Here is a 72,089-nt window from a genome sequence, read left to right as displayed (position 1 = left end):
ATAGACATACATGTTTAAAGCCCTGAATTTCCTTACAACTATATACATTGTTCATATTGTTGATTGGTGTAACTTGGGCAGGTTTAACCTGAGCAATTTGAATCTAGTTTGAATTTTTTTAGGACTTAAGTAAAATATTTTTGAATTTCGTATGGATTTGGACAAAAACTCAAAATCCCGAATTAAAGTTGGACAGGTTTGAGTAAAGATATCAAACAATTTGAGCAATCCAAAAGCCAAATTATATATAAATATATAAGAATTAAATATACATATAAAATATTAACCTTTGGATGATATTAAATTAATTTAGATCGTTTGATTATATTGAATATATATTATACACAAATAACAAAATACAAAATCTTAATTTTTTTTCTCACTCCTAAAGTGTAAAGACTACTATAGCGACATCTCTCTTACATTACGTAAATTATTTATTTTGATGTTATTAACTATTTTATAGAAAAATGTAAATAGAGTATACTTTTAACAATTTAAATAACTTAGTTGCACTAAAATAAAAGGAAAAAAAATTTGAAATTTATATATAATTTGGGCAATTCGAACAATTCGGGTTTAACTTGGGTCGGGCTTGAGCAAATAGTTTTAGGGTACAATTCAAACTTGAGTGGGTCTGGACAACTGTCAACACAAGTTGAACTGAGTTTGGATAACCTCTCAACCTGTCAAAATTACAACATACCTGAGTGTAGCGACCCTCACCTTACTCTTGTCATACTTGCATACATTCATGCATGATCTTGTCTTGTTATGTTGTTTTGCAAGTTTTGCCTTGTCTTGTTTTGTTTAAGTGTTGCTTGCATGATTTTGTTCCTTGCTTGGTGTGTAGCTGAGGTCATCTTGAGCCTAGTTCACCTTTGAACCTTTGTACCTAGAGCTACCTTAGAACCACTTTGGTTGACCTCTACCTTTGCCCTGACATATTGGCCGAGATGTCATTATCTAGGCCGAGGTGTTCATCACCAAGGCCGAGATGTGCACCATCTAGGCTGAGATGTCACCTTTGCACCTAAGTAATCTTGTCCTGGAGTGGCACATCTAGGCCGAGGTGTGGCACAGTTTAGTCTAGTGTCGTCCTTCCAAGCCGATGTCTTTGTTCCCCTTGATTTCCGAAGTCCTGTCTTTAGCCGATATCATTGCTTGCCGATGTGTCTTGCCATCTAGCTTGTTGAATACGCTTTGTCATTGACTTGTCTTATCAATCAATCATCTTTTGAGTTGAACCAACCCGGTAGTGCCACGTGTCTAAGCTGAATGTTAAGACAGCCGACAGACCTAGAAACAAATCATTTTGTCTCAAATCTTTACCTTTGGAGAGAGAAGCTCTAGAGAAAGGAGAAGGAATTCTTGAGTGAGAATAGATCTTCCAAGCTTGATCTTCGAGGTTTGAACCGTTGGGTTTGAGTTTTGAGGTTAGGATCTTAACCTACTCTTGTTGTTCTTATTGATCATCTAGCTGCATTGCATGATCGAATCTGTTTTGCATGTCATGCATCGATTTGAAGTTGGTTTTGGAAGAGAAAGATAGTAGACACATGTTCTTGAAGAAAGTCTTGTTTTGATCCGAAAGTTTGGAACAAGAACCATGTTTTTGTGTTTGTTCTTGCATGACCTTTTGTATGGGTACCCAGGTCCATGTTTTTAAACTCATGGCATGAAATCTTAGATTTTGTAATAAGTTATGATCTTTGCATACATCTTCTTCATGATCATATTCATCATGTTCCTCGTGTTCTTCAAAGGGAAACCCAAGTTTTCCCGACCTTGCTTTTGAATGTGGCCATCGGGACCCCACCTCAACAAGGAGGTGTGGGACCTCGGCAAAGACCTGGTTGGTACCCAGTGTGTTTTCATAAGAGAAAAGCAGTGTTTAAACTCCCAGCATGTATTGCTTCGTTATTGACTTGGATCTGGTGAGAATGCCCGGATCATTTACTTGCATGTGAAGCTTGTTTTGAGAATGTGATTGCCGTGTGATTGTAGGACCTTGATCTTTGCTTTGAGCCTACACCTGAAGAACTAGGTGAGTGGTATTTTTAATAAAGCTATGTTATAATGTTTTGATAAAGCTTGCTTCGCTTGTTTTGATGAAAGTATTTGTTGAGCATGAATGAATATCCCGGTTTTGTATATCAAGTATAAGTTTTGCTTGGATGACCTTCTCGGATAGTCCCTCGTGCTGGAGGACTCTAAACTTGTGCAGTATCATCATGTTAAAGCGGGCTACGGGCCTAAGTAACACAAGTTTCATTGTGTTAAAGCGGGCTACGGGCCTAAGTAACACAAGTCTCATCGTGTTAAAGCGGGCTACGGGCCTAAGTAACACAAGTTTCATCGTGTTAAAGCGGGTTATGGGCCTAAGTAACACAAGTTTCATTGTGTTAAAGCGGGCTACGGGCCTAAGTAACACAAGTTTCATCGTGTTAAAAAGGGCTACGGGCCCAAGTAACACAAGTCCCTCGTGATGGAGGACTCTAAATTTTCGCAGCACCCTTGCCTAATCGATTACGGATCGGTTATTCCCTCGTCTTGCCACTGACGATTTACCGCGTGGGTTTGCTTGTTCGGAACGCTATCGTTTTGTACCTCGCCGATGTTAGTGAGCGTTCCTTAGAACTATAAGGTTTTGTTAGATGAATACGGTTCATCCCTTGATTTGTGAAGTTTTGACAATGTTTCGTTTGAAAGGACTTCGGCTATTGTTCATGCCAAACCTTTATTATTTGTACCATTCACTGAGTATCCAAGCTCACCCTCTATATATATATATATATATGTAGGTGATGAGCAGGACGTCGGCGACGCCTAGATGTGTTTTTGAAAGCTTGTTTTGGATCCATGCTTTTGTCGGCTTTGTTTTGTATTCACGTCGGCGATGTCATATTTATGTCGGCAAATCTTGAAAATTATGCTTCTTGGCTTGTATTCACTGTATTTTGTATATGTCGGCTTGAGAAGCCTTTTGATCAAGATGTAATACGTATTTTACCTTGTTGTATTCAAGTTGTAAAGTTATGTAAAGATGAATGCCATTCCATTTGACCTATGCACTGCTCTTATGGACCACTTGTATTTTAAATTATTACTTCCGCACTTGTGAGCCCCATATATTTGTACTCTGTTTGTGTGTGGATTTCGTAAGTTGGCCTTCGGTAATCTCGGATTACTAGCCATCACGGCACCAAACTACTAGGGGCGGTTTGGGGTCGTGACACTGAGTCAAGTCCAAAGTGGTCCGAAGATAAGCCCGGACAAACAAGTAGGACCCACTTTAGGATGGAAACGTTACAAGCAAACAAGCTGGAACCTCAATGAGTTGGTTGAATGGTCTAGGCTTGAAATTTGGGATGTGTTGTCTCCTGGTCTTTAGTTTCAAAATCTTTTAGGTATTAATAATTTTTTCAGGACAGTTCTACAGGATTTTCTCCTAATTTTAATTAGGATCCTGCAAGTGAAGAATGAAATTAATCCTTCCTATTAATCAATTCAATGAATTGGATACCAACTTATATATATATATATATATAATAAAAAATAAAAAATAAAGAAGCAAACAGCAGGACTCACCTATTAAATTTGTTCAAAGTAATCCATCAATGTTCAACGTTGCATCTAGTTTAAGTTGAGCTTAATTTCCAATCGAAAAATGTTTGAGGGCTCGAAATCCCGTTGGCTTGAATCGGCTCAAAACCCAAAACGACGTCGTTTTGGGTTTCATTTTTTTTCCCTTTTTCTTTTTCTCCTTTTATTTTCGTCCCCTTTCCTTTTTGAAACAGGGAAGAAAGAGAGCAGGTAGAGCTGAGAGAGGAGGAGAAAAGATGAGAGAAGGGGGAGGAAGAGAAGAATGAGACGAAGAAGAAGATGAAGAAGATAAATATATATATATATATAGATCTGTATTTGTTTTGATGGCAAGAAAGAGCAAGCACATTAATACAGATCCTCTCATCCCAACTCTCTCTCTCTCTCTCTCTCTCTCTCTCTCTCTCTCATATATATATATATATATATATATGTGTGTGTGTGTTGTTGTTTTTTTTTTTTTTTTGATGATTTGTGTATAGAATATTTTTTTTTTTTTTTTTTTGTGATTGTTGGATTGTTGGATCTGTCTGTGTAGTCTATAGAAATAGATCTGTATTTGTTGGATCTGTATTAATGGGATGAGAGGATCTGTATTAATGTGTTGATGATGCTGTATTAATGGGATGAGAGGGGAGAAGATGAAGAGAAGATCTGATCTGATGGTGTTGTTGTTGTTTTTTTTTTTTTTTTTTGATTTGTGTATAGAATATTTTCCAGCTCCCTCCCCTCTTCTTCTTCTTCTTTTTCATCCTCTTAGAACAGAGAAAGAAAAAAAAAAGAAAAAAGAAAAAAAAAATCCAAAACGTGAGCTCTATTTTTGTTTCATTAGTTTGATAGAATACGTGAGCTCCACGTGCATCAATTTTTGGGAGGGAAACCAGTTTCGAGCCATTCGAGCTCTTACATATTCAGGCCCTATACTAGAGCTGTTTCCAATCTGTGCTGTCATAGATACATCGTTAAAGTTGAAATCATCCATTGTGATACCCATGTTCTCTGGTGGAAAAAAATTGTTCTCAAATGAGCTTTCATTTTCTAGGGAGTTGTTTTGGAAACATTTTCATTATTCGGTGCATATCGCTTGGGATGACGAAGGCTCCGTTTGATTTAGTTTTTGAAAAAAAAATTGAGTTTTGAATTGTATTTTGAAAGATAATTTGTTAAAAAAAATTAAAAAAATTGAAAATTTATTTGGTTATGAGTTTTGAAAATAATTTTGTAAATTTTTTTTTTTTTTTTTGTAATTGAATAGATGGATGTGAGAGAAAATTTAATTGATTAACGAATAAAATGTGAGAGAAGGAGAAAAGAGAGAGGAGAGAGGAGAGAGGAGAGAGAAAAATGATTGATTGATTTCTTAATAAAGAAAAAAGGAGAGAAGAGAGAGGGAAAAAAACAATTTTGAAAAAGGTTTTAAAAATGGGTAAATCAAACATGTTTTTCGATTTTTTGATCCAAATGTTAATTTAAAAATTAAATCAAATGGTTCCGAAGTATTTCTTCCTTACTGATTGATTGACCTTAATGCTCAGGGACGGAGCCAGCGTCAGATCAGGGACATGTGCCCCTGAAGTTTTGATAATTATATTTGTATTGCTTTATGTATATATATATATATATATCATATATATCTTCTATAAAATTATAATAATATCACTTCTTAAAATTGTAATCGTGGCCCTCTATTATAAAATTTTCTTCTAATTACAAGGAATCTACTAAAATGGGTCATTCTATTATACATCTCCAAAATAGGTGTACCATATACAAGTTATGACTTTGTGGTATTAATAATATAAACTTACATAACCAAATTATTTTCATTCATAACTAAAATGACCACTATATAAACTATAACTAAGCAACACATCTTCAATTATAACTAAAAAAAAATCACAATAGGTCATAACTACTATTAGAGTGAGTCATAATTAACCATTATTTGATGCATAACCAAAGATCTCTTAGTCATAACCAAAATAACAACCATAAGAAGTTATAACTAAGTTATATCCAATACTACAATATGTCATAACTAAATACGACAAAGATCATAATTGCGGTATATGATAGATACTTTTTTTACAGTGTGTTTTTATAGAATTTCTCTAGTAAAAGATATCATTTCTATCTCAACGTGTCTTCTTTTTTAATTTTTCAATCCACCTAACATAGTTAGGGGAAAACACTAATAAATCCCAAAATTAGATAATTTAAACCATATAGTCCTGCATTTTATTTTGTAAACTGAAAGGTCCCATGTCAATGTTAATTACACACAAGCCCACGAACTTAGTGCGTGTGTTGGCTATTTGAAGGGGTAAATTGAGCTTTTAGATGATGTTGTAGTTACAAAAATGCCCAAAAGCATACTATAGCAATTTTTTCCTTTCCATCCATTGCGAACAAAATGGAAGCTCGAGAATGGAGACTTTTGGGTTTCCTTCTAATTGTTGCAATGTTGATCCTCATTTTGTTTGATCTCAATACTGGATTTGGCAACGTTACACCTAGAAGTCATTATTCCTTAAACAACATTACACTCCCCCCTCAAAACCCTATAAAAACGAAAGCCCCCAGTTGTAGAAAATTTGTAGAATCCAGTCGACGTAGGCATTGAGACATCTTGGTTTGCGAGTGGCGGTGAGGACATAACGTCGGCAATTTCACATCAATCCTTCGGCAGTGTCGTTGATCGTGTCGTTCTGCGATGACGATAGGTATGTATGTCTCTGATGTTACTTTCTATGTATGTGAAACAATACGACATCAAGGTTGATGCTAGTAATGGGGTTTTGTTTAAATGTTGCGTAATGTGGGGTTTTAGTTGGTGTTATAGACATTGTGGGTTTAGGGATTATCAGTGTCTGTAAATGTTATTTTGCACAGGTATTGAGTGCAACAGATGCATGGTTTTGGATAAATTTTTTTTGATTGATTGGAGCACTTGTAATGCTAGGATTGTTGGCTGTTAGTGAGAGGATGTATGCTCCAGATTGTGGGTAGGGTTTGATGTTAGCATGTGGTAGTGGCATTTAACAAGTAAGGGATTTGCAGAGTTAGTTGATGTTATATTGTGAAGTTGTTATTTTGGATGGATGCTTTATGTTGTAAATTTATGTTGTGTTTGTTATGATTGGTTGGAGAACCTGGAATGCTAATGTTAGCGGGTGTTAATGGGAGGATAAAAGGTTCGAAACTATGGGTTTGGGTTAATGTTATTTTAGATAGGTGTGGGTTTGGGTTGGTGTTACTGCTAATGTTTGACATACATAATGTGCATGATTTTTGAATTTCTGCTTTTCCCATACGTTATTGTGTTTGTTTGGTAAATGTTACGAGATTCAGCTAGTAACGATGTTGCTGCTAGGTGTCATATATTTGTTATCATTTTGTGTACGTCATAATTTTGTGATTTAGCAAGGTCCCGTACATCGTTGATTTTAATACGGTTATATAGAGTGGTTGGAGTAGTTAGCTTGTGTTGTGTGTTGTTGTATTCCATTTTTTTTTTCTTTGGTGAAATATGATGTTGTGATTAATGTGGCAGGTAATGCTAGATAGGAAGGTTCAATGTGCAAGTTTGGGGGCGCAAAACACCACGATCGCAATTGTCTGTCCAAACGTCAACAAGAATGGCGACGAGGAAACAAACACAGCTCCCGTTCAAGGGGAAAAAAAGGGGTTTCAAGTACTGAAAGGAAAACTAAAGGTGACACGTCGAAGCTAATGTATCAATCAAACGTGGTTGGTGTGATTAAAATTGTGCTTGAGTTGGAATTCAATGTAGGACAGATTCGACAACTATAGAAGACACCGTTTAAAAAATCTGAATCCAAAGTCGCTTAAAAAATGTGATGCTACAATGTGCCATATAATACACTTGCACAATCCATAAGACGAGAAATTTTATATTGGGGGCAGAGGGCTACCATTACGGAACAATGACATTCGGTTAGTGTTTGGGGTTCAATGTGGACAAGAGAAGTTGGATCTTTCACATGGTGTACAGGCTCCGTCAGATTTTATTCAAAGGATCTGTTGAAACATTAGTTGGATTTCCTCAAAGGCGATCAAATATTCACTAATGGAAGCAATGTGTGACATGACTGAACACGACGAGGAAGATGTTGCGAAGCTGTTATGTTTGTATATATACGCGAAACTATTTTCTACAAATACGGGTGAGGCTATCGGTTGGCCATTTATGCGTGTAATTGACAAGCTAGAGACATTACAGTTATATGACTGGACAGCAGCAATCCGTAACGCACTGATTGGTTTGTTGAATGAGTTGTATAACAAGCCGGAAAGGGTTTCCGGGTGTGTTGTTGGTACGTCTCTTAAAATCACGAAGCTTGAGCTTTGTCGCGCAAGCCAAGACTCATGTCTGCAAAAGTACTGGGAGCTCAAATTTTATGCTCGAGCCAAGGTGCAGAACAAAGGGTGGTTGCTCGAGCGCAGCTTTGGTCACTTGAGCGATGATGCAGAATTTTGGAATTTCTAGATTGCTATTCAAGATGCAAAACTCAAATCTAATGCATCAAAACATATTATTTTTAGCCAAAACTTAAGAACATGTGTAAATTCGTAGTGTTCCATGAATTGAAAACCATTTCGCAAAATCAAGACCCAAAAGCATGCCAATTGGTCAAAATCAAACTTGAAACTCTAAATACTTTATATGCATGAAATGGATTAAATTCAAAGCTTCCAAAACATGATCAATTTGAATAGAAAGGTACAGAATGTGATAGATTCTTAAAACCAAGCTAGAATTACCACATGCGTGAAAGAATTCTTTTGAAAACAACTTCACATCTTCACGTAATGCACATGCATACATGCATGGTTTACTATTTTTTTCTTATTTCCTTAGCTAAATTTATATCTTAGTCTCTAAATTCTCTTGAATTCATACATTAATTGACTCAATTACATAACTAAAGGGTTGAATTCTTACCTTAGGTGTTCGATTGTGTTCTAGATGCTAAATTGTTTGAGCTCTCAAGTCAAATGCCTCAAATTCCTTCCAATTCTTCTTCATTTCCCTTGAATTCAAGCTCTACCACTTACTCTCTCTTTCTCTCATGTTTTTGCTTAAGGGAGATGATCAAATGGAAGTCTATATGAGTTAGTGGAATTACAATAGCCTTATATAGGCTCCATTAGTGGAGTTTCATTAATCCTTGATTAAGCTAATCAATTATAATTATTTTATTCTAATTATTTGGTTTCGAATCCAATTATAATGTTCTAAAAATTCTAAATAACACATATACGTAGTCAATTTCGTGATTAGGTGCAGATTAGGCTTTCAATTTGCATACCGAAACAAAAATACATACAGATATTCCTACCACAAACAGATATAAACACAATTAACACAATACACATGCAATTAACTCTGAATAATTACTTATTTGGCATTTTTAATCGTGATTTATTGACTAATCACAGCTCGGGGATGTTAAAGTCTTCCCCCCTTAAAGTGTTTGGTCCTCCAACCTCGAATTACCTTCATTTCAGAAGAATACGAGGTCTAGAGGGAATAAATCAGGGTATCTCTTCATCATGCCCTTTTCAGTCTCCCAAGTCACATACGTCCCTCCATGATTTTGCCAATTTACTTTTACTAATGGAATTTCTTTATTTCTCAGTTTTTGATTCAGCGGTTCACAATCTGGATTGGCTATTCTTCATACATATAATCATCTTGTAAAAGCACGTGTGTCGGTTTAATCACATGGAGTGGATCTCGTAGATATTCCCAAAGCATCGAAACATGAAAAAAACTATGCATGTTCTTCATAACCGGAGGTAAAGCCACTTGGTATGTTATATGATTGATTTTCTCAATAATTTCATATGGCCCAATATACTGCGGTTCCAACTTACCTTTAAACCCAAATCGTGTTTGACCTTTCATTGGAATTACTTTGATAAATACGTGATCACCGACTTAATATTCTCTATCTCTTCTCCAGACATCCACATAACTCTTTTGATGATTTTGTGCAGTTTTCAACCATTGTTGAATCAACTTCACTTTCTCGGTCATCTCTTGCACAAGTTCCGGCCCTAATAACGGTCTATCTTCTATTTCGGCCCAACAGATTGGATATGGGCACAGCTTACCATACAGAGCTTTGTAAGGAGCCATCCTAATACTTGAATGATAGTTGTTATTATACACAAATTTGGCTAGAGGCAAGTACGTCTCCCAATTTCCTTGGAAATCTAACACACACATTCTCAACTTATCTTCTAAAGTTTGAATGGTTCATTCGGATTGGCCATTTTTCTGTGGGTGATAAGCACTGCTTAGTCTCAATTCAGTTCCCAAAGCCTGTTGCAAACTCTACTAAAATCTTGAAGTAAATTTTGAATCTCTATCAGACACGATAGATACTAGCACTTCGTTCAATCTCACAATCTCATTCACATATATGTTAGCCAATTTGTCTGCATTATAAAAAGTCTTCATAGGCAGAAAATGAGGAGACTTAGTTAAATGATCAACAATGACCCAAATAGAATTCATACCTCGAGAGGACCAAGGCAGTCCGACAATAAAGTCCATCATGATATGTCCTCATTTCCATTCCGATATTGGGAGCGGCAAAAGCAATCTAGCAAGTTGTTAATGTTCGGATTTTACTTGTTAGTAGTGCAAACACTTAGCTACAAAATCAGCAACACATTTCTTCATTCCAAGCCACTAGAAATTTTGTTCCAAGCCATGGTACATCTTTGTGTTCCCCGGATGTATACCAAATTTGGAGTTATGAGCTTTGTATTCCCCAAGAAGCCATCAGCAGCCCCCAACTTGATATGTCTACCTGAATCTTCTTGAGTTACTTCAAGACCAGGTCTTCATCAACATCCTTCTCCTTTGATTTCTTGGCCTCTTTCCCAGAGGTTTCAGGCTGATCTAATACCGAAGGTTTGAAATATCGATCACTTTAGGTCATGTGATTGATCTCATCTGTATACCATGTATCATCAGGGGTATCAACTTTCCACCCTTCGTCAATGTACGCATGGCTTAGATCACTATCTTCCCACCACTCCCCTATGGTCATGACAGGACTATTATCAGGCTCCATTTGGAGCATGTTCACTTCACACCCCCCGTTATCATACCACGTCTCTTCCACAACAATTCCGGTCTCTGTATATCGGTACTACATGAGTTTCCTCGACATTCTTTTCCTGTCACTGGACTCCCATGTAGGTTTCCTCATGTCTTGGACATTATCGGCTGTTAGCTCAACCTCTGCCTTACCCTTCCCTTTTCCCTACTACAGGGCTATCTTCCTCTAGATTCATCTATCCTTCCCTGTTAGAACTACTCTAACGCTTGTTCTTTCTCAGTCAAAGGTAGGGCCTCAGCCTTGCTATTATGGCCCACCTTCTCTTCTTTCACAACCTCCTTTGCTAGCTCCTCCGTATCTGTCTCCTCTTCATTCAACCACCCGTTACTTGTTTCTGGTTGACTTGGATCCCACTACCCAATCTGTACACTGTCCATATCCTCTTCTTCGAAGAAGTAAAGGTTCTTCAAATCCTCCTTGAATTCGGCCAGGTCTTCTTCCAATTCTGCCAAGTCATTTAGGCCTTATTTCGGCCAATCATTCTAATTTGCCCTAGCTCAATATGACTATAGGCTTTGGTTAGTCAACGGCCACAATGTACTGGCTGGAGTCGTACTGTTCTACAGGTGAGGCCCCTTTCTCTATCACTTGGGCGTTAGAAAACCCCGTCTCTAGTGCCTTCTTCTTCTCCTCCGCCTCTGCCACCACAGAAACTGGTTGGGTTTTGAGTGTTATGCCCATCATGCACATGTCTGTGCTCTCTGGAATAACCACCTCTGGCTTGGGTAGATAGGATGGGTTAATATATGCGTTGGGGTTAAAGGTAGGTGGTAGTGTATGGATTTGGTTAATGTTTCTGGGTGGGGGGACTTGGTTATAAGCAAGAAGTGGGTTGGTAGTCGTGTTTGGTTTGGCGGATGGGGCAATGATTTTATTGTCAATAAGATCCTGAATCTCATGACGCAAACAGTAGCAACGGTATATGGGGTGAGCGTGCTGTTAGTGAAAAATGCAGTAATGAGTAGGGTCATGTCTGGGTGGTAATGGGTCAGAAAGAGGTCGAGGATCGAGGGGCTTGAGGTGCCCCTTCTCCATTAGCAGTTTAAGGGCACGGGCCAGTAAAGGTTCTTTAGTTTCGGTTTGGACCAGTGGTTTGTGAGGGTTGTGAGGTTGTAGCGGCAAAGGGATCAACCATTTTGGCTGCTATGACAACAGTACTAACGTCTGCGGGCCGTGGAATAGTGCTATTGCTAGCATTGGTATTTCTGGTGAATGGATTTCTTGTAGGTTCACTGGTTCTATGGATGATTCCCTTCTTGAATTCACTTTCAATTTGGACCCCGAATTTGTGTAGAGAAGCAAACGTAGAAAGTGGTGGCACTATCATTCTTTGCAGCATGTCAGGCTCAAGATTCTGAACCACCAATCGGACTTGCTCTCTTTCAGGGGGTCTAGTGGTCATCTTGGCAGCCTTTGCTCTCCATTTGGTGACAAAGTCGATGAAGGTTTCTTTGGGGTTCTCGGTAGTTACTTCTAGCTCACTGATGGTTACCTCGATCTGAGTGTTATATAAATACTGGTTGACAAACCCCTCGGATAGCTCCTTCCAATTTCGTTTAGTAGAATCCTCCAGTTTAGCGTACCAAATGGCCGCCACATTGGACAGAGTTCTCCCAAACAACGACAGATTCTGAGCCCGAGATAGGCCCATTGGCTTCAGCACATTTGAAAACAAGCGAACATGCACAATGAGATCCCCACTCCTATCGAATCTGTCGATGTGGGGCCTCTTAAATTTCTCCGGCAATCTGACCGAGGCTTCAGTATAGCCATCTTCAATATCTGAAATAGAAGTGAAGCCTTGGGACTTTTTAAGTGCTTTCTCTAGCCTGGCAATCTTGATCATGGTTGGATCAATATCGTTGATATCAAAGGGAAGGAGTCCCGCAGGGGTTATGCCATAGGCCTATAAGTTAGAGCCGGTGTGAACATCTCCTGAGGATCCGAGACCGGCGGATTTTCAATCGATGGTAGTGGGTCAGGATTTGACTGGACAGCCGAAACTGGGTGCACGGTTGATGCCGATGCCCTAGATGGGTGTCGCAAATCAACAATAATCTCATCCTGTGTAGTCATCCTTTGATTTATGGTATCCATGGTTCTATGGAATGCTGCCAACATGGCAGGCACTTATTCTGCGTGCTGTGCCATTGCTGGTCTAAGTTAGTTAGGTACTGGTAAACTGAATAGGTGGGAATGGACAGGTGTTTGTTGAATGCTCTGTGCTAGTACTGATAACTGCATATGCCTTCTTCGCCGAACAACCGGTGAAAGGGAGAATAACACTGGCTAACCACTAATAAGGTCTTGAGTTTTGTAAAGTTTACCAGAATGAGTCCACACAACTTGAGGGATATCGAGTCTATCTGAAGCTATGATTGTAAACTACCTAGCAAAAGAAAGAAAACGAAACGCAATCAAAATCACGCAGCACTTCGGCCCAATTCGCAATAGACATAATCACACAATTGAAGAACTGCAATTCTCACTGAACTTTGTTCCCAAATTGATATTAAGTTTGTACCTCTGATATTAACATTCCTGTACAGTTTCACTGTAAAAGCACGTACCAGGTAAAAGAACCAAAACACTCCTATGAGCGGGTAGGGTTACCTTGTCCTAGATTTTGACATGATCTAGGCTGCACTATTTCAAACAAGTAGTTTTATAACATCCTGTATATAGGTGAGCATCCTGTTCTAACTTGGAATGGTCACTATAGCTTCACTATATGTAGCTAGGCCAAATGGTAAAAAGGGGTACCTCGGCAAAATTACCTAATATACCTCTCATACCTAACACTGAGAAGTGAAAGGAGGATCAAGCGGTACAGCGGTAATCCAGATTCAAGGGTTGTGTTTCCAACGTGGTAGAGCCCACGACCGGCCAGCTTTTGGCAAGCTTTTTAGGCAAGTGTCCAACAAGCCGTCCAGGAATAGCAGATGAAAACATAGTGACTTACAGCAACAATGCAAATGCAAATGCAAATGCAAAGAATATATAAGTGTAGATAAAATTTCACATCATGAATTTCAAATCAAGTTCTCTAACTCCCCAACAGAGTCGCCATGAACTGTAGCTTACTTTTTGTGCTCCTTTCGGATACGAATAGCCCTACAGTTCGGACTCTCATGGTTTTAAATCTAATTTCACAAGTGTTATGTGAAATAGATGAACACAAATAAGTCCAAATCAAGCAAATCTTTTGGAAAATTGATGTTTGAATCAAATGCCAAAAATGGACCGCTTTACCAGATTTCAGAGTCGCCACCTACATATTTTTGGGAAATTTAGGAAACCTGTGACTCGTGCCAAAGGCCACTTATCCATCATTTCCAAAGTGTCTCGGCTCGGGAACTTAGGTATGAGAGGGGAAGGTCATGAATTGAGCACCCTACTCACCTGGCCGATCAAAGATCAACCTCAACTAAACATAATGTGATTTTTATTTATATTATATGTTCTTGTTCCGATTATTTATGCTAACTTACTACGTAATGCACACAAGTATAGACTAATTTCCAAAATTTAGAATACTTAGATTTTATGTTTGTTTGAAAATTGTTTTGAATACGCATCACTTGGAAAAAGTGAGTTTGTATGTACATTAATCAATTCATCCCAATTTTAGCAATTAGCCTTCATCCATAGGCATTCAAACAAGTATATCACTTAAGAATTTAGCCTCATGGAAAATATACTTGACTTGGAAACACAAACATACAATGTAATATACTAAAACAATAAATGCTCACCTAGTACTCCAAGACAACCCAAATAAAGTAAAATAATTAGAAGAAATGCATGCTCCTAAACAATACAATATGACTAATGTGACATACACACCTTATGTAAATAATGAGTTCGGCTACTAGCATGGAAATATGAATCAATTCAAGGCAGGTGATAAAGCACGTATTTGAGTAGAGAATTTGAAATCGACATTGGTTAGTATGATGAGCCGGACCCAAATGCAAGAGACGAGTGTATGTGAATCACGAAAAATGCTAAGGAAACATGATGCTCTATGCTACCATTATAAGCGGGTAAATAAAAGGGAGAAAGAAATGGGGGTTGGAAGACATACACAACTTATTACATATTTCCCCTCGTGTAAAAAGGTCTGAATGTCGAGAGTTCAAATTAACTACTTATTACAACTTCGAACAATAAATAAATAACTAGCTATGTAACTTGTTACAACAAGGATATTATGACAATAATAATTACAACAATGTAATAAACAACATAATTACAACAATAATATGAAAAGTAATTATAACAATAATAATATGACCACCATAATTATAACAATAATATGGATTATGATTACGTCATTTAATATGAACTAAAGATGCACAAGGATCGTAAGCACATCAATGAAGACGGTTTTCTGAAGCTACTTTGTCTACCTTCTGCGCCATTGCTCTGTTTCACCCTCAGTCACTGCCCTTTGTTTCTGCCAAAATGCTCTATTTACCAAACATTAGAGCCCGACCGACCCCTAATGAGGCATGGTCGGGTCCAAACAAGGCCGGCTGTGTCCTAATTTCTTGCAAAAACCTATTTTTGTGCTCTGAGGTGAAAACAGTGCAGACAAAGCCTTTTTAAGCCCTATTTGTCCCTTCTGCTCTTCTCTATCATGGGGAACTTCAACAGAAGAACGGATTCAATTTCAAAACCATAAATGGTTGCAAGTTGATTGCGTGATGGTCTTAGACACATTTGGACAAAAGGTTAATAAATACAATGAAAGATGACCACCCCTCCCTCCTATCATGAAGTTACCTCAAAGAGGGAGGTAGACACGCCTCAAAAGATGACTCTTGACGCGATCAACTCAACATAATGTCTGGCCGAATCCAATTAATTTAACTAATCCTCTTTATGTTGGTTTAATTGATTTTCAGCCAATTTTATTAGCCTTTTTCAGCTTACCTTTCCATTACTTAATCGATTAGTCCAAAAGTGAGATTTAAGTCCACTAAATGAAGAGAATTGTCAAACGAGAAGTGATCCTTAGCATGAAAGAGAGACAATGCCTTGACGATGAACCTCTGAAGAGATTAAGCCATTGAGCATAGGAGGTCTCTTTCTCATGCCTTGAATAACAATCAATCGCTTGAAACAACTCTTAACAAGGAAAATCAATAAAGAAGGGAGAGTGCAAAAATGATTTTGCAAAGTTAATTTTTACTAAAAGTGGGAACTCTTTGCATGAAAGAAAGGTAAAGAAGTCTATCAACTCATATGGCTCGATGTCTAAGGCTTAAACAACCGAAGCCATGAAGACTTACAACACAACAAGCAAAGTATTCAAAGCATAAACTAATTAAATGAATTAAAATAGCCCTAAACAGCCCCTAAAACATTTTTAAAAAATAAAATAAAAAAGAAAAGAAAAGAAAAGAAGTAGCTAAAAGTATGTTTAAAGAGCACAAACAGATAGGTAATAACAAGGAGACACCAAACTAGTAAGCAAGACCAAGGAGAGGTGGCTAACCCCTCCACTTTTAGGACTTCTAAACCATGTTTTTCAGCCCTTTTAAACTCTGAAAATCAATGTGAAAGCCAAAGAAAAGAGTATAAAAATAAAGGGTATGAGCTATGGGATAAGGTGCAAGAAAGGGTGTTAAGCCTCTCTACCTTTGGTAGCTCTTCAACCTCAAGTTCTAACACTTGAAATGGATCCAAAACAACACAAAAACATAAGAAACAGATAGAGAGAGAATGAAATGAAAGCAAGGAAAAAGGTGACAAGCTTATACCTCCTGAAGAGAGCAAGCTTTGGTTGTAAACCAAACTTGATCCTAGAGCACTCTCAAGGTTGAATTATGATTCTCAAGGCTCCACCAAGGCTCCAAGGTTTAGCTCTAAGGGTGTATATGATGTATAGATGTGGTTCAAGGATGATACAATATCACAAAGCTAGCTTGGAAAGGAAGAGGGAGCTCTCAAAGGTGGTTTTGCTTCTTTTAAATTTTTCCCACCCTCAACACTGAGGCATCAACTCGTATTTATAGAATTTGAGCCAAATAGGTCACAAATATCTTCAAAAATAGACATATGGCAGATTATCGCCCAGAACAGTGTTTCTCGCCCAAAAGGCACGGTCGGCCCCAAATGAGGCACGGTCAGGTGCCAATGTGGCTCCTTTGTTCCTCTATTTCAGACTCAGTGTAGGTTGGCACAGTGCTAAAAGATGGTATTTGTGGTATAGAGGTATAGAAACAACATAGATATGGAAGGTTGAGATTTTTTAAAGCTAAAAATTGGATTCCTTTATTGAGAATTCGAAACATTGACAGTGTAACTTTCATCGTCAAGTGCTCAAACAAAGCGCCCAAGTGTTGTAGGCGGTCAAAAATGGGGTGTCCAAAGTGAGCATTTCTTTGCTCTAGCATATTGTGTGTATGTCCTCTGTCATGATCATTGTTACACCACGAGGCTAAATGTTTAATTGAAATATCTGTATAAATACCAGTGGGTAGAGGTTGTGTTGCTTATGTTGGAATGTGATTGATTCTTGTGCTTCAGAATTTGTACAAAAAGATTTTTCAAATAGAGCATGAAATCAAAGCATAACCAAAATCAACAACACCATCTATATGTTATTTCCTTAGATAGTAATGTTAGTATTAATAGTAATCAAAAGATGAATATATATTGATTATAAAAACCACATCATGACTTAGTAGAGGTTGATCTTTTGATCAGATGAGCGAGGGTGCTCAATTAATGACCTTCCCCCCTCATACCTAAGTTCCCGAGCCAAGACACTTTGGTTATGACAAACAGTGGTCTTTTGGCACAAGTCACGGGTTTCTTAATTTCCCCAAAAGATTAGGTGGCATCTCTAAAATCTGGTGTTTTGCAATAAAATGAATTTTTTTATAAAAGTTACCGGATCTGGACTCTCATTTTATGTTTCACATTGCACCCGTGATATCAGATCTGAGATTGGGAGTTTGAACTTGTTAGACATGCTTGGTAACCCCAAAGGCATCCCACAGTTGTTAAGCTATTCACTTTCTTATGAGGGGCTCGGGTTTGCTTCCCCAATTGACATGGCCCACACACTTCGTTCAAAGACTTACCCAATTTGGGCACTCCTCACACTAGCTCCTTATTGGCTATCTTGGCTAGATATTTGAAGTTGATATGACCTAATCATTGATGTCGTAAGTCTAGATTGCTTAAGATGGCTGAATGACACGTGAGGTCATTAGTAGTTACAATCCTATAGCAATTATATATCAAATGCGCGAACACCATGCATGATGGTATTTTCCCTTTTGTCCAAAATCTCACATTTATCTTTCGAAAACAATACCTCATGATATGAATCGCACATTTGACTAATGCTCAAAAGACTAGCCTTAAGACCATTAACAAGCAGCACACTATCCAATTTAGGAAGACCAGGGGAACTTATAGAGTCCTTAATAATGACTCTAGAGGTGCTACTATCTCCAAATGTGACAATTCCTCCACATTTCTCAAGAGATGTGAAGTAGGTTTGTCACCGGACATGTGAAGAGAATAACCACTATCAAGATTCCACATACGTGACTCACACTTTTCTAGTCTTATGTAGAGAGGGATCATCATGATTCTTGGGTGATGTCGTAGCATTGTGGACACCATTTTGGTCAATGATGCTCTGCCTAGATATGTAGGGTTGTTTCCTAACCTAAAAGGTATTCGAATTTCTCCTACCTCTTTGAGACACCCTACCAAATAGCTCAAAACAATAGGGATGTATATGGCCATACCTACCATAATGATGACAAATAAGTATTGGTTTTACCTTTCTTTCATTGAACATACCAACTGTAGGTCAGTGGAGAGACTCATCATCATGTTACATCTTTTGCTTCTCTTTTCCTTGAGTCTTTTCGTCATGAGAGGTAGAAACATTACATTTTTGCAGCTTGTCATCTCCAAAACCGATTCCACTCTTGTCAAAGCCCATTAGTTAAGATCCAATACTGTCTTTCATTATTTTTTACCCTTTGTTCCAAAGCTTAATTTTAGCCATGACTAGCTCATCTAAAGCAACTTGAGACATCTCGAGATTTTCAATATTGTCTTCATATGTTGCATATACTTTCAGTAACTCATTCATCTCAGTCTCACAAGTCAAGCGTTTTGCACAAAGAGATTGTCGATCATTTGAGATCTTGATGGCATCATTCCAAGCCTAGGCAATCTCCTCCTTTAGTTTGACATTTTTATTCTCATATGCTTTGAGTTTGATAGTGAGTTTGTCATTCAACATAAACAAATTAAGAGATTTCTTGTACAACTTTTCGTAGGCTTGTTGAAGCTCTTCACCATTTACTTCATCACCACTCTTAGAGGATTCATCTTTAGAGACAATATAAAGCAAGGGAAAATCTTCTTTTTGTTTCCCTTCTTCCTTAAGAAACTCCAATCGTGCAACAAGAGCATGAAAGTGAGAAGAGCCAAATGCTTGTGAAGATGACTCTATCCTTTCATGAAATTGCATTAGAGTAGCCCATGCATCTTTGGCATTCTCGTAATTAAGAAATGCATTGTTGCTCTCCTTCAGAAATGCTTCTCGAATAGTATTCAAGACTCACATGTTACTATCCATGTCTGGCTTTTCATTAGCACTCCACTCCTCAATAGGCTTGATGACCTTCTGATTGGTAATAGGATCAATCACAAATGGTGCTTCAATATTTTCCTCAATTGTGCGCCAACCTTCCGAATCTGAAGCTCTAAGGAACACCCCCATTCTACACTTTCAAAACAAATAGTTACGCCCATCAAAGGTAGGAGCACGATGAGGACTAGCACCACGTGCAAACTCAACTAGCTTGGGAGTTGGTTGAGGAATGCTAGAATAGAATGCCATGAATGTACCATCTCCATCTTCACCAGATTCGGTTTTATCAAATTCTTTTTCTGACCTGCTCTCATTATCCCAAGTCACGGTGTAGACTTTCTTTCTTTTCTTCTTGGAAGGTCATTCGAGAGTAATATGCCCAAACCCTTGGCATTCATACCACTGGACTCCCTGACCTCTCATTATCTTCTTCTCAGGTTTTGGAACTATTTTGAGCCTATCATTACCTTTGTCCTTAGAATTAGTGTCATTGAAACTAGGCTTCTTTTTTTTTAATTTTTTTTTTTTTGGAATTGTTTTGTATACAAAGCCATCATTTCGAACTCTAGGTCATTCTCAACCTCTGGATTCTTTACAACCCTATGAGCACTAGAAAAAGCTACAACTTTTTTTTTCTTCTTTTTTTCTTCTTAGAAATCAAATGTGCCTAATAAGTTTGCAAGTTCCCAACCAACTAATCGAGCTTGAGGTTCTCAACATCCTAAGCCTCCTCTATAGCTATCACTTTTGATTGGAATCTATCGGGTAATGATCTTAGAATTTTTCCAACAACACAAGATTCAGGGATTTTCTCACCGAGAGTGAAACAAGAATTCACGATGTCACTGAGTTTTGCATAAGAATCACCAAACGTTTCATCCTCACATATAAAAAGGATTTCAAAAGCGGAGGTTTGATCTCTTGACCAAAATAGTACCCTCATGAATCATTTCAAAAATGCCACAAGTTTCTTTTCTAACTTCACAAGTGCAAATACATCGGAACTCTTCTAGGGTGACGAACCAAAAGAGGGAATTGAGTGCTTTATTGTTCCAACTTGCTTTTTGATAATCATTTGTATCCCATTTATCAATTGACTTGTGAATTATGACATCCTCATTGGTCACACTTGGTTCACTCTACCCAAAGATGACAGAATGCCAAACTTTCTCATCAATAGATTTTAAAAATGCCCTCATACGAGCTTGACAATATGAGTAGTTTGTTCCATCAAACAATAGAGGTCTATGAGTCAAGTTACCCTTGCAAATTGAATCCACTGTCACAAATCACAAAAAATACACTCCTATAGCTTTGAAAAACGAAATCAAAGAACAAGTGACTTGCTCTTATACCAATTGAAAAACCCTAAGTTATGTGATTCATGATTCGAAATAGATTCAATTACTACAAATCCCAAAAAAACGCACAAAATAGACAATCTAAATCATCTAATCATCTCGCACATACAAGTGATTTAGCTTATTGTTTCACACTTGATAAATCAACACAAAAGATTTGATTTGGAAAAACCACAATTGGAGCACCTGTAATTGTGATAAAAAAAAAAAAACCATGGGCCAAAAGCCACTAAACGATCCACTATGAAGATAATAAAATTATACAGGAGCACAACCAATTGCCAGATGCTCACTCAAGAATTGACTTCCACTCCTTGTGCCTCTTCTATCAACATCTTCATCTCGAAATTGATTAGCCCAGTGTCGAATCCACAACAACTAAATCAAATCCACGATGATGAGCCACTTCGAACACCTTCAAATCCAAGCTCAAATCCTTCGGAATCCACCGATGAACGCTCTTGAATAGTTTAATCATAATAAGCCCCTTGATATGTGCAATTCAATCCATGTGAGGCAAAAAACTCACAAAATCATCAAAGGAAACAATAGCAAAGCTCTCCAGAAGAATACTCAAAGTTTTTTAGGAATCAAGTCTTAGATTTGGAAGTGGTAACCCTAAAATATGTAACTGAGGCAGGAAAGACAGCTTGAGTAGTGTGTCTAAGAGGCAGTGGAATAATAAGTGACTTCGCTCGAGCGGAGAATGAATCCTCGTAGTATCTCATAACAAGTCTGAATTACTAGATGGATCATTTCAATGCTCGAGCACACAAAGCATCGCTTGAGCGGTCCAAGAGAAATCCCAGCTCCAATAAAAACAACTCAATCTCAATTCCAACAAAAAAACGCAAATGTGTTTGTTCGTGGCATTGACAAAACAAGGGACCTAACATTGACTTTGCTTTATAGAATAGGCACCCATTAAGGAAAAAAAAATGAGTAAAAGACAAAGAGATAAAAAATGATGTTAATGAAGCCATTCAAAATGACTCCCTATTTTCTACGTCAAATGTGGTATTCAGGATAAAATACAAACACTACGTAAGATCTTCACATCACATGCCTTTTGCTTATAAAGAAAATGTATATTTATCACTTAAAATGAGGCTACTTTTTCCAATTGCAAATTCTAAGGAAAATAAACTTGTCAACCAGTTGGTCTGAGAAATTCCATCATTCAAAAGATACAAACATCTTTGCATTATTATATGAACAAATCAACAACAAAAGGAATGTTTATGATAGTATGACGAAGTTCGTGGACATCTCATGTCTTTAATTAATTTATAATTATTAGTATGATGTTTTGAAACTATAGATTCATCTATCTACAAACCAAACCAAACCAAGCCTTAAGTCCCATCAAATGGGGTTAGCTACATGAATTCTTCTTCTCCACTCGACTCTATCAACGACCATTTGGTTAATCAAATTAAGGAGATTCATATCTGTGTTTACTACAGTAGCCCCTTCCCCTAACACTTCTATCTACCATCACTGTATCGCATCTCTTTACTACTACTTTTGTTGATCTCCGTTGTATATGACCAAACCATCTCAACCTATTTTCTCTCAACTTATCTTCTATCGGTACCACTTCTACCCATTCATGAATATACTCATTCCCAATTCTGTCTTTTCTAGTCTTGCCATAAATCCACCTTAGCATCCTCATCTCAGCAACACTCATCTTATCTACATGTTGTTTTATAGTTGCCCAACATTACATCCCAGACAACATTGTTGGTCTAATAGTCGTTCTATAGAACTTTCCTTTTAGTCTAGTGGTTACTCGTTTATTGCATAGTATCCCAGACACACTTCTCCATTTAAGCCATCTCGCCTTAATTCTATGAATCACATCCACTCCAATCTCCCCAACTGTTGTGATATTCAATCCCAAATAACAAAAATGATCACTCTTAAGAAGTTCTTGATTCTCAATCTTCACTTTTCTTGTACTTCCATTGTTATTGTTACTAAAATTACACTCCATGTACTCTGTCTTAGTTCTGCTTAACCTAAATCCTTTAGATTCAAGTGCTTTTCTTCATGTCTCTAACTTAGTGTTAACTCCGTCTCTAATTTCATCCACTAACATGATATCTTCTACAAAAAGCATACACCATGGCACATCATCTTGAATATTTCTCCTCAATTCATCCATAACTAAAGTAAAAAGATAAGGACTTAAGGTTGATTGTTGGTGCAACCCCACAATAATTGAAAATTCACTTGTCTCTCCAGCCGACAATCTAATAGTGGTCACTACACCTTCATACATATCCTTAATCACATCAATGTAGCCTTTTGTCACCCCTTTCTTCTCTAACACCCACCAGATTATACTCTATCATATGTTTTCTCAAGATCGGTACACACCACATGAATGTCTCTTTTCTTCCATGTTGATGAATTCCACGTTGATGAATACAAACCGATTTGTACATACAGCATAAATAGAAACACCATATAATAATATCAATTAGTGATTGATCATTAAAACATAATGAAAGCATTGTTTGTCAAGGTTTACAATAACAAATTTGTTTAATAGGCAGTTTTGTGTCATCATACAAGCACAAATGTTATCAACCATCTACTTTTGAAATTGTGACATCATTTACTGAGCAAGGTTTTGAAATATCAAATGTATTGGCATATTTCACATTTACAATTATAGAAAAGGCAAGTTTCTTAGGAAGAGGTAAAACTATTATTTCATCGCTAAACATAGACACAACATCTGAAATAGTTGGTTTATCTATTGCATTTTCTTGAACACACAAGAAACTAACTTGAATGTAGCACATAACCTCACTTGTTGAACATGTTTCAACAAATAAGTGATCTATTATCTCCAAGCCCCTTCCTTCTTTCCATAAATCCCATGCCTAAAATTGTTTATCAACAATATTCTACAAGGTTACTTCTCCAAAACAATAAAAATAAATAAATATGCTCGAGTAAACCAAATTACAATTAAATTACAATTAGAGAGTGTTGATTTCATGGAAACGACTTCAATTTTGATGCTTGTAAAATGGCTCTTGCCGAGATGGTTATTATTTGGAGTTGCCCTTGAGATTTGTGGAGAGAGATGGATTTAAGAAATTTAGTAATGTAATGCAAGCTAAATTCACACGAATCCCATCTCGTCATACCACAATAAGAAGAGGTGGTTAATATATTCAAAAATGAAAGGAATAGGTTAAAGAAGGTCATGAAGGGTTGTCCAATTTGTTTCACTACGGACATGTGAACTTCTATTCAAAATTTGTTTTACATGTGTCTAATGGCTCACTTCATTAATAACAATTAGAAACTACAAAAAAGAATCATAAATTTTCAACAAGTTGAAGATAACAAGGGAAAAATTTGGGTAAAAAAATTGAGATGTGCTTGATTGAGTGAAGCATGGATAGTGTCCTTACCTTGATGGTTGATAATATTAGTACCAATAATCTTACCATTCAATTCTTTAGAAGGAATACCAAATATTAGAAGGGAACCATCTTGGAACATGAATTTTTGCATATGCGTTGTTGGGTACATAGTACAAATCTTGTTGTGAGTAAGGGTTGAAAGAAATAGATGATTCTATTACAAATATTAGACTTGTAGTGAGGTATGTGAGGTCTTATTCTAATCGGCATGATGGTTTTAAGAAATGTGCGGCCAAACTAAAACTTGATTCAAATTCTCTTGAACGCCTTGATGTATCAACAAGGTGGAACTCCACATATTTAATATTTGAGAGCACCGAAAAATTTGAGAAGGCTTGCAATCATTTGAGGAATGACAACTCGAATTTTGAAACTTATTTCAAGGATATTTATGGTGGGATAAGGAGAATTCCAAATGAGGAGGATTGGAAGAAATGTAAGTTGTTTGTAAGATTTTTAAAAAATTTCAATCTTCCAATTAATAAATTTTTGGGGTCTCTATTTGTTACTTCTAATGCCTTTTATAGAGAAATGTTTGTTATTGAAAGCACAATTAATCAATTAATTTTGGAGAATGATGATATTTTGTACAGAATGGAAAAGAGCATGGAACAAAAGCTTAACAAGTATTAGGGGGATGTAATAAGATCAATATGTATTATATGTATTATATGTTGTCGTTATTCTTAATCCTACAAAAAAGATGACGTACTTGGAGTTTAGCTTCTCAAATTTGTTTCATAAAAATAAGAAGAAGGTGGATGAGATGGTGGAAAAAGGTTACGACTTGTATGACTCTGTTGTCAAGCCATTATGCCACACTTTATTCACCAGATAAGAAAATCCCTAGTGTGAGTGATGTAATGGAGATGGTGATAAACGATGATGATCCACATTATCTCATTGAGTCCCAATTTAGTTCCTATTTGAAAGTGCAATTCACTAGTGGAAGTAAGTCAGAATTGGAAAAATATTTGAGCGAGGTTGAATATTTTGCAAAAAATAAAAAAATTTAGATATTGGTATATTGCAAGGTTAATACAATAAAGTATAAAGTCTTGTCACAAATTACAAAGGATGTGTTGGCCATGCCCATCACCATAACTACTTCGAAATTAACTTTTAGTACCAGAGTAGGCATTCTTGATCATTTTCCCCCTATCACAGGTCTTAATTTCCCCTTATAAAAGCCAAAGAAATAAAACAAAAGTTAGAATTCTATTTTTGTTGTTTGTAAAATAATAAAATATAGACAACTTTCAACTAACTAAATTTGCATTGTATACACCGCTAACAAAACGTCTCTGATGTCACCGTTACACATAACCACCACTTACATGTGTCCAAACTCAACTCCTCTTATTATATTCATAACTAACTATTGCTTTCATGGACCATTATATTTACAGTCACAATGAAGCATGAGCATCTGGTTCTTATTATGAGCATATAATACCCACTAGGTAAAATGTTTCACAACCAACTCTTATTATATTTTTCACATACCTGAGAAAACAAAATTTCAACTTTTTTTTACTTTTTTTTTTTTTTTTCTTTTTGAGAGGGTAAGTTGGATGGGGGTGGAAGTCGAACCTATAATCTATTAGTGAGGTATATGAACTCTAGCTAATCGAATAACCCTAGTGGATAAAAACAAAGATTCTTACTTCACTCAAACTTAGATTGACGTAACCTTTGACACCATTCGTATAAACCATTGACTATAATTTAGGAAAATTACATTTTAGTGGGAAAAACTAAAATGCATTTTTCTCTATAATTTCCAATGCCCATTAATGTTGACCAGTAACTTCCGAAGCCCTTTCTAATGTTCTTCACTTTAGTTTGATTGCAACTAGTGTGCTTTACTAATAAGGTAGAGAGGATGACTCAATTATGACAATTTATACTATAACAATGAAACATGAGCACCCAATTCTTACCTCGCGTTGGTACCATGCATTTTGAGCATGCCCCACGCTGGATAGACTTTGTATACGGGTCGTGAATCAGTAAGGTCTATAGTTGGCTATAAATTAAAATCTCTTCCACAAGTCATTGGATTCCATTTTTATTCGAAGGACATAGTAAGCGACTATGGAAATTTGAATGACCAAATATGAGTACAAATATTGAAGGCCTCTCAAAATAAAATTTTAATGAGATAATGAAGACTTGATGAAACAATGAACAAATTAAACAACCTTGCCCTGTCTTTGATCCGTAATGTGCGATTTGAGACACTAACTTAAAATTCTAGAAAAACTCTGGCAGATGTTGTATTGGAGATGATAGTACAACACTAGGGATTATTTTTATGATTTAGATTTATGTGACTTTGCTTTAGATCATAGACACGCCATTAAGGGGTAGAGGAAAGAAGAAAAAAAAAAGAAAACAAAAAAGAGAAAAAAAAATATATGTTAATGAAGACATCCAAAATGACTCCCTTTTTTGTACTTCAAATACGATATTCAAGATAAAATATTAAAATATAAACACTACGTAAGATCTTCACATCGCATGCCTCTTTCTTATAACTCAAACCTATTAAACAAATGTATAATTATCACTTAAATGGAGCCTACTTTTCCAATTGCAACTTCTAAGGAAAATAAACTTGTCAACCAGTTGGTATGAGAAATTCCATCATATAAAAGATGTAAACATGTTTGCATAATCATATGAACAAATCAACACAAAGAAAGTTTATGACAATATGAGGAAGTTTGTGGAAATCTCATATCTCACTACAAGAAAAGCTGGCTATAACAACGTTTCTTAGACAACGTTTCTTGGACAAATGTTGTGAAAGACGTGTTAAACACACGCGTTAAATTAAAATACACCCGTTAAACACGCGTTTCACTTTGTAACACTGCTCCGTCCCCCCATTTCTCTTTCCGTCTCTATCATTCTCTCTCTATCGTTTGCTCTCTCCGTCCTAGATCTAGGGTTTCCTCCGTCTCTCTCATGCTTCTTGAGAGATTCACCAGTTCGATTACGATTACTTGGTCAGATTTAATTCTAAATCCATCGATTCTGGAATCGATTTGGTTGAAATTTCCAGATGATTTTTTGTTTTTCTTGATTCTGATTCTGATGATTTTGCAGAGGAAGATGGACCGGTTGAGTTGCACGAACGCGAGGTTACGAGACTGAGGAGTGAAAAAGGATCGAGATTATGGATCGGGATCGAGACAGGGATCGAGACCGTGACCAGTCAAGTCGAAGCAAGAGGAGGAGACGAGATCATGAATACTGGGTTTTTGGTAATCCTCCTAAGGTCTGGTCCTCCCGTCGCTATTGCCCCTCAGGTCTCGTCCTCTCTCTCTCTCTCTTTCTCTCTCTCCCTCTATTGTTCCATCAGATCTGGTCTCAAACAACTCACTATCTTCCTCGCTCTTCATACTGGATTTCGAAATTTCTTATTCAATAACATATGTTTCAGGTATGAGATTTCTTATTCAATGGCCTCACAGGATTGTTGTGCCTATAGGTGGTATAGCTGTAGATACAAGGTAATCACACACACATATATATATTTTAATTAAGAAGGGTTCTTAGTTGTACTTGGCTAATGATTTGCACCATAAGAACAAGATTTATTTGCATTGTTTATGGTATATCGTGATTGACACACTTTTTTCATCGTCAGGTTCAAGTATTTTTTTCATTTTTAGATGTTTTGTTCATCACGTGAATTGATAGTATAACACTTTTTCTTTTTTCTTTTTTCTTTTTTCTTGCTTTATTTTATTTTATATGGCAAGTTGGAGTTAACACTTCTTTGTGCCTTTTATGCAGTGAACTAGAGCTTAGACCACAGGGAAAGCTTACGGTGACAGTAGTGAAGGCAAATGATCTTAAGAACATGGAAATGATTGGAAAATCTGATCCTTATGTTGTTATGTACATTCGACCATTGTTCAAGGTTAAAACAAAGGTCATTGACAATGACCTGAACCCCATTTGGAATCAAACATTTGAGCTGATTGCAGAAGACAAGGAGACACAGTCTCTTATTCTTGAGGTTTTGATCCACATGCCTTTAGGTCACTTTTGACTATGCTATTTTGTGAAATTACTGGGATGGTGCTTTACTTGTTGACCATTCTTGGAAAGTTAATTTGTGTACATACTGAGCCTCTATGCAATTATTCTCGTAATAATCTCTTATGAAAAAGCTTTAACCTAGGGGATGTGGGTGGAGGCCATTGCACTGGGGTAATTGCATAAAGGATGGGAAATTATGAGAATAATTGACAAATATTGGGAATAATTGAATAAAGAGGAGAAAATGCACAACAGTGTAAAGGGCGGACTTACGGCATGTTTCCCTCTAGTTGTTCCAAGTTTACTGATCTATTGACTCAGGTTAGGCCAGACCTGTCACATGACCGGATAAGTGGGCAGACTGGTTAAAAAAAATGGTTGATCACGTTTGATAAATCTGATGCCAGTGATGATATAGTTATAGATTAGTTTTCTTTCCACTAGTGTATTAAAATAATTAGGTATCTTTTTGTCGTGATGCGATACATATTCAGGTCCGATGGGTTGGATTACCCTTCTCCATCACCATCCTGAACCCAATTGGGTTCTCCAATTCCACCCTCTAACCTGCCCCTGAGCTATTAAAAAACACTGGGTCAGTGTTTGTGCTATCCCTATCCCTACCCCTTACCTAGCTTATGTCCGAAGCTTTTCCCTCACCTTTTCCTTTTCCCTCACCTTTTCCTTTTTCTATTAAAATTTAGCTAAATATAAGCTAGGTCCTTTTATGAAATATAAGCTAAATATAAGCATTACCCTCACAGATTGTCTGTAGCAGGAACGGCTTCAACTTCGTCACCAGTTCTCCCTCCGGCATCCATGTATAGTTTTCCTCCGCTTTTCTCTGGTCTCCTCAACTGTCTTCTCCTCTGCTCTCCTCACTGGTTCAATTGATTTTATAATTTTGATTAAGAACATATTTAACTAATGTATTGTGTAGTTGATGTTTAGCATATGCGCTAGTTATAAAAAAAAATTTAAAAAAAAAATCTCTTTGTTTTCTAGTAATGTATCTTTTATGTTCTTCAATTTCTGCTAAACCAGAAAATTTTAAGAAAATATAATGAAATCCCATGGGATTTATATGTACTTAGCACTTGCTAAACTCACTGGGTTAAGGAATCAATTAATTAAATTCAATTAAATGAAGAATTCAATTCGAAATCAAAATTACAGCACTGATAGGAAATTGGTTGACTGGAATACAGGGAGAAATTGAGCCTGCAGGGATCTTCTTTTGCAGAATTATGTTTTAATTTAATATGAAAGATAAAGGAAAGTTCATTCAGTACTACTAAACAGGTCATAGTTGGAATAAAAATACACATTCCTCATGATGTGGATTAGATTTTCTACAATGAGAACAAATTAGCATTCCATGACTTATTTACAAACTTTCTTTGATGAGTTAATGGAATTACCTGTGGTACGCTGGTACCACCTCCAGAAAGCATTGAGAGGAATTGAGCTTAGAATTTGGTCAATTGGTCCCAAGAACAGTTGCTGCTGCATAAAGGTGCTTTCTTAATATTGACATGTAATAATGACTTGTTATCACACTCGACATACTAATAGTCTAATACATTCTTGTCATTATGAAGTTTGGTCCTCATAGTTTCAGCTCCTGACAGCTGCTGTAATGGTATTGAATTTGCTTCAAATATGAATATAATACCCAGGCAATTTGTTGTGCATGTGATAGATAATTCCAAGGAATACTCATCATTTGCATTAATTTATCCACTAATTTGGGCTATTATCAACCAATATACCTTTGGGAAATATTTATTCTATTTTATTTAGTCATATTTATCATTTGGGTAGAAGGAATATGATTGATTGTTTGAGAATTATTGTCAAAATACCTCTTTTAAGACAGATTCTTCCCTGAAGGTGTACTACAATCATCAGCTAACAAACTTGTGGAACTGATGCCATTTCTCTTAGCCATAATGTATATATATATATTTTTCTACAATGATTGCAGTTGGATGGTGTGGTAACCTTCTTTGGCCGGGTTGCAATACTGATAGACCAGAATACACAGGCATTCCACATGTTCATTACTGCTCTTCTTCAGGGGCTTTAATTTCCTTGTGTCCCCATTTGATTATTTGCAAGATGAAATTGTTGAGTCTGGTCGTTATAATATGATAGGTATGTTTAATTAAATAACTCGTGGAGTCATCATGTGCAGCTGTTGGATCGATCGGGATTACTATATGGAGAGCTTGCTAGATTTGTGTTGAGACTGCTAGGAATTAGAGCAAAGCCTAAAAAGGTTCAGCCACTCCTGATGATGGTTTATGAGACTGATTTATGCCACTGAGACTCAAATATGTGTTCCATTAGTTTAATGGTATTTTATAGTGTGTAAGTTTTTTCATTTTTCATTCAAAAATTTTTAATGGCAAACATGATTCAAGCTCCAAGGTTTATTTGGCAGCACTGCTCACATTGTTGTTTTTCTTGTCTTTCTCTCCCCCATTTGCTTGGATTTTTAAAAGCAACATTTTTTTTTTGCTACTAGGGAGAGAATTTACTTTCCCTTCATTTGTGAAGCAAATCATACCATAATAGAAAGCCATTGTGATGATGAGAGAATGGTGTTATCTTCACACAGGCAAAGCGTTGATGTCGATTAAGGCGTCGTTTAGCAACATAGCAACTGTGTTGCTGGACTGGGATGATGTTCACAACGATGATTTCTTTGCTAATTAGAGACCTGAAGAATCTACGATCCATGTATGCTTTCTTTGCTAATCCTGTTGATTTGGTGTTCTTGCTCATTGTAACCAAGTTTACATAATACTAACTTTAGATGTTGTTGTTGAAATATTTTCAAGGATTTTCAAGGGAACAAATTAACTGGTCAAATTCCTGATGAGATAGGCAACTGTGTTTCTCTGATGCTGGTGTAAAATTTCATCTTCTTTCTTCATTGCAATTTTATTTACATATATGTGGATGTATTAATATCTTCTTCTGTAACTACCGCTGCAACCTCTTCTTTTGAAATGGAGAGTTTCTATTTGCTTTGACTGTGTGCACATAAATTTCACAATCCTTTCATACAGGTTTTCGATGAAGATGTTGGGCAAGACAAACGATTGGGCATAGCAAAATTAAAGCTGATTGAGCTGGAAGCTAAAACTCCAAAAGAGGTTGAAGTGAGACTCCTTCCATCACTTGATATACTTAAAATAAAATATAAGAAGGATAGAGGAACTCTTACTGTTAAGGTACACATTTCAATTTATGTTCTTAGATCTCTTCTTCATTCTTGAATATTCTTTCATTTGTAATCAACCTATTTTACATGGACTCGGATACAGAGATGTGAGTGCATGTTTGTAGGTCAGACTCATCAAATTTCAAATTTATACATATTCGGACTGGCAAAAAAGTGTCATATTTTTAATATTTTTAAACTACTATATAAGATAAAATAGCGTTATAAGTAACGTACAATGTCAAAAATAATTTCTCATTTCTGTAACAATTATACAACAATATATATATAATACAAATATGTAAGACATGTCTGATGGAAAATATCAGACACGTATTCCATACCTTGTCCAAGTGTCGACACGGAAATTTAATTTTATTTTAAGAGTCCATGTAACATAGTAAGCAACTGCCATGGTTTCCTGCATCTCTGTGGCTTTACAACCACGTGTCTTAATGGTGATTTTCTTAGATGCTGAAATTTGTATTTAGTGTTTCCTAACATTAATTCTCTCCGTCGATAATATTTATTTAGCGTCTGGTTTGGTGTTTGTTAGGAAAAGAATGCTATTATTTGTTTATTTATTAGGAAAATAGTGAAATTTTCAGGTGTTGTATCATCAATTTAATACAGGAGCAATTGGTCGCCTTAGAAGCTGAAAAGATGATCCTAGAAGAGAGAAAGAAACTGAAAGCAGTAGGAGTTATAGGAATTGGATGATTCAGGTATATAATCATCATTTTGGTGAAGATGATTGATGACTTGATGAAGCTGAAGAGAGCTGTGGATGAAGTTATTTTCAGAGAATTTGGAGAGCACACTGAATATTATTATTTTTATGATTTTGTATTGTCATATTGTATTTAAAGGAGTTTTATTTATTTATTTATTTTATGGAAAATTGAAAAATGAATGCTCATTCACATTATGGTATATATTTTGAGAATGGTGATGGATGATGATGGATGATGTAGGTTTGGTTTGAACAAAAGTCAAAAGATCATTTAATTATGATTTTTCATTTTTTTTTTAAATGAAAGAAATGGTGGTGTTTTTCTTAAAAATGTCGCGAAATGTTGTCATTATAACGTCAGAGATAACTCCTTTAACGTGCGTTGTTAACGGCTGTAAAGAATTAGCGACGTTTTAGAAAACGTCGTCTAAAGTCTTTAGTGGCGTTTTTCAAACGTCACAAAGATACAACGACGGCCGCATTGTCGACGAATTTTATAAACGTCGTTTTATCTTTTTGCGGCGTTTTTCTAGCCTATAGCGGCGTTTTATAAACGCCGCTAATTCCCGATTTTCTTGCAGTGTCTTTAATTAATTTATAATTCCCAACCTGATATTTTGAACTATAGATTCATCTATCCAGCAAACAAAGAGTCAAATTTCGTGTTAATGAATCCAAACTAGTTCGTACATATAGCATAAAATAAAATAAATAAAAACAAAAAGAAAAAAAAAGCGTATAATAGTATCACTTAGCAGTTGGTCATTAAAACATAATGAAAACATTGTTTGTCAAGGTTTACAATAAATTTGTTTAATAGGCAATTTTGTGTCATTCTACATGCACAAATGCCATCGACCCTCCACTTCTGAAATTGTAACATCATTTACTGAGCAAAGTTTTGGAATTTCAAGTGTATTGCCATATTTCACACTCACAATTGTAGAAAAAGCAGGTTGCTTAGGAGCAGGTATTGCTATTATTTCATTGCTAAGCATAGACACAACATTTGAAATAGTTGGTCTATCTGCTGCATTTTATTGAACGCACAAGAAACTAACTTGAATGTAGCGCATAACCTCACTTGTTGAACATGTTTCAACAAATAAGTGATCTATTATCTCCAAGCCCCTTCCTTCTTTCCATAGATCCCATGCCTAAAATGCACTACAACAAGTTGGGTCTTGAATGACGAAATTTTTTTGTCTCTAAAGAGCTAATTTCGTCACTATAGATATTTGTGAGGAAATATTTTTGTCACCGGTTTCGTCATTGAATGTTTGTCACTAAAAACCAACGTGACGAAAAATAATTTCGTCACCAATGAAATTACTTCAGTGACGAAATTTTTTGTCACCAATAAAACAACATTTTGTCACAAAAAATTCTCATTTTCGTCACCAAATAGTTATTCAGTACCATATTTATGACTTTAGTTGACGAATAAATTTGTCACGTATGTTGATCATTGATGAGGAAATAATTTCGTTACAATAAGATGTAAAGATGACGAAATTTTTCGTCTTCAAAAGTCATAATTTTTTGTCACCAATAAAACAAAATTTTGTCACAAAAAATTCTCATTTTGGTCACCAAATAGTTGTTCAGTACCATATTTATAACTTTAGTTGACGAATAAATTTGTCACGCATGTTGATCATTGATGAGGAAATAATTGTCACAATAAGATGTAAAGGTGACGAAATTTTTTGTCTTCAAAAGTCATACATGGGTGACGAAATATATTTCGTCATAAATATATATACACGTGACAAAATTTTTAGTCACCAAACAACAAAATAAATAAAAACTTTCATATATAAACTGCAGTAAATTTTGTCACAAAAAAAGTTTATTAGTGACGAATAATCACTTTGTCATAATAAGAAGTACAAATGACGAAAAAATTCGTCACTAAAGTTGTTCCATATTTTATATTCAATTTAAGTTATTATTTCACAAATATCCCTGCTCAGATCCCAATAGCCTTTTGAATATAAAATATGGAACAACTTCAATAATAATCCATTATGTATAACAAAAAAAACATCAAAGCAAATCCCAAAATGAACTAATGTGGAGTCCACAAAAAAAATCAACACTCAATCTTGATTTGCAACTACAACTAAGTATCAGTTCAGGAAATAAATAAATAATTCAACACTTGATCTTGATTTGCAAATATGCTTCCAAACGTCATCAAAAACCAATCTGCAAAGAAAATAAATAAGGAAGACATTAATATATTATTAATTACATCTAAAATCATATTTAAATAATTTTATTTTATAAACCAATTTAATAGAAATGCATATAACAATCCAAAACTTCAAAGAGTTGAAGTAATCCTTAATGATAAGCAACACAGATAACAGAAGATGACAAAAGATTGCAAGAACACCATGTATCACTAGCACTAATGCCAACAAGAACCAAAGAGAATCACATGACGTGTTCACAACCTAATCAATCAATAGTTTTTATAGGAGTTACCATTTTCATTTAAATCTAAATATGTTCCTATTTTATTTTGAACTTCAACGAGGTAAAAGGTCAAAACACACATGCAAGCAAACATAAAAACAAAAACAAATACACACGAATAGATATTGAAATAAAAACACAATTAGATCTCCAAACATTTTGGGTTAATTATATTTTATATGGTTTTGTCCAAAAACACTTTACCTCCTTCATGTTTAAAAATATACACATAACCCTCTTGAAATTTGGAGTAAAGTGCAAACGTTGCAAATTCTGGTTAAGTTAACCATGCGTTAACACACTAAATTGAGCGTGTGTTAAGAAATATATATAATGATACTTTTGCCCCTTTTTCAATTTGCCTTTTTCTATTATTTTCTTCTTCATTCCCTCTCCCTCCTCCTCCTTTCTACAGCAGCAGACCCACTCACCATTCCCCTTCTCATTTCCTCCTATATTTCACATGCCACCACCAACCAATAGCCTCATGGGCCACCATGGCTATCAACCACCTCTAAAACAAAACCCAGTATCCACTTCCCCAAACACCTAGGTTGGGTGACTTTGCAAGACACAGTCCACCAGGACACCACCATGCATGGCCAAACCCAACCCTAACACCTAGTGGACAAGCACATTTCATCCCTCTCATCTTTCTCTCCTTCATAGGGAAGTAAAATTTAAAACTCATCTCCCTCTAACAACCTAAAAACAGAAAGTTCTAAACACAAGTTCTAAAGGCAACGAATCACCTTTTAAGTTCTGAATTGTGAAAACTCCAAGAAAAGAAAAACAATGAAAATGAAAATGGGGTAGAAATTTTAGGGGAAAATGCTATATAATTGAGTACGAGATTGAGGAGAGACATTGTCATTTTTTAAGGCAGCTAGCCTGAGAACTATTAAGATGTTATTAATGAAATCATTAAACCAATGATGTGTATTGATCAATCACTATAGCCAAACTTTATGTTAGGAACAAAAGCAATTACTAACAATTAACAATAGACTACTTAAATTAGTACTGAGAAAAAAAATCGCTGTAAATAAATTAATCCCTTACGGCAAGAGGAGTTGTGTAGGTGTCATATGAGAGGAGGGAGAGGAATGATATGAGACAGACCATGGGACAAGAAAGGGAATAATGGGAAGAAAAACAAAAGGAAAGAGTCCCATCTAACACTTTATTGTTGACCTTGAACTATGTTTTTTGAAGAATTAAACAAAAATCAAGTTAGGTTTTCTTCAGTCAGAGTCTACAAGTCAACAGTTAACATTTAACATATGTTGTGATCTAATGTTCCCCATGACAACAAAACAATGTGCAATAAGTATATGCATTTAATAATCCAACACTATTGTCCATTTGGAGGTGTTGACATCAACTTAAATAACCAAACCATGTCAGGCCTTTCCGCACCACAACCTCTATTAATTTTTTCATTATTATTCATGTCTTCCTATAAAATGTGAAAATTTGATGATCCTTTTTCATTTGTCATGATTCTAACATTTTCTCTAATTAATAACCACAAAAAAAAAAGAGGTATAGAACCAGAAAGGGATGAATGTAGAAAATGTTTCTGCATATTCAACTAGTAGTGGAAACAGAATTCAAAAAATGATTAGGGAATGGTCACCATAGCATACCATACCCCAAAGCATTTCAAAGAGCTTGAGATTTCTGGCGCTTCATGTACTGAAGGATAGGCTCCTTAACCTATAAAAGGGAAGAAAATCATGAACAGAACAATTTTAGAAAGCCTTATGACTCTTTATTATTCTGAAGAGTCATACCGTGCTTGCTTTCCTAGACCGCTTGTCCTGGGTGGACATACTGCAGATACCTGTGTCAACCCCATTGAAGTGATCGGCATTTCCATTTGCTCTGGCATTCTCATTCCCTGGTACAAAACTCTCTCTGGAAGCTACTGGCTGCACAAAAATCACAACACATTACCCATCACACTTCCGTCAAACTTTTGAGTAACATGAGTTGATTGTACGTTTTTTGTATTTTTTTGGCAATTGGTATGACAAAAAACGTTTTTCAAAGTCAACTAAAAACACGATTATTTAGACAAAAAATATTTTTTACTTTTGAAAGGTGAAAAACATTTTCCAAAACCACAGTTACCACCACCAACAACCAAAGGTACCTCGACCATTAAGCCACTTAGCTTGTTACCTAAGCCCCAAAATTATTTAAAAAAAATTGTTGCTGAAGGCCCAATAACAATTTTTTAAAGATCTAATAAGATAATGTCTCGTTTTAATGTTTAGCCTAACATCTCAAAGAACCTTGAGCCGCTACTACACCACCATCACCAACATATCACTAAGTTTTAAGGTCATAGCCAAATATAAGAAAACGTTTGCTATAAAAAAATGTTTTATGTAAGAAAATATTTCTGCCAAAAAAAACAGAGCATGCAATTCATGACCAGACATGCTAACCTCAGCCCGGCTTGTGGGGGTGTTTCCATGATCCCTTGCCCTTGAAACAGTCTGCTCACTTCTTATAGAGCCATTTTGATGTGCTTCGAACCTGCCTCTTGTGCGTGTGAGGTCTGATCCAATGGAGTGGAAAACACCACAGGTGGACATATCCCTGTTGATGCTTCCTGGATTGTAGAAAAGCTAACTTTATTTCAACTGTTTGTTGCAAAATAGGGAAACTAAACTAAAAGACAATAAAGCATTAGTATATAAGTATTCTGATCACTTACCCATTTTCTGAAACTCAGCATGGCTGGACTTGTGCTCATTAATATCCCCATCCTGTTTAATTTAATAGAGTTCCAATAGGTCAACACTAGTATTTCCAGATGCATGCAACCAAGGAAGGTTTAATAATCACCATGGCATCAATATCCATAGTTTTCTTGATTTCCATTAGCTTTTTCTTAGTTAGATCAGAGTGGATCACGCGCTTGCCTGTGACAATAAATGGAAAAAAGTTTATAACAACAATTTTACCAAAATATGCCTAAGATTGACACGAAAATACACGCACGTAGCTTCCTGCTGCCTTTGGCATCAAGAAACCCATCATGGATCATTTTATCAATTAGCTTGCGCACAGTAGTCTAGTTGATTTCTCCATCAAGCTTGCTCTGCAGCTTTGCAACAGTAACGTAGCTCATCGGAAGAGCATGATACAAAGCCTGCAATTAGAGCATTCATAATAGTTACACAATGCAGGAAGTTCACATCACATCTGTATCTATCCATTGGTAGGGTGTAGTGGACTCTGTTTTTGATCACCCAAAAGAAACCTGGATGATAACATCTGATGAACTTACTTCCTATATCTCATTCTTTATGCCACTGCTATTATTTTTTGATACTGAAGTTAATTGCAAAATTTTTAGAAAATAAACTATAAGATTAGTAGGTTCACTTATAAGCAGGTATCTCTAAATTCTTGGTCATAGTTTCTCTACATAGTGCAAAATGGTTAAGAACAATGAGGGGAAAAAGGGCCCAGGAAGCTCTAAGATTCCTAGCAAATAAGAACTTAAAACATAAATAAAAACCAAAAAATAGGAGAGGGAGAAAATGTGGAATGTAAAGAGACCTAAAACTGATTCCATTAAAAAGAAACCTAAAACTGATTAAACAAATAAGTCAGCATAGAGACCTAAAACTGATTCCATTAAAAAGAAAAAAAAAATTATTACACTTACCTTCATGTACATGTGATCTTCACCAATGCAAAACCTGAAGCATGACATTTTTTTGTTCTTGCTTATCAACAAGGGCATGTCGAAGCTCAGCAACCTCTCGCTCCAATTGTTCAACCTGAAACTCATAAGCAAATAGTTAATATGAAAAATATTTTATTTAACATTTTAAACTAGGTAGAAGAATAAATAAGAACTCAACCACTAAACAAGCATCTTGTTTACAAAAATTTTAATAACTACATCAAACAATTTTAGTAGATTTCGAGTAGAAAAAGGTGAAAAACTTAGTAGGAATTCCCCACCTCTCTCTCTTTCCTCTTCGATTCAAAAACCACAAAATATGATTAGGAAAAACAAATCAAAATACACCACAAAGAAGGTGAGGAATTTTGGCTGAATTCAATGAGTTATGGGAAAATAATTAAACAAATTAAGAAAACTCACAATGGAATGGAAATGCAGGGCCAGGCACAAGCTCATAGAGGAGTCGTGATCAACATGGAATCATTCAGTGGAATGGAAATGCAGGTTTACATTGGAAAACATCCTTATGTAGATGTCTATGGTGGCAAATTGTGGATTAATATTCTACATGAAATTGACACACACAATTCATCAGCTGTTGATCTAGTTCTCAAATTGCGTAATGAGCCTGTTTGGTGCAGTATTTTTTATGTTTAATTATTCTAAGATCCCCTAAACTATTAGTGAGAACTAGATCAACAGATGATGAGGATTAAGATGGTACAATGTCGTCAAAGCCTCTAGGCTTGTATGCCATGGAGGAACAGCTAATGAATTGAAACTATTGTTGCTCATGTCCCTGCATACCATCATCTTATGGTCAGAAAATGCAAATAGATTTCACATGCATTGCTAACAAAATTGAATATCGAAGGAAATTGCAACAACTTACAGAGAGTTGAGAAAGTTCATCCCTGTGAGATAACGGGAATTACTAAGTGTGTTAATGAAACTAGGTTCTCGAGTCATGGCATACCATCTTTTACAAACAATTCTGCATATCAAGATTAATTCAATTGGAAGTCTAGATAGGATGTCGGAGAGTATCTCTTCTCGCAGATCAATTACTACTCTGTTCAATTGATCGTTGCAATTGGTTAAGCTTTTTCACTTCGAGTCCGTCATTTGAAGAAGCATTTGAAACTCCTAAAACCAATTCTTGCAAAAATCTTTCTTACCGAGGAATCCTCAGAAGTAAGCTGTAGCACAGGCCAGGGATATGAAATTCAGTGCGACAAACTACAATTTCCACCAAAAGGTGCTTTGAAGTAGAGACACCTAGACAAGATGAAAATACCATTAGTAATTAGTTACAATTAAAATGACTTTCTGTAATCTTGGAACACTTCACATAACACTAATATCAAGTAAAAATGAAAATTCACATGAAAATTCACGTCATGTATTGAATCCATAAGAATTATGTATGCACAATGGCTATTCGGCAATAAAATTTCAAAACAATACATGTTAATATGATCAATTGGGTTGCTACTTTCAAAACAAAATATTTGGCAATAAGAAAATTAAAGGCAAGCAAGATTCTACGAGTATATAAGAGTAGGAAAACAGCAATGAAAGGGCCATGTCCCTGGCTAACCAATGAAATTCTTCAATTACACGTGTACAACCTCAAGGTTCTGGGAACAGTAAGGTGAAATGGGATTGCAGTTTGACAGTTAAAGTACAGCCCTACACTGAGGTTTCAAGCAGAAATCATATTTAAGCTATAAAGCCAAAATAATACTGAAAAAGTACGAACAAAGCTCCCTTAACAGTGCATTCATGCAAGCAAACTCTCATCTCAACTCAACTCAACAAGCTTAAAACCCTAAATACTTACTGCTAGCTAGTGAATATTCAATGCACTCATATACTGACAGCAAGCCAAGGAAGATACCATGTCATCACAATAAAAACAGATCTATGGCACAAAAAAAATGCTTGAAAAAAGGAGTATTGAGAATATTTTCCAAAAGATACAGAGCTATAAAAAGAGTAAGATTATGAGTAAGATTTACAAAAGATACTGAAACATATTCAAGGCATGTAGACCAAAATCTAATGCAAAATTAATGCAATGGACAAAGCTTGCAGAGTGATACAAAGGAAAATAAACCCTATGCATACTTGGATGTACCACACGTTTGACAATCATTTAATGAATATATGAGGTTATTTGTGAAAGCCCAAAAGTGGCTCAGCTAAGGTTCAGTTGGACAGGGTTTCAATTGTGAGAAGTTGAGTAATTGTAGATCAGCTTCCTGTCAGTTCAACTCCAACTAGAAAACAAGGAGCCTAAACAACATTCAGAAAACCAACAGTAAGTTCATGTGTGCTGAACTAGACAAATAATGGGTGTGCCCAACCTGATACTATTTCAAATACTCGTAAAACGCCTACCTTCTGTCTTCCAAACTTTTTAGTCATATTGTTACTTCAAATGATAATGAGAATTACCACATAATGAAAACGCTTTTTGTACTGCTTTTCAAAATCTCACATCCATCTCAGCTGTCACTCCAACTATCTTTCAACAGGGTCTCGCTAAAAAGTGCCCCCCGGGCACAAGAAAAAGACAAAATTTGAGAAACAGAAGAGATTCAATTCCCTTTTTACTGAAACCAATACACTTTTTAACATTTTCGCCTATTTTGAAGACACTTTTTAGCTTAATCCCAACAATAAACAATGGCCCAGGGCAGTCTTCAGCATTTGCCCTTTCAAAAACACACTTTCAAACCTTCCGACAATAACTCTCATTTCAATTAATGCAAACAAAAAATTGCAAGTCCAGCCATGGGATGTAGTCATTAGAAGTCAATCACGTCATGCCCCAGATTTTTAGAAGGTAATTAAGCGGAAACTAATTAACCTAAGCATGATCTTATTAATTAAAAAAGTACAATTTCTGTCTTCATTCACTTAATTCTATCATTATTGTCGAAATCTATTCATTTCTTTACTTATTCAAAAAGAATTCCAATTTGCCTCGTAAAACTTGCCATTTGAGTAAGTCAAACAAAAATATAAAAATCCAAGGTTTTTTAGTATAAAAAGTATTTCTGAAATTGACTTATTCTGAGAAAGTTAATCATTTTGTTATTATTTTCCTTAACTGAAAATAAAGTTCACTCATATGTTTCACACAACTCACAAGTGCAGGTTTCCCAATGAAATGAAATGACATACATATAGAATAACATTACAAATCGTAATTTTGTCAATTTGAGTACAACAAAATACGGGCACACAAACAATATGTATTTTAACAAGTCAAACTTATACAAAATAATCTAAAACTAACACTGTAAAAGGAAATAACTAATCAGGCATAATAAACTCAAATTTTGTATGGGTAGAAGGAATATCTGAAATAACTTACTTCCTACTATCATTTAGACGACTACTAGATCAAATGCATCACATGCAGAGAATGCAGCAACTGGTGGTGACGCCCTTGAGCTTCTTGAAACGAGCAATGATCTTGTCGAAATGTAGAGTCTCTTGACGCCCATCTCCTTTCACAACATACATCTTTAAAAAGCTCCCAAACTAGATAGATAGTAAAGAATTTTCAGAGAGGACTTTCGTCGAACAGGTTTGGTGCACAATGTGGCTGATACAACCAAATCAATCAACAATCAGATACCCAATTACACACATATACAGACTTCGAATTTCAATTTCAGCCATTAGGGTTTGGAAATCGAACAATCAGATACCTAATTACACACACGCATATAGAAATCACTGAAGCTTTATATATATATATATATATATGTATAACTTTGAACATAGATTATGAACCAACAAAAATCGAACACAGATTTGGCCCCCATCGTTCATCTCGGTGGTTGTAGCAGCGGAGGAAGAGCCCTCACATCTCAGATCTACCATAAATCCAACAGATTTGAAGCCTTCATATCTCATATCGTCGTTGTCCGAGAATGGCACGAAGATGGTGAAGACGGTGGTGGTGGTGGTGTGCGGTGGATGTGAGGGTGAAGACGGTGGCGGCCATGGAAGAGGAGTAAAGGGCAGGGAGACCATCGTCGATCTGGTGTTTGGAGTTCTCGATACCCAAGGAGTTGGAGATTATTGGTGAAAAGCCCCAAAATTTGAGTTTATACAAAATTTGAGTTTATAACTAATCAGGCATAATAAACTTATACAAAATTCTCACCAAAACTTTCAAAATTTTGACAATTTTGACATCATAAAAAAAAGTTAGTGGGAAAAATTTAGGTGACGAAACTTATTTTTTTTCTCACCTAAAAGTAAATATTTATTGACGGAAATAAATTTCGTCACCTATTATTTTATTTTTTTTATTATACGTGACAAAATTTATAATTCCTCATGGATTATTCTTATTTAGTGACGAAATTTGTTTTCTTCACTAATTTTTGTCACCATACCAAAACAGAGAATAAGAGAAAGAGACACCAAAAAAAGAGCAAAGAGAAATCATGTACCAAATCATCAAGCGAAGAAGATGTGGCGATTACCGGCAAGGCTGCTACTGGCGGTGACGATCGACAAGACTAATAGAGGCGACGATGGCGATCGGCGTGGTAGAGGAGCAAGAGGTAAGACAAATTAATACCCTATTTTGAGAGAGAGAGATGATAAACAGAAAAAAATGATAAAAAAAATTAATACCTTTTTTTTTTTATTGCCGCTCAATATATCAAAAATTTTCCACCAAAATTGGTGACAATATTATTTCCTCACCAAAAGATATCAGAAATATTAAAATGTTTTGGTGACGAAAATATATTCATCACAAATAATTTTATAATTAGTGACAAATTTTTTTGTCACCAAAAGTCCCAAAATTTTGGCGCCACCGAAAAAAAATAGCGGGAAAATTTTTGGTGACGAAACTTAAGTTTTCCTCACTTAAAATGAAGTATTTATTGACAAAAATATATTTTGTCACCTATCATTTTTATTTTTTTATTATATGTGACAAAATTTAAAAATTCCTCACGAATTATTTTCATTTAGTGACGAATTTTATTTTCTTCACTAGTTTTCGTCACCATAGGTTACTTTTGTTGTAGTGATGGTTCATAAACAATATTCTACAAGGTCACTTCTCTAGAAAAATAAAAATTAAATATGCTCAAGTAGACCAAATTACAATTACTTACATATCCTAGCAAGTTCTAAGCACGATCTAGTTGATAGAAACATGCGTTCTTCTTTCCGCTAATAATCTCTAACATCATTATTCCAAAGCTAAAAATATCAGACTTCACAGAAAAGAGACCGTCCAAAGCATACTCCGGAGACATATAACCACTGTTTTCATCAATCATGAAATTATATTGTTAGAAAAAATCTAATGTCATTTTCATGTATGTGGAACACTTTTTCATTCATACATATTTAAAAGAGATACCAAACTTACTATGTTCCAACAATTCTGTTTGTATTTGCTCGAGATTCATTGTCTCCAAAAATTCTTGCAATGCCAAAGTCAGATATTTTTGGGTTCATATTATTGTCCAGTAAAATGTTGCTAGTTTTCAAATCTCTATGAATGATTCTTACTCTAGAGTATTTGTGAAGGTATTGAAGTCCCTGAGCAATTCCCTCAATGATACTAACACGAATTTTCCAGTTTAGCGAAGCTCGTCCTATTTCATCTGTTCCAAAATTTGCACTTGATAAATAGATAGACATCATCACATGGCAACGAAGAAAGAGACCAAAAGAGCAATAGGTTAGCTAAAGGTAACAAAGTAACAAACCAAAAAGAAATGTATCTAAACTTTTGTTTGGTAAGTATTCGTATACTAATATCCTCTCATCTCCTTGAGCGCAACAATCCAAAATTCTAACAAGATTACGATGTTGAAGTCTCGAGATCAATGTAACCTCATTCTTGAACTCCTCCAATCCTTGTCCAGAGCTTCTAGAAAGTCTTTTCACAGCAATCTCTTGCCCATTAAAGAATTTACCCTGAAGTATACATATTTAGTATGAGATATTTAAATTTAGAGAAAATTACACCCATGATCCCTATTATTTAACCCTTGTGTCATTTTGGTCCATACACTTTTAATTGGCTCAATTTTGACCATTAATTTTAGATTTTGTTTTAATTTGGTCTAATTAATAATATCCTTAGTGTTTTTTTTAACAAAAATCATCACTAAATTGGTTGAGATTAATTGACTAAGTTGACTAATTTTATAATTTTGCCCTTAAAAATATGACACGTGACACTTATGTGCTTATTTTTCATTAAAAAAAATGTTAAGAGTCGTAATCAATTGGATCAAATCAAGAAAAAATCATAAATTCATGGTCACAATCGAACCAATTGAAAGTACATGAACTAAAATGATACATGAGGTTAAGTATAGGGACGACCGTCGTAATTTGTCCTTAAATTTAAATAGAAATAAAATATGAAATAAATATTAAAATATTCCTTTCTAACAAAAATAAATAGATTCAAACAACATAAAATGCAATGGCAAAAGATTATTGATGATCGTCTTCAAAAACCTTTAATTGTAATGTGGCATGTATGTGCATGAAGGTTAAATTTATTTGAGCTTTAACTATCGTAACATGTGTTGTGAAAGTCTTTTCACAGCAATCCCTTAGCCCATTAAAGAATTTACTCTGAAGTCCACAAATTTAGTATGAGATATTTAAATTTAGTGAAAATTACACCCATGATCCCTATTGTTTAACCCTTGTGTCACTTTGGTCCCTACACTTTCAATTGACTCAATTTTGACTATTAATTTTAGATTTTGCTTTAATTTGGTCTAATTAATAATATCCTTGTGTTTTTTAGGGAAAATTATCCCTAAATTGGTTGAGATTAACTGACTAAGTTGTGTAATTTTATAATTTTACCATTAAAAATATGACACATGACACTTATGTGCTTATTTTTCATTAAAAAAATGTTAAGAGTTGTAATCAATTGGATCAAATTAAGAAAAAAAATTTAGCGTTACAATCGAGCCAATTGAAAGTACACGAACTAAAATGATACAAAGGGTTAAGTATAGGGACTACCGTCGTAATTTGTCCTTAAATTTAAATAGAAATAAAATATGAAGTACATATTAAAATATTCCTTTCTAACAAAAATAAATAGATTCAAACAACATAAAATGCATTATTCAATGGCAAAAGATTATTGATGATCGTCTTCAAAAACCTTCAATTGTAATGTGGCATGTATGTGCATGAAGGCCAAATTTATTTGAGCTTTAACTATCGTAATATGTGTTGTTAAATGTATAGATTTCATGGCTAGAAAAGGAAATCATACGCTACCTTATAAACAGGCCCAAAACCACCCTGCCCAATCTTATTTGCATCAGAAAAATAATCTGCAGCAATTTCTATGCTAGAAAGAGAGAACAATGGTAATTCATGATCCTTTTTCCCATTGTTGATTTTTTCCATATTTGTTGCTTCAGTTTTCATTTCAGACATGAATGACTGTGTTCCCAAGCTCGTCCTGTCTTCACTTCTTCTATTATTTCCTGGTTAGTACAAAGGGAAAAATTTTACTTGGAAAGTAGCACAGAAACTGTATAACTAGTCTTAAATGGTAAATATATATGTACGTCTAGAATGGCGATTTCTCCACCACAAATAGGACAATGAGGAGACTAGAGTAAAAATCACCGAAGAAATTGCAGCACTAATAGTGAACCACAATCGCTTTTTCTTCAAATTAACTAGGGTAGTATTATTGTGATCGTTGGGGAACAAATTGTTGTGGACTAGCTGTGTCACAGGATACGAAGGTGCAACAAGTGGACTAGCTGTGGTTCAAGGGAGATTAAAAAAAAAAGGGAAAATTATTAAAGGGTGATGAATATCAGTAAAATGCCCTTCTGATCACTAACAATACATCTCAAATTGAAAAATAAACAAATAAATAAATAATGCAAGGATTACCTATATTTGCCATGGAGATGTTTCGTATGTAAAAAATATATTCCGGAGAGTCAGAGTATTCACCATAAAAAAATTGGCACCCAGACCCATCAGATAGTGCAGAAGCATAAGCAGTACAAGCACAATCTTGTCTACATATCTCCTTGCAATCACTAATACCCTGGCTGACATTGTTAGTTTTAGCCCATGAATATGTTGATCCGCTTTTCTTGATGAACACATCTCCAGCAGTACAGTTGGATGGATTAGGGGCTACACACCCGAAATTATAACTGTATTCTAGTCCTTGGCAATCATCACAGCAATACGGTGCAGATGACCACTGAACATAGTTCGAAGCATAGTGTTCTATTTGAACTATGCGAATGGTCCCAGATGAGTCTATATCAATCCAAGATGGAAAATCGTTATCAGTTCTGGTAAAAGTGAAATAGCTCTGGCTCTCATCCGAGAAATAGCTGAAATTGAATTCATTATTACTACTTGGAAAGTAGCTAAAGTTATACCCATTCCACATCCCACTGCGCCAGTAAGGAACTCCCCTTTGCCAGATCACAAACTTCTTTGTGTTGTTTGGATCAACACCTAAAGTAAATGCTCCCGGAGTTGGAACTTCCGGACTGACTTGTGAAATGAGAAAACAGTGTTGTGGCTGGCCTCTACTCGATTTAAACAACCCCAATTTCATGCCTGGTAGCCACGTATCAGATGGGTAATCAAAACTTTGCCACACGATGTGTTTTCTTGCTCTCAAAACTAAATTACCCGTATCAAGTAGAGTTGCACTTGTGTCATTGCTCGGAACAGGTTGTTCTTCAGCATTTAGGGTGATGAAGGTGCCATTATAGTCGGTAAGCATCAGGTTCCCATCATGACTGATGTTTAAAGTTCCTCTTAACGGTTTGCCACGGTTGGCAACCCAAACTATCTTATCCTGACCACTATCGTCACTGACATTCATAAATTGAATTCCCAAGTAACGAAAGTTGGACGAATCTGGGCTAAAGAATAGCAACCGAAAGCGCTTGTTTGAAGACTCCAAGAAATCCCCGTCTTTCATAACCTGGCCAACTGTAATGTTGTGTTTGGTTGGGGGATTTGGAGAGGGATTTGGAAATGGAAAGGGAAAAGGTGTGTGACACTGGGTGAAATAAGTATATTTTATTCATATTTCACCTAACATTTTCCTTTCCATTTCCAAATCTCTTCTTAAATCCACCAAACAAACACAGCATAAGTGTATCTCCAAGAAGCGAAGCATGAACGGAAAAGATCAAAGAGACGACCAAACAAGTAAGAATAATAAACAGACAGCAGTCTGGCCGCCTCCTCATGCTAGCCATGCCTGAAATTGTGACTATGGCAATGATATTTAGGACTCAAAAGTATTAACTCAAATGCTTTCTGATATAATAATATTGCTGTTGGTTGATTTCTTTCTTGTATTCTCCACCTAACAACGAAGACTTTGAAAATAATTTTATGGTCATCTCCCCTAGTAGTCTCAGTCATCTTACAATCACAAAAAAAACAATTGGCTTACCCTGCTTGTCCCATCTATCTTGGCAAATTTTTCAAATGCACAAACAGAAGCCACCACTCTGTTTCCTTTATTTATTTGTTTATTTATTTTATTTTTAGACAAATAAAGATTCTATTAACTCAAGCAGGGCAAAAATTAGGCCTAAAAAAAGGCCCCAAATTTATTAGTTTTGCACTATATTAAAAACTTAAAATGTCCCAATTCTATTTAATTAATTTAGGCTATTTTAAAGGGGCCTCAAAAAATTTATTTGGCCCAATTGATAAAAGGTCCAATTAAAAAATATTTATAAGTGTTAGTTGTTAGTCCAATTAAAAAGATAAAATATAAAATATAAAATATGTATTAGTTGTTAACCTAATTTTGTGTGGCCTATTTTTTTTTCTCTTTATGGCCCAAATATGTGTTTTTTAGTACTTTTTTTAAAATATTTTACACAATTTTTATTTATTTATTTTGTAGATACCTCTAATTTAGATACATTTAAAAATTATAATATTTGTATTTTTTTTAAATAAAATTACCAAATACAAAAAAATATTAAAAAAATACGAATTGCAAACTCAGATAATTATTTTTAAAAACTCTAAACCAAACATAGTGATTTTATTTTTTTTATAAATATCTAAAAAGGCCCCGAAAAATTAATTCGCCTTAGGCCCCTGGAAACTCAGGGCCTGCCCTAAACTCGAGAATAAAAATTACATGGAAATAATTAGGATTGACGAAAGAAACTTCATCTCTACATGGCACATTCCAACTAGGTGGGCGCAACCGAGTAACAAGTGATCATGAGTTCCAATTTTGCAGCTTCCATATGACCATTATTTCTTTTATCAAAATGGTATTCTTAACATACCGATCCAATCCATCTAGAAAAAAAAGAAAACCATACCGATACGGAAAAAAAAAAAAATAGTATTCTATATATAATTGTAAATCCATGTGTCATAAAATACATATAGCATCCGTGGAAGATGTCATATGGGGACGGTGGACAGTGATCAAACAGTCAAAGGAGCACAATTGGGAGTATTTCTAAGATTCTGGTTTACATGACTTTGTTGAGAAAAATAAATTTAACAAAAAGGACAAATCATAGTAAATTTCCTTAAATTATTACTTATTTGTACTTTACTTTCCTGAGCTTGAAACACATTACTTATGATCCTGGTTTACACATTACTTATTTTTTAGGATAAAAATACTCTTAGCTGTGGATCTTATTTCCACTTTGCCTATATTATCTAAGTGTTAAACTGCAAGCGAGATCACTAGATAAGGATATTATTGTGCCAAAAATTTAATAAATGTGTAATGCATTTTACATATGATCTGATTTTATGTAAATTCCTGACAAAATCCTAACAAAAGGGGCTAACTGTAACCAAAAAAAAAAAAAATACTTTGAGATGGTTAACTATTAAGTTTTTAAACTTCAGGAAAACAAAATGCAAATGAATCATAGTTTAAAAAAAGGGGAATTTGTTTTAAGATCCATGATATTAAGATTTTATAAGATGAATGACATACAATATTTTTATGGTAGTTAAGGTCCCTCAATATTTTTACAGAGAAAATTTGACTAAGAGAAATTTTGTTCGAATCAAAGAAACTTCGCCCCGACTCAAAAAAATTTTGATTTTCACAAAGAAATTTTAAAATTTCTCTGAGTCAGGAACAATTTCTCTAAGTCAAATTTTATTTGAAAAATTGTTGATGGACCTTAGCTAATTAAAAAAAAAAAAAAAATCCTGGACATCTACTATACTATACAAAGTTGGAGTGGAATGTTTCACTAATTTTCCCTTTAAAAAAATTACTATAATTTACCTTTAAATAAAGAATAATTGAACCTACTTGAGATTATTATCATATGTCTCCTACTGATAACTCAACGCGTTAAATCACATCTATATTTATCACTAACAATTGTGCAACATATGTCAATCCCCACAGATAACACATCAATGTAAAATAGTAACAATCTTATAATTTATTGATTTAATAATGACTATCGGAAGCAAGATCCTTTTCTAAACTCATTGATTCATAATTAATGCCAAGAATAAAGGTTCAATAATTGTTGATTCTCAAAGAATATCCAAAATTTGAACAAAATAATATATAAAGTCACAATTTCATTAATCATAAAAAAAACTTGCCCTTGCTCTAAGAGCATGAAACTCTTTAAATGAGGCATGCTAGCTATCATAGTTACCATTACCATATTTTAATCACTCCAATAGACTATCTATTACAATAGCTATTTTAACCAAATTCATCAAGGCTACTTACAGTTGAAGAGCCTTGGAAAGCTTTTTAAATAGTTTGTCTGTATAGATAGGTAAAATAAAGAGTAGCATTGTAGTATATAAATAAAAAAGGAATTAGGCAAAATAAAAAATACCTATTTTTATATTTTAGCTAATAAAAAATAAAAAGTATGGTCAGAGTTGCTCTAAGGCTTACTTCTTTATTTATAATGAATCTAATTCTTGTAGAACAATAAACTTATAGAATGGAAAATAAAATCAAAACTAATAAGAGTAAACAAAATAATCTCAAATCAGGAAACTAAATAATTCTAAACTATTTTATACTAAATTAGAATATTCTAAAATAAATATTAATTTGAAAATAATAAAATAAAATATTTATTTCCTAAAATTTGGTTTGCATCATTCTTTTTCACTTGAGAAAACTCGTCCTCCAATTTCAATTACTTAAAATAATTTGAGAAGTCTATACTTATTTGCATCAACCTTATATTTGAAGTCAATTTTCTTGGGGTAAATTGTACTTACACCTTCTGAGGTTTGGATTTAATACATATCACCCCCTGCCATTATAATTATTTAGACGGAATGAAAATATTAAACTCATGCACTCTCTCTTTTCTTGCTTTGCTTTTCCTCTGTTTTTGTTTTATTTTTATTTTTTTTCCATTTCCTTTGCTTTATATTTTTTTTTTCAATATAATTTCTTCTATTTTTCTACTAGGAGTTGTTGCATTTTATATAACACGGTGCTTGTGAAATGAGACTATTAACCACATGGACGGAAATGTAATTTTCAAAATGTCATGGGGTGGAATGTAATTGGATCAAATCTCATGGGGTGTCAATGTAATTTGCCCATTTTCTTGAATCTAAACTTCAAAGAACAGTTTTCCAAAATTAAACGAACAAATTTCTTTAATAAAATTAACACCAATCCTTTCACAACTTTGATTCATAATTCCAACCAATGATGGATCTAGGGGAGAAAGGGGACGACTGCATGCCCAAAAATTTGAAAAATATCGTATCTTATACTTGAAAATTTAAAATTTTAATGGTTTGCTATTTTCGCACCCCTATAGTGATAATTCTAGATCCATCTCTAATTCCAACAAACAAAATATGATCAAACATATAAAGGTTTGTTACACTTTATGTCCCTAAACTATCGCGAAATTGTCTACTTAGTCCATGAACTATCGATTGAATCTATTCGCTCCGTAAAGTATATAAATCAAAGTCTATTTGGCCTCTAAACTATTGATTGAATCTATTAAGTCCCAAAAATATTTAATTCAAACTTACTTAGTCCCTAAAAGGATTATAAAAATAAAATATATACTCACAAGTACTATAAATTAGTAAAAGACCTACCCAATTAAGATTTTATTATAGAAAAATTTTAAATTTTTATTTTATCTTTAAAAGGTGTTTTATTTCACTGTGTGTTTAAATTAATATTAGAGTTTGGTTTCTCAATCTTGTCCATAAATTATATGAATATTAGATATACTGAAGAAGTAGAATTAGATAATTTCATAATAAAACACAATAATACATTAATTAAGTAATAAAAACAACTTGGCAAAAAACATAAAAATAATCAATTAGAAATTATAAATGAAATCTGACATATAATATTAGCTAAAAGCAAGTATGTAGCCATTGTAGAAAATATAAAGAAAATACTATAGATAATTACTTTACCCTTATAAAAAAAAAATTCATCATAAGGACTAACATCTACTTTTCAAATACAGAATAAAAACTTAAGATTTTTTTTGAAATAAAATGTTAGCTAAATAGGGTATTTAACTAATTTATAATACTTATGAGCTTATATTTTATTTTTGTAATTCTTTTAGGGACTAAATAGATTTAAATTAAATACTTTAGAGATTTAATGGATTCAATCGATAGCTTCGAGACTAAATAGACTTTAATTTATATACTTCAAGAACCTATTAGACACCATCGATAGTTCAGGTACTAAATAGTCTAACATATTAGTAGTTCCATTGATGAATGGTTCTTCATAAAAAAAATTGGCAGTTTACTCCGATATACTATCAGATTCGGAATAATTTTTGATGTGAATGACCACTCAGTTATATCATCTTGTTTAATGACTGGGTTCACATAGTTTTTATAATTCTTCGATACATAATCTCTCATCGGCCTTCAACATGAAAACTCAACAGGTTCAGATCACCATTTATTATCTCCACCACAGGAACCACCAAGGATTCTCCAGAGTGTTTTTTTCCCTAAAGTTTCCTAAAGTGGTGTATTGTGTGGTTGAGATTTAATGCTGAAAAATTGATGTGACTTGTCATTAAATCTCAACCACACAATGCACCACTCTAGGAAACTTTAGGAAAAAAAAAACTCTAGAGTTTACATCTTGTACTTCTTAGGCATGATGTAAGAACGTCACAAGCTTTCATACCAACCGATGCAACCCAAAACATGAAATAATAACAATCTTCGAATCCGTTCATTCAAGCAAGGTCATTCTCTAAACTCGTTGATTTAGAATGAATGCCAATAATATAGGCTCAACAATGATTGATTCTCAATGAATACCCAAAGGTGGAACAAAAGAATATATAAACTCACAATCTCATTAATTCTGAAAAAAATTTCATTGCCCTAAAGTTTACATCTTTATTTATAATGAACCTAATATTTGTAGAACAAGAAACTGATAGAATAGTAAACAAAATAATCTCAAATCAAAAAACTAAATTAGAGTATTCCTAAACAAATATTAATTTGAAAACAATAAATAAAAATACTTATTTCCTAAAATTTGGTTTGCTTCACCTACACAGAGCACATTTGCACTAGCACCTGATAATACATGTATTTATTAAAATGAATTTGCTTCCAACTTTTATTCATCCAAATCTTGACCATTCCAAGCAAAACAAAGTTTTCTAGGTTGAACATCTCATGTAGCTCGTCATTTTGAATACAAATAAATTGTTCTTTTATTTTATCCAAAAGGTTAATTTGTATCTAGTTCTTAATGTGACATATATCACTACAAAAAATTCACTTTTTTGCGACGATAAAATACCGTCGCTAATACCAAAGAAGCCGTCTCAAATGCTTTTTTGCGACGGTAAATAGCCTTTAGCGACGGTAGTAGGGGGGTCGCAACAGAAGGGGTAGCTAAAGGTCTTTAGCGACGGTAAAGCCGTCGCAAAAACATTGGCGACGGCAAAGATGCCTTTTAGCGACGGCAAAATGCTGTCGCAGTTAATGTGTAAAAATCTGAAGTTTTTGAGACGGCACTAAAATACCGTCGCTAATATGGTTATTTGCGACGGGAAAATACCGTCGCAAAAGGGTTTATTTGAGACGGTAAAAAATACCGTCGCTAAAACTGGTTATTTGCGACGGGTTTAATACCGTCGTTAATACTATTATTTGCTACAGAAAAGTGTGCCGTCTCTAAAAATATTATTTTGCGACGGTGAAAGTACCGTCGCTAAAGGCCTTTTGTTCATATTGCCAATATCATTGGCGACGGCTATGCTACCGTCGCAAAAACCTGTTTCTAACAAAAAAATGCAATTTTAAAATTATTAAAAATATGCAAATTACCTGTATTAAATAAAAATAACTAAAAAAAATCAATAACTATATAATAATATAAAAATTCATGTATATAAATAAAATTTCATCCTTAATTAAAGTACTCTTCCATTCATAACAACACATCATCAAAATTATCCAACCACAAAATTTTGCAAAATACATACATAATGTTGTTCACAAATCTAAATAATGTAAATCAAAAATAAAAGTTTTCTTCATAAACAAAAGTCCGTCGCAATCTTCACACGGCTGCATTCCACAAGAAGCAAACTGCTACTCAGGAAATATCTGAAAATAAAAAATAAAAATAATTAGTGACAATATAATTATGTATTAATATTTTAATTACAAAAAAAAACATAAAAAATTATTTATTATATAATTACAAAGATAGTTAAGTAAATAATTTTGGCTAGATAGAAATTCGATCCTAACTCCCAAACCAGAAACCCGATTCGAGTCTCATCTTCTCCCACAACTCTCTCGTGCCTAGGCGATCATGTGTGCCAAGTTTCGTGCTAAACCGACCCCTTTTGGTGATTTTGGAGCGTCAACACCTCGAATTCAAGTTTCTTAAGGAACTAGTTTGCCTAGACCGAAATACGGCTCTAACTCCCAAACTGGGAAACCGATTAGAGTCCCGTCTTCTCCCACAAGTCTCTCGTGCCTAGGCGGTCATGTGTGCCAAGTTCCGTGCCAATCCGACCCCGTTTGGTGATTTTGGAACGTTAACACTTCGAATTCAAGTTTCTTAAGGAATTAGTTTGCCTAGAGTGAAATCCGTCTCTAATTCCTAATCCGGGAATCCGATTGGAGTCCCGTCTTCACCCACAAGTCTCTCGTGCCTAGGCGGTCGTGTGTGCCAAGTTTCGTGCCAATCCGACCCCATTTGGTGATTTTGGAGTGTCAACACCTCGAATTTAAGTTTCTTAAGGAACTAATTTGCCTAAACCGAAATATGGCTCTAACTCCCAAACCGGGAAACCGATTGGAGTCCCGTCTTCTCCCACAAGTCTCTCGTGCCTAGGCGGTCGTGTGTGCCAAGTTTCGTGCTAATCCGACCCCATTTGGTAATTTTGGGGTGTCAACACCTCGAATTTAAGTTTCTTAAAGAACTAGTTTGCCTAAACCGAAATATGGCTGTAACTCCCAAACCGGGAAACCGATTGGAGTCCCGTATTCTCTCACAAGTCTCTCGTGCTTAGGCGGTCGTGTGTGCCAAGTTTTGTGCCCAATCCGACCCCATTTGGTGATTTTGGGGTGTCAACACTCTGTTTTTTGAGACGGTATTTTTTACCGTCGCAAAAAGTCACTTTTTGCGACGGCAAGTGTACCGTCGCAAATAGTTCCGTCTTTTAAGCCCCATTTTCTTGTAGTGTATAGCTTATGTAAATTGAGAAAAATCTTGTGGAACTGATTTTGTCATTGCATTCAAAATGTTGAATAAAAATAGGATAAATTAGACTGAGCACTTTTAAAATTTAAAAAAAAAAAAAAAAAAACCAGTAAACTCCTACATTTTTAACACTTATTTCCTTTTTTATCAACAATTTGTTAGTTATATGAATAAACAAAATAAAATATTGTCATATCTATTATATGAAAATGTATATTTATGTTGTTCATTTTTATATTTTTACACTACTTTTATTAGTTTCGATCCATTTAACTATAATAAAAGGAAAATCAATGTAATTATATTAAAATTATAGAATTTATAGTAATTTTTCTTACGAGCATTGTATAAGACACCGTCTGAGGTTGTGCAAAATATGCAAAATGTCGCTCAATCCGTTAAAGCCGCATTGATTCACACCAATCCGCATCGATCTATCGACTAACTGCGGATTAAATTTTGAAATGTATAACTGCCTTCAAAACTATTCTACTCCGCTATAGTTAATACATATATTTTTTTAAACTTCTAATGAAATATCAAAATAAAAATGAATGTGAGAGAAATTTAAGATGTGAAATTTATTACAAATTAGAAGTTATACATATAAGAAATATTATCTAAAATTAATTTGTGTTATATATATATATATAAATATTATATAAATTAATATAATATATTATGAAATGATTGATAATTATTTTAAAATATTCTTCAATTAACTAGAAAATTAAACCGCTAAAACTATGATTTAAGTATTTATTAATCTGTAATTCACGATTTAATTTATAATTTTAATTTCAAATAACCAAACCGCACCACACCGCACACTCTACTTAGGGCTATTTTGGGAAGTTGGCTTTTAGTCACTTTTTTTGGTTTGTAACAAAAGTCAAAAGTTGGCTTTTTTTTCTTTTTTTTTTCATTTGGGAAGTTGGTTTTTAGCCAACGGTGAAATTACAATTTTATCCCTCATTGATCAAAATGTGTTACCTAGGTGAGGTTGTAAATATTTTAAATAAATGGGAGTAGTTTAGCCATTTTATTATGATTTGACATCGTAAACAAACATTAATAAAAAAATTCAAAAGTCACTTTTTACTAACTTCTCAAATCATTTGTTTAAAAAAATCAAAAGCTTGGTTAAAAGTCAAAAAGTCACTTTTTATCATCTTCCCAAAACAGCGCTAACCTAACCTGTTGTTTTTTTAATTAATTAATTATTTTAAAAGCAAAAATACATCATCTCCAGAGAGAGGTCACCACCCCTGTTACAGAACCTGAGCGGGTAAGCTTGTCCACATTGTATGCATACATATGTCAATATACATATATATGTGCATATATGTTGCTATATATGATTTGACTGAGAACTGGATTTTGATTTGAGCAGAAAAAGCTTGCATTGCCATGCAGAGTATGCAAGGGAAAAGGGTCTTATAGACGCAAATTATGCAAGGAAAATTCAACCATAGATTGCTCACCTCTGCCCTACTTCTTATGGGAATAGGTCAGTCATTTCCAAAAAAAATTTCTTGTTCTTCTTCGTGTGCTTCTGTAAAATCTTTGCGTATGTGAAACCAAGAAATTATATAAATTGAATTTGTGATATTGGTTATAGAATACAACGTTGTCTCAGTTGTTTGGGAAATGGCTATTATTATCAAATAAGTAGAGGTGGAAAATTGGTTTTTTATATGCTCGTGCTTTATTTTTGCTAGTAAGTTGTTTCTATTATGTATTGGATCTTCAGTACGTGAGGTTGTACATCTTCTTAATCTGTGCTTATTGGGATACTTTTCCATGACTCTTCTAGTTAAGCTATGAAATTATTAATAAACCAAGTTTATTATTGTAGTCATCAGATTAGAGGTCCATAGTATGAGCCTAAGATGTTTGATGAAATTCCCGACTGAACATTTATGTCACTGTTTAGGTGATTTGCAAGATTGTTCCTTGTTTAGGAAATTAGATTTACTATGAATTGTGAATTAGCTCTATAATCTTGAATACCTTAACAATAATGTTTACAAACACCAACCAAAACTGAAGTGTAGGCCATAGATTCAAACTTACACGTTTCGTTTTCAAGAAAAAAAAAAAAAAAAAATTGAAATATTTTCACATATGGATAGTAATGTCAAATTTTATATTTCTGTATATGCCGGAGAATAACTGTGCACACTAGTATTCCCTTAGGGTCTATTTGATTAGAAAGAAATAAATGACGGAAAGTGACAAATCAAACTTAACCTTAGGAACATGACAAATCATGGGTTGGTTCATACAGGATGCTGAGTTGGAATTTGTTAAACCCTTTTATAGCAGCCTTGTTTTATTGTATTAAAAAAACTTTGTTTGATAGCATAAAGTTTTTTAGCATTTTAGGTCGCCATAAATGCCACAGCAATTCTTCATGCTGCTACACTAGTTTATGTAACTTGACATTTTTATCATTTAATACCATTATTTGCTCTGATTTTCTTATGCCTTTTCACTTTCTATCTCACTTTTTGAATACACCAACAAACCAATACAATTCTTCTTCCTTTCTCTCTTCTTACACTTTGTCTACAACAACTGTTTTTGTCTACAACTGTTTTCCTCTTGTTTTTTGTCATGACCTATATGTGGAAAACTACTTGTAAAGTTGTAGTCCGTCCAAAGTCGCCACCTCAAGCCCTCACTTTTAATGAGAGAAATAGAGAAGATGAAGACAAAAGAGATGAGTTGTAGTGCGAGAAATCTGTGGAGAGAAGATGAGGAAAATCCTGGTAGAGACATAAATGGGTCTCCAATTTCATTAAGAGAGCAATCATGATGAAATCAAAGTAATAAGCCAGCAGAGAGGCAATGGCCCAAATCCTAAGTTCCATTAATCGAGTTTGGTGACTTTCCACAATGACTAAGCAATCAATATTTATTTTTTTCTTTTTTCAAACCACACTCCCCTCTCACCACGTTTCGTCCAATTCAAACCCACCGCCATGGTGTTCAAACGAGACCTCAATAGGTTCGCACTCCTTCATCATGGTGGTAGTCGGTGTATTTTTTGTTGTACACAAACAACTAGAAAGAGGGAAAATATGGAACAGAGTAGAGAGAAAAGTCAATGGGAGATGTGGTGGTTTCACTTGGAGGAAGGGAAGGCAACGTTTGGAGGGGGGGTTTTGATGATGAGGTTATTTAGTACTCCTAAAATAAGTTCACATGATACTTTGGTAATTATTAATAACCAAACCAAACCAAACAAAACCAAGCCTTAAGTCCACTCAATTATTAATCCAAATAATAAATCCACTCAATTTTATTTTGGTGTTTTGATGGGACAGGAAGTCAATTGTATAGTGAAAGAAGAGAAAGGATAGAGAAATAGTAGTTTTGCTTTGTTGGTGAGAAAAAAATAAAAATGTAGGAGAACGAATGTAGAAACAGGGCAAAAATGTCATACAACATAAATTAGTGTGGCATCATAAAAATTTGTCATGGCATTATGGCCACCCCAAGATTTATTACTTCAAAAGAGTATCTGATCTATTAGAGTAATGATATACAAACTAGTAAGTGTTGCAAACGTTTCTTACTGATGTGACACCTATCATGAGGAGTCTTCATGGACCAGTTTAGTTCAATTCTGAAAAATCTAGAAATCCCCTAGATGTTGATTTGTGATTATGTATCAATTTTAAGCAGAATATAACAATCCCAATCAAACAATCAAACAATCAAGACAAAGAGACACAACGATTTTAGCGTGGAAAAAACCACAATTGGACACCTCCAACTGTGATAAAAAAACCACGGGCAACAGCCACAAGACAATCCACTAAGAAGAATTAAAGGAATTACACAGGTATACTCTCAATTACCTAGCGAATCCACAACGCCTAATTGAACCAACCTTTATGTGCCTCTTCCAACCCCATCTTCACCACGGAATTGTCTTTCTGATGAGCCACTCCGGATTCCACCAAAGCTTCAGGCTCGAATTCTTCAGAATCCACAACTGAAGAATAACTCTCTCTTTTGTGTATAACAAACAAACCTTTGATGTACTCTCTTTAGATCATGAGTTGAATACTCAATAAAAACATCAAAGAAAACTCCCAAAGTATCCCCAGATATAAACCCTAGAAACCAAAAAGAAGATCTGAAGAAGTTATCCTCAAAATCTGACCCAATACGCGAATTTATAGAATCTGTCCCGCGATCTCCGCTCGAGCTCAACACAGCCCGCTCGAGCGGACTGACCAAAAACTGCGTGCGAACAAACTGAGATGCGCTCGAGCGTAGAAGCATCCGCTCGAGCGTAAAATCACACCTTCCAGTATTTTTACAGGCGACTGCAGAGATGCTGAGAGCTTCCAATCCCCGCTCGAGCGTCACTTTCCCCGCTCGAGCGGGAAGGCCAAAAATGGAAAAACTGGAAAAAAATAACATGATCGGACAGGCAACTTTGAATGCATTTTTGCATTTTGCTTTATCCCCGTCATAATCAGCGAAGTGGCAATCTTGAAAGCTTTATCATCACAAACTTCTCTGAAATGCTTGATTCGGGTTGGATTCGCATCTAACAACTCATAACCTCACTGAAATAAAAACGCGAATAAAATTACAACTCAAAGGAGTTTTGTCAAACGGGATTGCCAAGAAATAAAACCTAACAATCTCCCCCTTTGGCAATGCCGTAACAAAACACACCTAACAAAGAAAATCCTAAACACCCCAACCCATGACAGCCAACAAAAGCCAACTTCTTTTTTCAAGGTCTTGATCTACAAAATAGTTATTAGTGCCACAATCTCCAAAACAACTATTAGTCCCACAATAGTATATGAAAAAGCAATAGACATATGACACGATTATCTTGAAACATGAGATGGAAAACATGAATAGATGAAAACTAAGACTCATGAACAACAACTCTCAAACAACAAAAGCAAGATCATAAACCCCACAAGCAATGATATGACGATGTAAAAACCATGAACATACAAGAAGGGCAAATAGTGTATAGCAACATGCAAAACATATAGCCAATCTCCCTTATCAGACATAACAAAGTGTTCATGCTAAACAACTCTTGCAATGAAAAAACCAAACTCACTTACACACCCAAATCAAGAAGAACCAAACTCCCCCTCACTAAAAGCAACCACAAACACTGAAAAAACAGTGAACAAGAAGAGAATGATAAAAATAATATGGTGGAGCAAGTAAGGAATTTCAGATTAGTACCTTAAAACACATAAGATTATCCAAGAAGCACCATTAAAAGAAAACACAATGTGCACAGTCTGTAGAAGATTCCTCATGCAAGAAAGTGATGCATTATGTGAAAAGCATAGATCCCATGATAAAAAGTGTGTGTGTGACTCTCGGAGTTCGACAAACACTAGATTCAATCCTAGTAGTGATATGAAAGCTGGACCTCCAACAAGAGAATCTTAAGCACGACAAAGGAAAGTCAAACCACTAGGAATCAAGGGGTATTTGGTGAGTAAAGGCGGAGGCTCCCCCTCAATCAATGAATCTTTTTCCTTTTTTTTTTTTTCCACACACTTTTTTCTTTTCTTTCTTTTTCACATTTTCTCTTTTCTTTCTTGTGCGTATTTTTCCTTTTTCTTTTCCTTTTTCTTTTTCTTTTTTTTTCTTTTTCTTTTGCACAATCATTGGTGGCTGACACGCTCAAGAGTATGGAAACCGAACCAGAGAAGCATGGATATAATAAGGATGGCCTGGTTGGTGACTCTGAGGTAGCCTTTTCCTCATGGCTAGATTGCAAAGAATTAAGGGGAAAGCCATGGAGGTGCAAAAAGATGGTAGGTGGTTAAGAGACTCAACATCACCCATGATATGCTAGTATAGGTCAATTCCTCTAGAAACACAAAAGATCAATGACAGAAGTCCATAGAAAAAAATAATCACTAGGGCGGAAGACTCCAGAATTTGCTAATCCAAGAATGTGTACAGAATGAGACATACTAATCAAAGAACACACACTCCAAAATGAGTAATGACCACAGAAAGCACACACATATTAACATGTAATGGATTTTCTCATCAATTCCAATATGTACCAAGGACCACTCAAAAATTTCAAGCATGCAAAACCATACTAAGAAAATCTTTTTGGAATTTTTCTTTTTTTTTTTTTTTTTCAATTTTTTTCTTAACCAAAGCAAGACAAAAAATAAACAAGCACACATTAAAAGACCCGAAAAAAAACACACAAAAACCTATAAACTAAAACGACCAAACAAATTAACACAAGTCAACTTTTCTCACCCAAATCTTTTTGGTCTTAATAAAATCAGGTCTAGCGGTCTTGGTAAGTGTCGTGGTGTAGTGAACACCCGCATGAATCTTGGTATTCCGCCTAGACATGTAAATCGAATTTCTACCCTTTTGAGGCACTCTCCCATGCAACTTATAACAATAAGGGCGAATATGACCATGCATACCACAATGATGACAAATAAACACAGGGTGTACCTTCTTTTCTTTTACCTTACCAACTCTAGAAAGTTTGAGAAGTCCATCATTTTGTTGGATTTTTTGTTCTCCCTTTCCTTGAGTTCTTGTATCATGAGATGTTGAAGCACTCTGTTTTTGCTCTTTCTTACCACCAAAGCCAATGCCACTCTTGTCACAACTCATTTGTTGAGATCCAATGATATCCTCCAAAGTCTTTGATCCTCTGTTCCAAAGACCAATGGTAGCCATAGCACACTTGAGCTCTTCCTCTTTCTTGATCATTAGTTCTTCCAAAGTAACTTGTGACATCTCGAGAGATTCAATCTTTTCTTCATACATGGCATGGGTTTGCAGTAGCTCATTCCTCTCTGTCTCACAAGTTAACAGTTTTGTACAAAGAACTTGTCGATCATCAGCTACCTTGATGGCATTAATTCTAGCCTCGGAAATCTCCTCCTTAAGTTTGACATTCTCACTTTCACATGCTTTGAGTTTCTTTGTGAGCTTGTCATTCAATTTGAACAAGTTAAGAGACTCCTTATACAACTTTTCATAAGCTTGCTCAAGCTCTTCATGATCACTCTCCGAGGATTCATCATCAGTGATATTCTCAACTGACCTCTTCGGAGAATCTGTTTGTCCTTCAGCTTCGGAAGCCGCCATGAAAGCAAGAAATTGTTTATGACCCTCTTCGCCTTGACCTTCATTGTCACTTTCATCTTCATCAGATTCTGATTCATCATCCCAAGTGATAGCGAGGGCTTTCTTCTTCCTCAAACGAGTAGGGCATTCTGAAGCAAAGTGGCCAAATCCTTGGCATTCATAGCATTGGAGTCTTTCAGAGTTCTCTTGTATCTTTCCTTTCTCCTTCTTGGCTATAGGATTAATTTTGAGTTTATCTTTGCCTTTAGATTTATGAGAATGAGTAGATTCCAAAAGATCAGGATTCTTTTTCAAAAAAGATTTTTTAAATTGTTTAACAAATGCAGCCATAATCTTGGAATCTATCTCGCAATCCTCATCAGAATCCTCTACCACTTTATGAGCACTACTATAAGCAATATCTTTTTGTGTCTTTTTGAAATTCCTATGTGCTTCATAAGTTTTAAGATTTCCAACCAACTGATCCAGCTTGAGGTTGTCAACATCTTGAGCCTCCTCGATAGCCGTAACTTTTGGTTGGAACCGATCGGGCAAGGATCTCAAAATTTTTCCCACAATTTTGGATTCTGGAATTTTTTCACCTAAATTGAAGCTGGAATTTACAATGTCACTCAACTTCGCATAAAATTCATCAAAGGTCTCACTATCTTTCATTGAAAAGTTTTCGAAACTAGATGTGAGCCTTTGAAGTTTTGAACGTTTCACAGAAGGAGTGCCCTCATGAATAGTTTGTAAGATATCCCAAGCCTCTTTTGCGACTTCACAATTACAAATACGACTAAATTCTTCAGGTGTGACAGCGCAAAAGAGAGAATTGATAGCTTTACTATTCCAGCTACTATTTTGGTAATCAGTACTGTCCCACTTATCAATTGGTTTGGGGATTGTAACTCCATCAACGATAATTGTTGGTTCAGTCCACCCATTCATGACGGATTGCCAGACTTTTTCATCAATAGATTTTAAAAAAGATCTCATCCGAGCTTTCCAAAAAGGATAATTGGATCCGTCAAGTAGGGGTGGTCGAACCATAGAATTTCCTTCACGAATTGTATCCATTATCACAAATCAAACAAGATCTCGTTCTAAAAGAAAATATTTTTTTTAAAAAAAAACAAAGAACGACCTGCTCTGATACCAATTGAAAAATCTAGAAATCCCCTAGATGTTGATTTGTGATTATGTATCAATTTTAAGCAGAATATAACAATCCCAATCAAACAATCAAACAATCAAGACAAAGAGACACAACGATTTTAACGTGGAAAAAACCACAATTGGACACCTCCAACTGTGATAAAAAAACCACGGGCAACAGCCACAAGACAATCCACTAAGAAGAATTAAAGGAATTACACAGGTATACTCTCAATTACCTAGCGAATCCACAACGCCTAATTGAACCAACCTTTATGTGCCTCTTCCAACCCCATCTTCACCACGGAATTGTCTTTCTGATGAGCCACTCCGGATTCCACCAAAGCTTCAGGCTCGAATTCTTCAGAATCCACAACTGAAGAATAACTCTCTCTTTTGTGTATAACAAACAAACCTTTGATGTACTCTCTTTAGATCATGAGTTGAATACTCAATAAAAACATCAAAGAAAACTCCCAAAGTATCCCCAGATATAAACCCTAGAAACCAAAAAGAAGATCTGAAGAAGTTATCCTCAAAATCTGACCCAATACGCGAATTTATAGAATCTGTCCCACGATCTCCGCTCGAGCTCAACACAGCCCGCTCGAGCGGACTGACCAAAAACTGCGTGCGAACAAACTGAGATGCGCTCGAGCGTAGGAGCATCCGCTCGAGCGTAAAATCACACCTTCCAGTATTTTTACAGGCGACTGCAGAGATGCTGAGAGCTTCCAATCCCCGCTCGAGCGTCACTTTCCCCGCTCGAGCGGGAAGGCCAAAAATGGAAAAACTGGAAAAAAATAACATGATCGGACAGGCAACTTTGAATGCATTTTTGCATTTTGCTTTATCCCCGTCATAATCAGCGAAGTGGCAATCTTGAAAGCTTTATCATCACAAACTTCTCTGAAATGCTTGATTCGGGTTGGATTCGCATCTAACAACTCATAGCCTCACTGAAATAAAAATGCGAATAAAATTACAACTCAAAGGAGTTTTGTCAAACGGGATTGCCAAGAAATAAAACCTAACAAATTCTAATGTAAACCAAAAAGTAAACCAGTACCTTGATTCCAGAAAATTAGAAACCAAACTGATCCATGAAATCTTTTAAACCAATAAAGAAAATAAAGCTTTACAAATAATATTGAGTGTCATGATTGGAAATCAATAAACAAAGCTTTAAAAAAATAAAAATAAAATAATAATAATTATTATTTTTTGGCATGTAAACAAAAGAAAACTACAATCCATAAAATAAAGTGCATACACGTTTCGGTTTTCTCTACGGTGTTCAAGTAATGTAAAAGTCACCGAAGCATGTGAAATTTCTAAGTTCTCAGGTACCTAATCGTTTTGGGACTTCATTAGAGCCGATGTGTAAGATCCCACCTGGAGTTCCTTGCAGGACTTAACCCAAAACCTTATGGCATGAGTTGACGACAACCATGCACCGCTTGTGTCCACGTTCCTGAAGGCACCTCTCTCTTTCAAGAGGATTTGCGGCATGTCAAGCCCTGGTAAGGTTTTTCACTTTGCATTGAATTAAACCACATGCTCCACTGCTTGTGCGAAAGAGCTCTGGTGGGATCCTCATGGAGAAAAAAATATTGCAGCCTGTTTGATAATGATCGAGTGATATTGCTTCGTCAGCCTGAACCAAGGAATCTCTTAAATACGATGCAAAATGGATCTTGTTCTATCATTGATCAGAGATTTCTCAATGAAAAACATGAATTGGAGTTTGAAGAAAGGAAAGGAAAGGAAAAGGAGCTCGTGACCTGCAATAGATAGAGGAGGATTTATTCAATCACATAGTTTGGGTTCCTAGAATATAGTGCCCTTGGGGCTTTCTATTTGATTGGATCAAAAAGCCCAATGATAATCATGTAAACAATTAAGCATGTGAATTAGGTAAGCATGTGAGTCAGTTAGGCATATAACCATGGTTCTCAATGATTAGTCAAATCCCTATAAGCAGTTTCTGACCCTTAGAAAAATAATCCTATATACAATTTCTACACTAAGGGTTGTTTGGGAATTGGTTTTTTTAGTGGCATTTTGAATTTTTATGAAAAAATATGCAAAAAAGTAGAGATAATGATTTGACAACTTATAGTGACTTTTTGGCTAAAAACATAAGTTCCCAAACAGGGTTTTAGTCACATAATCATAAAATGGCCTATTTATAATTTTGTCAACCCAAACACAATATTCCTAACACGTTTAGCATAATTATAAGCAAATTGTACAATCAATTTTAAACAAATTTGTTTCATGTCAAATGCATAAGGGTAACATGTTTAAACGTTAGCACTCACAAGAATAATATATACCAATATTCATGAAAATAATTCAAAAAATTCATCACTAATCTGCTACACATCCAATCTGAAGCTAATGATACCCATTAATATCCAAACATCCAACAAAATTTCAAAAACTTTTGACACCAACAGATAATCCAATAGCTAAAAATAAAACATTTAAGATTCGATGGCTATTGAATCCTAGTTACATTTGGGTTACCTGCGTTCATTAGTGGCTTCGTGTCCACATGTTAAGAAACATTTTTACACGGGCCAGAAGGATCATGTTCGGGTTATTCATGTCCAACCTTAACACAACATAATTAATATTCGTGATCGTGTCGAAAGATGATCAATTCTAACCCTCTAACTACTTGTACGGTTCGAATCGTGTTAAGAGGTTGTGTGTCAAATTTCCACCCTTAATCTTAATTAAAAATAATCATTAATAATAAAGACAAATAATATATCAATAAACCTGTGGTGGTATGAAATAATGAAAAATCGATGATATATAATAGTTCTCATATCTGAGGTTCGTGACTTTGTTGAGAACAAAGGTACCCATAAAAATAAAATGGGCAAATTACACTTTACCCCCATAAATTAAAAATAAAAAAGGAAAATTTATAAATGAGACTGCCTTTTTCTAAAATTTTAATTGTTACTTCTTAGTGGCCATGTTTGGTTTGGTTTTTAGAAACTTGTTTTAGGAATTTTTTCTAAAAACTAAAAGTTAGGGGTGGTTTGGGATAATCTACATAAGTGCACTTTTTGACTTTTTATGAAATATGAGTTTGGTTTGAAGTGATGTGTTAGAGAGGTGATGTGACTTAAATAGGATAGTAACTTTTTGACTTTTTTAGATCATGCCAAACAAGGCCTTAGTTTCTTGAAAGAAAAAAAAAAAAAATATCAAAAGTAGTTATCTTTTTTATATAGTGCTATCTTTTTGGAGGGCAAAAATAATTTTTGAAAATTAAAAAATATGGTTTACATTTTCAGAAATTATTTTTAAACAGATTTTTGTTTGTCTTTACTGAATTTTTTAATATTTTAGTCATTTTTTATTTTTTATTTTTTAGATACATCAAGATTATATTCATTTAAAATGTAAAAAAGTTTAACTAAAAGATGAAAAAAAAAAAAAATTCACTAAAAAAAAATCTCAACAAAAATACATAGATTTTTGTTTGAATTTTCGTTTATTTTCAATGATATTTTTTTAATGTTTTAGCCAATTTGTTTTACTTTCTAGATGCATCTTGATTAGGTGCATCTAAAAAGTACAAAAAATTGATTAAAATCTAAAAAACATTCACTAAAAATAAACGAAAACTTATTTAAAATTAGCTTTTAAAAAATCAAACCAGACAAATATATTTTTTATGTTTATTTTTTGTAAAACTAATTTCTACTTTTACAAAAAAATCTTTGAAATTTTATTTAGAGAAAGAAACCAATGGCCATAAATTTCCAAGCCATTTGACATGGGAAATTCAGTTTCGAAGCAAATGTAAACGTCTTTAAAAAATTATGTCTACAAATCAGCACAGAGAAATTGTGGCAATACAACATAAATAGTTAAAAGACAGTTGATGCTCCACAACATAAATAGTTAAAAAAGATAGTTAATGCCATTAATTTATGATGCTCAACGATATATTTGTTCTATTGATTCATCTATCTTGGCTTATGGACCTTGAGGTTATGAATTCAAGTCAAGAACAATCACTTTGTGCATTTATATCAAAGGTTAGGTATGTACCCAATCTATCTTCCTCTCAAACACTCATTAATAGGTAATAAGTTGGTGTTGGTTTTTTAATAATTCATCTATTTGCCAAACAAAAAGAGTCAAATTTCATGGAAGAATCTAATCTCTTGTGCACATACAATTACCATAACATCATTCAATAATTAATGACAATTAATCTGACCATCATTCATTTAAATCATTTACAGACCAGTTATGAGATCATAATGAAACAATTGTCTTTCAAGATTTACAATCAGTTTGTTTAAAAAGCAATGTCCGTTTTGCAATCACTAATATCATCGACCTTTTACTTCTGAAATTGTAACATCATTTATAGAGCAAGGCTTTGGAATTTCAAGTCTATTGGCATTATTTACACCTATGATTGCAGAGAAAGCAGGTTGCTTAGGAGTAGGTATAGCGGATCTTTCATTACTAAGCATAGACAAAACTTCTGAAATTGTTGGTCTATCTATTGCACTTTCTTGAACACACAAGAAACCAACTTCAATGTATCTCATGACCTCACTTGTACATGTTTCAACTAATACTTCATCCATTATCTCCAATCCCCTTCCTTCGTTCCACATATCCCAAGCCTGAAATGGTTCATTAATAATGTTATACAAGTTTAGTTTAACACAAACAAAGGAAAGGTAGACACAATTAGACCAAATTATAGTTACTTACATATCCTAATAAATTCAAAGCACGATCAGGCTGATAAAAGCCTGTATTCTTCTTCCCACTTATAATCTCAAGCATCATGACGCCAAAGCTAAAAACATCAGACTTCACCGAAAATAGACCATCCAAAGCATACTCGGGAGACATGTAACCACTGTTTCCACCAAACCCACAAATCATGTTGTCAAAAAAAATTTGGTTCGCATGTATATAAAACTAGGTTTCCATTACATGTTCAAAAGAGCTATTTAACTTACTATGTCCCAACAATTCTCTTTGTGTTTGCCTGAGCTTCATTGTCTCCAAATATTCTTGCAGTGCCAAAGTCAGAGATTTTTGGATTCATATTATCATCCAACAAAATGTTGCTAGTTTTTAGATCCCTGTGAATGATTCTTAACCTAGAGTACTTGTGGAGATATTGAAGTCCTTGAGCAATTCCTTCAATGATGTTCACACGCATTTTCCAGTCTAGTAAAGCTCGCCTTGCTTTATCTGTCCCAAAATTTGTAGTAAATACATAAATAGGTATTATGACCCTTGGGACAATTTAAGAAAGAGAATCAAAATAATAAGATCAGTTGAAGGTATTAAAGTAACGAACCAAAAATAAATGAATCTAAGCTTTTATTTTTCAAGTATTCATATATTAATATCCTCTCATCTCCTTGACTGCAATAACCCAAAAGTCTAACAAGGTTTCGATGTTGAATCCTTGAGATTAATATAACCTCATTCTTGAACTCTCTTAACCCTTCTCCGGCACTTATAGAAAGTCTTTTCACAGCGATTTCTTCTCCATTAACTAGCTTACCCTGAAATTTATATGTTTAGTATGAGATGTGTAATGTACATAGCAGATCAAAATAATGTAAAAACATGAATAGTGGTGATAGTGGTCAGGAACAAAAGTAATCAGACAACATTAATTGAATGCATTATTCAATGGAAAAATAGTGGTGATAGTGTTCAGGAAACTTCAATTTAATGTGGTGACTGCAGAAATTAGGTAGGACAAATTTATTTAAGCATCAATTATTGTAAGATAAAATGTTAAAATCCACCTACTCTCCACCTACTTCACCCACTTAAACCTACTCCACTAAACCTAACCCACTACTTCACCCACTCTCCACCTACTTCACCCACTTAAACCTACTCCACTAAGCCTAACCCACTACACCACTACCACCTCACCTACTCCACTAAACCTAACCCACTACACCACTACCACCTCCACTTCACCTACTCCTTACCTACTACACACTCACCCTCTTCTATATATAGGAATCATGAATCATTGTAATAGATATCAATATAAATCAATCAATAATACATACAATTTATTCTCTCTCTATTTCTCTTTATACATTAAATTTTACATGGTATCAGAGCAAGGTTAAGACCTTAGTATTTCTCGCTTCACCGGCGGGCGGCAACCTCGCCTTGGCCGCCCGCCGGACCTCAACCTATTCCGCTTATTTTCTACACATACCTTGACTTCTTCAACATTTTCTTACACCCCTCCTCCGCTATGTCGGCGGCGGCACCCGCATCATCGTCTAGCCTCTATCGCCGTTCACCTCGCCTCTCACATATCCGTGGTTGTACTCTTACTCGTCGTCGTCGTTGGCGTTTCTGGCGCTGCTTTTCTGCTCGTCACTGCTGTTTTTTTCCCGATTTGCTCTCTCTCTCTTAGCCATGGATTTGGGTGTGGGGTGTAGAGCTGTGGCTCTGTTGTTAGTAGCCATGTTTGCTGGCTTGAAGGTTTCAATGGCAGCAGTGTACAAGGTTGGGGACTCCGCTGGTTGAACCATCATTGGGAATATTGATTACAAGGCCTGGGCTGCTTCCAAGACGTTTCATGTTGGAGATGTCATCATTTTCGAATACAATTTTCAATGTCACGTGTTGCAAGTGCCCTACAAAGAATACCAAGCCTGCAGAAGTGTAAGACAGTAACATGCATCTTCACATACAGCTTGGGTAATGTGTAACTATCAAAAGCACAAGCTTCTTGGACATCCCTCTCTCTCATCTTTTCCCACTTTCAAACCCACTTTAATCATATCTCTCCTTTCTCTTAATTTATTTCATCCACGTTCTTTCACCCTTTTCTTTTATTTTAATATATATATATATATATATATTTTATTATAATATATTTTCCCTATCCCTTGTTAGTAAGCATCACCCGTTTTCCATTCTCTTATTATTATTTATTTTATATTCCACCAAAAAAAAAAAAAAAAAAAAAAATCTGCTGTTTTTCTTATCACCCATCCACAAATATTTTTCTCTATTTTCTTTATCTATTATTTTCTTTTATTTTATTTTTCTTATTAAACAAAACAACACCACAAAATAACACCAACAACATTCCACAACCTTGTCATTTTATTCATATCAGGGGATCAACCCCGATCACACTTTTACATAAAAAAAAAAAAAAACCCACACAAACAAAAACAAAACTACCACACCCACAGTGGGATTTTTCTTCTCTACTCAGCCGCCGGTCTTTTCTTCTTGCCTCCGTCCTGGGTGGTCCTTGCCGGTGTTGCCTCCGTGCTTCCTAGACCACCAAGCAAGTTGCCTCCTCCCTGCTCCTCCACTACAGCATACGGTGGACCTCCAAATCGGAACATCACGGTGGCCTTCCGCTTCAGCTCCTTATTTTCCGCCTTTAGCACACTTAACTCTGCTCGCGCATCCTTATACATGCGTTGGAGCAGAGCCAGTTGGGCGTTTAACTGCTGCACCTCATTTGTCCTACTCTGCAGCCGGTTCGACAAATTTGTAACCGCAGTCATGGTTTCCACACATGACTTCAATGTATACTGATTGGCCTCCACATCCGACTGCACTGCCATTCTTTGCTCCACCGACCGCATCGGAAAGTTCAACGGAGCAAAACCAGAGGTGTTTGGTTGAGGTTCACGGGCCTCCGCACCAGTTATCTCTCTTGTTGACTCGTTGAGGTCGGGAAAGAGAGTGAGTAGACCACGGGATGAAGAGGCCATATTCTGGGTAGCTGAACGAGAAGAAGAGGCCATGTTTTTTGGGTTGCTGAGTGTTTCAGCGAAATAGCAATTTCAGACTGATAATGTTCGGAAGGGGAGTGTTTCAAGATTTGCAGCTCTTAGAGGCAATCTCTCAGAAAAACGAATATCTCTCTCAGAAAATGAAGAGTTTTTCAGAAGTTTTTTCCCAGGTTTTTTTGTCTTCGCTTCTGCCTCAAGCACAGCCTCCGCATTGGTTTATATTGACACTGACGACGCGGCCGATACGCCACTCTGTCGCTCACGTGCCTCGCCGCGTCTCCGGTTCACCTTTTGATGGCTCGACGCTTTCTGTCGGGCACGACTTTTGATGAAGTGGGCGCGCCTTTTGAGGGCGCAACTTTTGATGGCACGTCTTTTTATGGATTGGGCACGCCTTTTGATGGCACGCCTTTTGAAAGATTGGGCACACCTTTTGAGGGTGCGACTTTTTAGGGGTCCGACAAGACTCTGTAAACTATCCCGACATTGATTCCGGTTAGCTCCTTCATGGGTCCGACAAGACTCTGTAAACTGTCTCGACATTGATTCCGGTTAGCTCCTTTATGGGTCCGACAAGACTCTGTAAACTGTCCCGACATTAATTCCGGTTAGCTCCTTTATGGGTCCGACAAGACTCTGTAAACTGTCCCGACATTGATTCCGGTTAGCTCCTTTATGGGTCCGACAAGACTCTGTAAACTGTCCCGACATTGATTCCGGTTAGTTTCTACAAGGGTCCAGCAAGACTCTGTAAACTGTCACAACAACTGTCACAACATTGTCTGCTACAACGGTCCGACATGACCCC

General features: G+C 35.2%; 4 protein-coding genes, 1 long non-coding RNA gene and 1 pseudogene across 6 annotated transcripts in view; 2 read left to right on the top strand and 4 right to left on the bottom strand.

Annotated features, from left to right (window-relative positions):
- The first annotated feature begins 26,990 nt into the window (after positions 1–26,990).
- On the top strand, positions 26,991–32,455 carry LOC114312442 (calcium-dependent lipid-binding protein-like). Of its 2 annotated transcripts, XM_082903280.1 has the most exons (5): positions 26,994–27,225; positions 27,326–27,732; positions 28,019–28,244; positions 31,345–31,437; positions 32,133–32,455. In XM_082903280.1, the coding sequence occupies exons 2-5, from the start codon at positions 27,665–27,667 to the stop codon at positions 32,217–32,219; spliced, it is 474 nt and encodes a 157-aa protein (XP_082759406.1). In that variant the 5' UTR covers positions 26,994–27,225; positions 27,326–27,664; the 3' UTR covers positions 32,220–32,455. The 2 variants fall into 2 exon arrangements, with proteins under 2 accessions (XP_082759405.1, XP_082759406.1); XM_082903279.1 differs by lacking the exon at positions 32,133–32,455 and having other exon boundaries at positions 26,991–27,225; positions 31,345–31,569.
- A 3,926-nt stretch (positions 32,456–36,381) lies between these two features.
- LOC114300715 (meiosis-specific protein ASY1-like) lies at positions 36,382–37,777 on the bottom strand. The gene is made up of 6 exons (XM_082900839.1): positions 37,726–37,777; positions 37,576–37,652; positions 37,445–37,496; positions 37,173–37,339; positions 36,513–36,650; positions 36,382–36,435 (listed from the first exon to the last, which is right to left on the bottom strand). The coding sequence occupies exons 1-6, from the start codon at positions 37,775–37,777 to the stop codon at positions 36,382–36,384; spliced, it is 540 nt and encodes a 179-aa protein (XP_082756965.1).
- A 5,825-nt stretch (positions 37,778–43,602) lies between these two features.
- LOC145805665 (G-type lectin S-receptor-like serine/threonine-protein kinase B120 pseudogene) lies at positions 43,603–44,122 on the bottom strand (annotated as a pseudogene).
- Positions 44,099–47,440, bottom strand: LOC114263892 (G-type lectin S-receptor-like serine/threonine-protein kinase At1g67520). The gene is made up of 4 exons (XM_082903277.1): positions 46,376–47,440; positions 46,039–46,239; positions 45,743–45,954; positions 44,099–44,401 (listed from the first exon to the last, which is right to left on the bottom strand). Exons 1-4 carry the CDS (start codon positions 47,433–47,435, stop codon positions 44,168–44,170), a joined length of 1,707 nt encoding a protein of 568 aa, XP_082759403.1. The 5' UTR covers positions 47,436–47,440; the 3' UTR covers positions 44,099–44,167.
- Positions 47,441–56,396: 8,956 nt separating this feature from the next.
- On the top strand, positions 56,397–56,996 carry LOC145806407 (uncharacterized). The gene is made up of 2 exons (XR_014349488.1): positions 56,397–56,490; positions 56,596–56,996. It is a non-coding gene; the product is annotated as an uncharacterized LOC145806407 (long non-coding RNA).
- A 10,693-nt stretch (positions 56,997–67,689) lies between these two features.
- LOC114283603 (receptor-like serine/threonine-protein kinase SD1-8) overlaps positions 67,690–72,089 on the bottom strand; it is a 7,638-nt gene continuing 3,238 nt past the window's right edge. Inside the window, exons 4-7 of the mRNA XM_028226462.2 lie at positions 68,842–69,052; positions 68,495–68,732; positions 68,241–68,391; positions 67,690–68,149 (exon numbers count right to left, since the gene is read on the bottom strand). Of these exons, the coding sequence (XP_028082263.2) occupies positions 67,847–68,149; positions 68,241–68,391; positions 68,495–68,732; positions 68,842–69,052 (903 nt within the window). The 3' untranslated portion in view covers positions 67,690–67,846. The remainder of the gene's footprint in view (positions 68,150–68,240; positions 68,392–68,494; positions 68,733–68,841; positions 69,053–72,089) is intronic.

The sequence above is a fragment of the Camellia sinensis genome, chromosome 13, assembly GCF_055761805.1.
Source record: "Camellia sinensis isolate YWXY chromosome 13, ASM5576180v1, whole genome shotgun sequence".
NCBI lineage: Eukaryota > Viridiplantae > Streptophyta > Magnoliopsida > Ericales > Theaceae > Camellia > Camellia sinensis.
This window is presented reverse-complemented; position numbering and strand designations above follow the sequence as displayed.

Excerpts from the sequence above, each read along its gene's own strand:
- LOC114312442 (XM_082903279.1), top strand. The coding sequence starts at position 27,665 with ATGAGATTTCTTATTCAATGGCCTCACAGGATTGTTGTGCCTATAGGT. Across the intron at positions 27,733-28,018 it reads GGTATAGCTGTAGATACAAG|TGAACTAGAGCTTAGACCAC; the intron begins GTAATCACACAC and ends CCTTTTATGCAG. Across the intron at positions 28,245-31,344 it reads CACAGTCTCTTATTCTTGAG|GTTTTCGATGAAGATGTTGG; the intron begins GTTTTGATCCAC and ends CCTTTCATACAG.
- LOC114300715 (XM_082900839.1), bottom strand. The coding sequence starts at position 37,777 with ATGATCCATGATGGGTTTCTTGATGCCAAAGGCAGCAGGAAGCTACGT. Across the intron at positions 37,497-37,575 it reads CTATGGATATTGATGCCATG|GATGGGGATATTAATGAGCA; the intron begins GTGATTATTAAA and ends TAAATTAAACAG. Across the intron at positions 36,651-37,172 it reads CCCCCACAAGCCGGGCTGAG|CCAGTAGCTTCCAGAGAGAG; the intron begins GTTAGCATGTCT and ends ATTTTTGTGCAG.
- LOC114263892 (XM_082903277.1), bottom strand. The coding sequence starts at position 47,435 with ATGAAAGACGGGGATTTCTTGGAGTCTTCAAACAAGCGCTTTCGGTTG. Across the intron at positions 46,240-46,375 it reads CATCTCCATGGCAAATATAG|CTAGTCCACTTGTTGCACCT; the intron begins GTAATCCTTGCA and ends CTTGAACCACAG. Across the intron at positions 45,955-46,038 it reads GAGAAATCGCCATTCTAGAC|GAAATAATAGAAGAAGTGAA; the intron begins GTACATATATAT and ends TGTACTAACCAG.